This window comes from Musca autumnalis, unplaced genomic scaffold (genome assembly GCF_047663935.1).
Source record: "Musca autumnalis isolate F117 unplaced genomic scaffold, ASM4766393v1 scaffold_1, whole genome shotgun sequence".
NCBI lineage: Eukaryota > Metazoa > Arthropoda > Insecta > Diptera > Muscidae > Musca > Musca autumnalis.
The window spans coordinates 197,342,450-197,414,538 of NW_027411644.1; the positions used below are offsets into that span (position 1 = coordinate 197,342,450).

Here is a 72,089-nt window from a genome sequence, read left to right on the forward strand (position 1 = left end):
TGGCGCTGAATTACGCTCTCTTTAAAAACTTTTTACTCGACAAATTTGAGCGTGTAAAAATAGTAAAATGGTGCCGGCGTCTGATTGGCTGGTACGCCGACTTTGACATTTGTTCTAGTTTTTTGACGTATTTTCCATTTTTCCGTTCCCGTACTATTTCAAAAAACTTTTGTGTGAGAACAATTTTTTTACAGTTCTCTCTTTTACGAGTTTTACAATTAAAAAGTACGGGAACGAAGCTATTGTTTTTAATTTTCACAAGCATAAATCAACGAAAAATAAAAACAGATGATTGATTGTTTTCAGGAAGAATAATAGTTGCAAGTGGTTGCTAGAAGAAATTTGTCCTGCAAAAATGTGCAAACTCCCAGTAAAAGAACTGTGAAAATGTCTCTCTCGAATCGATCTCTTTTGCTGACTTTTTGTGTTAACAGACGACTTCCAGCAACTATTGGTACAAATTGTTACAAATTTTAGGGTAACCAGACCAAAGCCATAAATATCGTTTCTGATGAAATGTTCCTCCTAGATTGTAGTTGTTCCACAAACATCCCATAAGGGACAAGGGAGACTTCTCTCATATCAATGAGTGCACCCCGATTCATATTAGCTCAGTGATATGGGACCTACAGTTTGTAGAGAAGTTTTACATGGCTGAAATACTCAGGAAATGTCGCCAACATTACTGAGAGGTATTTTGCCACCGTTGAAAAGTGTTTGATGTTGCCTGGCCGGGTAATCGAACCCACGACCTTATGTGTGCAAGGCGGGTGTCCATACCATTGCACCACGGTGGCACCCACCTAGATTACGATTTAAATTACCTGCAACCTGCATTGTTTCTGTTAAGGGTAATGTTTCTATACATTGTTTCATAAACATTTTTTTGTTGCATGCATTTTGTCTAGTCTTATTTCTTCTACGTCTTTGACCAGACAGACCTAATGTTAACATTTCAAGTTGTTTACATTTAACAGCTGATTAAAAGTCAGGTGTCCGAACTTACAAAGTTTTACGGGACAAATTTTCCCAGCAAACATTTGCAAGTTCTCAGTCACAAACCTCTCCCAACTCGCTCTCGTTTGCGTGATAATTTTCCCGCTTGGAAGATGAACTAGTTCGTCATCGGTAACTCGTCGATTCTTAGGGCTACAGTAACTAGTTCCACTTTAGACCCCTCACAGTGCAATCAACTGTAAACTTTAACATGGGGATATCATAGGAGGAAACCAATTGACTTTTTATGCATTACCTGTATATAGTATTGCACTAGTTCCAAGTTTACAGTCATATACCAGTATGTTGTTCAAAAAAGTGGTGGATTAAATAGTCGCAACTGACGCCTCGTCGTTTACTTGGGGATAAAAGGTGTCAATAGGTTCCCTTCGCATTACTTTGTGACGATTTGGTACTAGTTCGGCCCAGAATTATTTCTGGACTATTTCTATTTCTGTTATTGGATGCTGCATTTATTAAGAAAATGCAAATGTGAATTATTTATACAAATCGTCGTTTAAGTAAAAAAAATGGTGGATTTAATTTAACAGTGAATAATCGCAACTGACGTCTCGTCGTTTACTTGGGGATAAAAAGGTGTCAATTGGTTCCCTTCGCATTACTTAGTGGTCAATTATGTGCTAGTACCGCATAGAACTAGTTCTGGACTACTTAAATCCCAGCAATTGGAATTTTTATTGTAAGCGGGTCCTTATCGAACATCATTCAGTAAAAATTTGTACGAAATTGTTGAAATTTTTGGGTTATCGTACAGACCTATTGTTTCAAATGAAATATCCATATTTTTTGTATTTTAGGGAAACGAATAGAAATGCATTTCCATCGAAATCCTTCGAGAGGATTTATTTGACGTTTGCGCTATGGAATTGACATCCAAACCCACTGGGTTAATTCGGTTAAGTGTAACCGGAGAATAAAAAAAGAACAACCAAAAATAACACAATAATAGGTCTGTTCGTTTACTCAATAATTTGTACAAATTTGTACAAGTCCAGTCAGTAACTTCTTGTAATCGACTAATATCTTTTGCATGGTGCTGTAGAGTAAACGAACAACATCCAGTAACAATTTGTAATAATAATGAAAATGCAATTTATCAACATTTGTTGGAAATTCTAAGATCGGAACAAGCTCTCAAACACAAAAAATAATGTTTTGTGTGAGGTTTTTTTGTTTTTAATTTGTTGGTTAGAGTAGCTGCTATTTTATCAGCAGTAGAAGTTCTTTGTGTGCGAAAGAACAGCCTGAGCAGCGGCAGGCAGGCAGCTCTATGTATACATCGCAAGGGAAATAATCAAAAAACGCCAGTTAAAGATTGACGGCGATCATAGCACAACATATTACGATTTATGCGGCGGGAGTAGTAGACCCTTGTGTTGTGGTTTTGTTTGGGCGCATATCAAAAGGTTTCAAAGTGTTCGCAAAGTCAAGTGAAATATGAAAAATTTCAAATATAAACCGCTGCAATCTAGTGAAAATTATGAAAGTCCCAACGAAACAAATCGAGACGAATCGGCCGATGAATCCTCCTCCTTCCACATACATTTCTCGGTGAAATTATTATTTGTGATCTTTCTTCTAACTCAAGTTTTCTATGTCTTCTATGAAAGTGAATTTTATAAAAATGTGAATAGAAATCAGAGCACCATATCTGCGGATTACGATATAATTCAAATAGTTTCTTCGTTGGAAGAAATAAATTCAACAACGCAACAACATCCGGTTAGTGGTGGTATTGAGGAACAAATTAATGCCCGCAAAGATATCATCGATGAAAATAATTATAATAATTATAAAATAATAACAAATTCGACTTTAAATACAAATAATTACGATGAGGATGGTGAGGGTGATGATGACAATGAAGAAGATTATAGTGGAATAGTGGATACATCGACGACTGTTCATGGCAACACATCATCACCAATAAATTTAACATTAAATAATATAACAAAAGCGACAGCAACAACAGCGGCAACAGATTTACTAATTACTTTAAACAATAAAACAATTGCGAATACAACACCAACAACAACAACAACACCATCACCACCATCATCATTATTGAATGCAATTAGCAATGAATCAACTACAGATTTTTCAAGGAGTAACCAGGGTAAGTAGCATGTTCAACATGAAACATACATACATATGTACATTAGGGTTATGACTTTTCGACATTTTTTTCGAAAACGATTTCCTGTAGCACGGATGAATGAACTTTTGCCTATTAATCACTAAACTAACGTTTATTCCATTGAAATATAAAAAGTGCACGCACAAATCGATTTAAAAAAATATTTTTTTGAAAAATGTATCAAACGAAAAAAAAATAAATTTTTTCTCAAAAAAAAAAAACTAAGATAACGTTTATTCCATTCAAATATTGAATTGTTTTTTTTTTTTTATTTTATTTATTTTATTTATTTACAAATATTTTATAAATTAATTTATAAAATATAGATTTAAAGGCGCCGGGTGACTGAGACCATGTGCGCGCGATAGAAAATAATGGGATATTTATACAAAATTTTTTTTTTTTTTTTTTTTTTTTTTTTTATTAAAGAATAATATCTTTGAAGGAAGCTTTTACGACATTTTTATGATTCTCAGAATTAAAGAAAATTAGTGAGAAACAAATGTTAGGTCAGTTTGGTTATCTCATGTGGCTCTAATGTTTATTTTCAATTATATACAGTTAGTCAACTACATATATTATTGCAAACGATGAATTTTTAAGAATTTAGACGTTTAATTAGGAATTACTACTAGAAATTCTTTCAATAATGTTGGGCTTTTTGTAAATATCTGTTGATTAACCTGTTAATGATGACAACATCAAGCCAATAAATGCAGAAATCGGTTGGAAATAACAAAAACAACGGACAAAAAGGATAGGTACCTGGTTTTTGTAGTGTCAACTAAATAATTGCAAAATTAATAAATGTGCAATAAAATCGTGGAGTTTCCCCGCGATTTTTTTCATTTAAGGATTTTTAAGATTTTTATGGTATGTGGATGAATGTAGATCCATAATTTTTGATCATAAATTAATTTTTGTGTGTGTAACATAGACGGTATATTCAGAAAAAGAGAAAGTCAGGTTAACGGTTTCGGAAAATATGCTACATTTGGTCTATTCCAATTATAATAATGGTAAATCCGAAAGAGAAATCCCTAAAATCACCTCTCGTAAGTGAAGAAGTGTATACAACATCATATACCGCACCGAGAAAGAAGCCAGGTTCAAACTGAGGGCGATACAGGGCAGGTCCAAAATAGTAACCTCACGAATTGACTGTAGAATGATTAACGAAATAGCCCAAAGCAGCACCAGAAAATAGCTTTTTATACCCTCAGCCTTTAGGCTAGAAAGGGTATATACACTTTCATACGGGCAAAATGTGCCTCATCGAAATAACGGTTTTAGACCCCAAGTATGTTTGGACGAAATGTGTTTCAGACAATTTGGAGTTGATTTAGCAATGTCCGTTCGTCTGTCTGGCTGGTGCGCACGATAACTCTCGAACGGATGAGCCGATTCGCTTCATATTTTGTCCAAACTTAGTTTAAGTTCGAAGATGAGCTATATCGGTCCACTCCTTCCGGTACCTCCCCCACAAAAGTTCCAAAATGTTCGGAAAATTTGTGGGCATGATAACTCTTGAAGGGAGTAACCGATTTGGTCCATACTTTGCACATCGTGGAATTTCTACAAGACTTAGATGAGGTTCCAATATGGACCCAATCGGCCCACTCCTTCTGGTACCTCCCACACAAAATTTCGGATAAGTTCAGTTTAGGACCTGCTCTCGAATCGCTTTGATTTTTGTTGCAGCAACTTGTATTCACTTCCCCCCATACGACGGTTTAAGTTTCATCAGGGGCAAGTCCATACTTGCTGAGAAAATGGCCGGAAAGGTGCAAAAAGCCCCTACGACACTTTGTGTAGTGGTTGGAGCGCAAGATAACTCTTGAACGGATCTGTCGATTCGGTCCAAAATGTGGTCTTCGTAATATTTTATCAAAACATAGTCTAAATTCGAAGATGGGCTATATCGGTCTACTCCTCCAGGTACCTCCCCCACAAAACTTCAAAAATGTTCGGAAAAATTTTGCGCACGATAACTCTTGAAGGGAGTGACCTTTGTAATCTATACTTTGCACATCCTAATATATCTACCAGATATAGATCACGTTCGAATGTGGACTATATATGTCTACTCCTTCTGGTACCTCTCACACAAAATTTCGGATAAGTTTACTTTAAGACCTGCTCTCGAATCACTTTGATTTTTGATAAAGCGATTTGCATTCGCTACCTCCATTACGACGGTAAAAGTTTTTCCAGGGGCAAGTCCATATTTCTTGGGAAAACAGCCCGAAAGGAGAAACTCTCGAATTGTTCAACCGATTTGGTCCAACATTTAGTCTTCGTCATATTATTTCCAAACTTAGTTTCATGGGCAATACCGGTCCACAACTTTCGGTACATCTCCCCAATATTTAAAAAAATTTCACTAAAATGCTAGGACGATATCACTTGAATGGGGTAACCAATTTGGTCCAAACTTTGGATCTCCTAATATTTTATCAAAATTTAGTTTAACTTCTAAAATGGCCTATATCGGTCCTCCCTAAGGGTACCTGTTCTGCAGTTAATTCCTAATCCACATTTTTGTCGGCAAATTCAAATGTCCAAAAAGAGCCACAAAATTCTGAAGAGTCCTTAAATACATTCGATCTGTCCGGAGGTGAAAGTTTCGCTTCACATTGGCTGAGGTTATATATCTGTCGGAAAAGCCGACAAACACTTTTTTAGTTTCTAGTTTCTATATATTGTGATAGGAGGGCAATGGTTTTTAGAAACTATTCCGACTTGTTATGGGTGCCACCGTGGTGCAATGGTATGCACACTCGCCTTGCACGCTAAAGGTCGTGGGTTGCCGGTCAGGCAACATAAAACATTTTTCAACGGTGGCACAATACCCCTCAGTAATGTTGGCGACATTTCCTGAGTATTTCAGCCATGTAAAACTTCTCTACAAGTGGTGTCGTAGACACGCCGTTCGGACTCGGCGATAAACAGTAGTTCCCATATCATTGAGCTAATATGAATCGGGTGCACTCATTGATATGAGAGAAGTCTTCCTTGTCCCGCATGGGATGTTTGTGGAACAATTATAAGTATTCCGACTTGTTATAGACAACTTTTCACGCCATCTTTAGTATTGGGATGGTGTTATATTTTCTGATGAGACTAAAATTATGTTGTCCTATCACAATGGACTTCAAAAAGTATTGGGAAAACCCTTGAAAGCCATGGAAAACAAAAATTTAATACATACCGTAAAGTTCGGAAAACTGTCACTTATGGTATGGGGTTGTATACCAAGCAGTGACCTTGGTAAAATCCTGACATGACATAGGAGGTTTATTTAAATGCTTTAAGAAAATATTTAACCAAAAGCGTCAAGAAATTTGGCCCAGCTGACCCTGAAAATTTAAACAAATTGCAATATAAGTACTACCAAGACAACGAGCCTAAGCATAAATCTAATTTATGTAAGACATGGTTGTTATACAACTGTACCAAAGTCATTTACACCCCGTTCCAGTGTCTAGATATTAACCCCATCGAAAATTCATAGGTACACCTGAAGGAAAAATTCGGGAATAGGTCGCCCACTTACCTGGGGGACTAAATAAAATGCAATAAAGAAGAATGGCTAAAAAATACCATTGGAATATGACATTCCGAAACTTATTTATTAAATTCAGATACGTTTACAAGCTGTTTTTGATGCCAAATGTGGGAATACGAAATATTAGAACCAACTTTTCGAAAAATACCGTGATAGACTGAAAAGTTGTGAATTTTGCAATTCTTTAGTTGACAGTGCAAATAATGAGTTTTACTCATTTTTGTTAATTTTAAGAAAATGTTTAGTGAAATTTAGCTACTTTCTTTTTTTTATTATATTAATAAACATGTGTAAGAATTGCATTGTTAACAAAAATATTAATAATGATATTTATTAATACCAATAAAATGAAGTTTTATTTAAAATTTTGTAATAATTTTGGTTTTGCAATAATTAAGTTGACTAACTGTTGGTATGTTCCTTTACTCTTAAAAGTGGTAACAGCGGCAAAAAATGGTAAAAGTGGTAAACTGTTCTCATATAAATTGAATGCTTTTTAAAGTAAGGGAACGCTTTGCGGGTAAAAAGTGGTAAAAACTGGTAACCTCAGGCACGTAAAGGAACAGGACTTGTATCTGCTTACCCATAATTCTGATAAATTAAAATTTTAAAAGCATTTGTGCTTCAGTTTTTTCACCGAATCACCTTTTAATTAAGATTTTACGTAATCTTATGTAGACACTCCTCACGCTATGATACAGGGTTATGAGGTTGTAAAAAAGTCATAACCCTAATGTACATACACACATATGTATGTACATTAATACTATGTTACACATTAAAACGTGATTAATGTTGTTTTATTATTATTTAATTTCATATCAATTTAAGTATGTAAGAAATAGTTCCTGTCCAAGAAGACATAAATATTTTTAATTTTAGTACAGTATTACACATAAATGTTTAAATAAATCATATCAATGAATAATGGGTTTTCAAAATTTTGAGCGTATGAACCGACAAAAGTATGGATAGAATAAAAGCTAACAAATTTCAGGGGATATCGATAGATTGGGCTTCTTTATCATAGGACCACTAGGAAAACCGTCGGTAAAAATGTCCAAAGGATCCTCGAACAGACCCTTAACCATACAAAAATGTTGAACATTTGTGTGGGTGGTACCACAAGGATTGGACAGATAGGGCCCAAATTTTAACATAAACTAATGGCCTCGACACATAAGAAGCATGACATTCTTGCTGAAGTCATATATGGTAAATGACTAAAGACCAAGTTCAACATAATTCAAATCATTTTATCATTATCTGAAGTCTTTTATCAGATATGAATTCAGCAAGAATGCCATGCTTCTTATGTGTCGAGGCCTTAAGTTTCGACAATATTTAGAGAACCAAAGTTTGGACGGAATCGGTTGCTACGTCTATAAAATATCGCGCGTAACATTTTAGCGAATATTTTCGAACTTTTTTGGGTGAGGTACCGGAAGGAGTGGACCTATAAGCACCACACTCGAATTGTAGCTAATATCAATTCATCTAATCGACGAAATATTGCAATATCCAAAGTGTGGACGAACGCAGTGTTCGGTTCGAGCTCTCCAGCCACTACATATAGTGACATAGGGGTTTTTTTACAACTTTCGGGCTGTTTTCTCAAGAATTATGGACTTGCCTCTGAAAAAAACTTTTACTGTCGTAATTGAGGCAGCGAATCCAAGCTGCTTCAACAAAAAGCAAAGTGATTCGAGACAGGTCTTAAAGTAAAGTTATCCGAAATTTTGTGTGAGAGTTACCCGAAGGAGTGGACAAATATAGTCCATATTCGATCCTGATCTATATCTGGTAGATATATTAGGATGTGTAAAGTGTGGACCAAATCGGTCACTCCCTTCAAGAGTTTTCATGCCCATAATTTTTCCGAACATTTTTGAACTCTTGTGGGCCAAGTACCCGAAGGAGCGAGCTGATATAGCTTATCTTCGAACTTAAACTAAGTTTGGACAAAATATTACGAAGGCCATATTTTGGACCAGATCCAGAGAGTTATCTTGCGTTCCAACCACTTTACACGGTGTCACGGTTGTTTTTGCAACTTTCAGGCTATTTTCTCAGGAAGTATGGACTTGCCCCTGATGAAACTTATACGGTCGTATCGAGGGTAGTGAATACAAGTTGTCAAAGCGATTCGAGAGCTGGTCCTTAACTGAACTTTTCCCAAGTTTTGTGCGGGAGGTACCGGAAGGAGTGGACCGATTGATTCCATATTTTAACCTCATCTAAGTCTGCTAGAAATTTCACGATGTGCAAAGTATGGACCAAATCGGTTACTGCCTTCAAGAGTTATCGTCCGCACAAATTTTCCGAACATTTTCAAACTTTTGTGTGGGAGGTACCTGAAGGAGTGGACCGACATCCATCTTCGAACTTAAACTAAATTTGGACAAAATATGACGAATGCCAAATTTTTGACCGAATCGGTTGAGTCGATGGGGCATATTTTGCCCGTATATACCCTCGTTAGCATAAATGCTGAGGGTATAAAAATGTATTGTACCTCTAGCGAAGACTAAATACCAAATTTCAGCCTTTTCGACGGGATGTTGGGCCCAATATCTTCAAAATGCAGAAAATTGGGAGGGACCTTACGAAGAGGGCTATATAACGGAAAAATTTAGGTGGAACATTTTATACCACCAACGAAGACTAAATACTGAATTTCAGCCGTTCGGATGAGATATTGAGGGGCACTACCTTCAAAATACGGAAAACCGGGAGGTACCGACGTATACCGACGAATTTCAGATGGAAAGCTGTATACCTCCAACGAATAACAAATACCATATTTCAGCCATTTCAGTGCGATATTGAGGCCAAAACCTTCAAAATACCGCAAATTGGGAGGTACCGTTCTATAGGGGTAAAATATTACCGTTCTATAGGGGCAAATAAAGGCTTAGACCTATACCGACAAATTTCAGGTAGTAAGTTTGATACCCCTGATGAAGACTAAATACCGAATTTCAGCCATTTCGGGGGAAATTGAGGCTACAACCTTAAAAATACCGAAAATCGGGAGGAGCGTTCTATCGGGGCTATCTGCCTATATAGGCAAATTTCAGGTGGACAGTTATATACCCCAACGAAGATTAAATACCAAATTTTAGCCATTTCGGTGGGATATTTAGGTCACAAACTTCAAAATGCCGAAAATCTGGAGGTACCGTTAAATGGGACCTATATCAACGATATTTGGTGGGGAAGTTTCGCGACCACTGAGAATCTCAAATGTCAAATTTCGGCTAGTTCTGTTAAAGTTGTAGCTAAAATCCTCAAAATACCGAAAATCGAGGGTGCCGTTATATGGGGGATATACTAAAACATGCACCTATGCGGACGATTTTTGGTGAAGTTTCTGAGAACTTCAAATGTCAAATTTCAGATAGTTCGGTTAAAAATTGTAGCAAAAATCCTCAAAATACCGAAAATTGTGAGGTACCGTTCTATAGGGGCTATACCAAAAAAATGGAACTATGTGAACCACTTTTGGTAGAAATATTTCCGGACTATTGAAAAGCTCAAATGTGAAATTTCAGCTAGTTAGGTTAAAATTGTAGCTAAAATTTGGACCTATGTGGACGATTTTTGATGGAGGAGTTTAAAAATTTTAGCTAAAATCTTCAAAATACAGAAAATTGGGGTATCGTTATATGGGCGTTAAAATTCCCAAAATACCATAAATCGGAAGTACCGTTATATGGGGGCTATTCGAAAACATGGACCTATATTGACGATTTTTGGTGGAGAACTTTCGTCAAATTACAGCTAGTTCGGTTAAAAATTGTAGCTAAAATCCTTAAAAACCGAAAATTGCAAGGTACTGTTATATGGGGATTATACCTAAACATGGACCAACTTTGACAATTTTTATTTTAGAAGTTTGGTGACTGCTTGGAACCTCAAATCTCAAAATTCCAAAAATCGAGAGAATCCGTTATATGGGGGCTACACCTAACCAGACAGTTTGTCTTCAAATACAACTCTGATTTACTAACACATGCATACATTTGTCGTTAGTCTCTCAGCTGTCCATCAGTTTTTCACAGACAGCCGGGTTGACAAATTTTTGACATTTTTATGAAAAAGAAGTGAGATGATAATTCAAATGTGCTGAAAACAAAAGAATATGTACAAAACAAAATATGTGAACGGAAAACAAAAAGAAATCGGTGATTTTCATTCATAATTTTACAACTGTTTTCGCAGTTGTCTGGACGCCTACGTCACACAGGCAAGTTGTGGGATTTTGACAATCAATACATGAAGTCAACTGTCTTGTCATGTGTAAACGCAGGGTAAACATGGTCTGTGTTGACAATTTTTGGTTAAGGAGTGTTGTGTTCCCTATGAACCCCAAATGTCAAATTACTGACAGTTCGGTGTAAAACGTAGTTAAAACTCTGAAAATACCAAAAGTCGGGAGTTTCGCGACATCAAATTAGGAGTACATAGTTCAATTAAAACATGTTGCTAAAGCCCTTAAAATATCGCAAATCGAGAGCTACTGATAGATAAGGGCTATACCGAAACATGGACCTACATATGTCGACAATTTTTGGCGAAGAAGTTTCGTGCCTGCAGGGAACCTCAAATATCCAATTACCTGTAGTTCAGGCAAAAAAAATCTTTTTAAACCCGGAAATCGGGAGTTACATTCATATGGGGGCTATATCTAAACATGGACCTATGTCGACAATTTTTGGTGGAGAAGTGTTAAAACCCCTAAGAATCTCAAATGCCAAATTACTGCTAAATTTTTAAAACGATACATTCGTAATATTTGCAAATATAGCGTCTTTTTTAAATATGGCATATGTGAGGTACCGCGCCCCTCTGGAATTCAATAAAATATGTAGCCTATTTTGGGGATCATCCCTGTACATTCCCTGACAATTTCATGAAAATCGGTACAGTGGTTTTGTAGATTTAACATATTTTAAAAATTGGGCGTGGTCAAGTTTTTGGTTTCCAAATAAGTAGGTAAGGTCGGAGACAAAACCATAATTGTCTCGCCAAATAGATACATTCGTAATTTTTTTATTTATAGGGGAAGTACCCCGCCCTTTCCGAAATTCAACAAAATATGTAGCCTTTTTTCACTGGGGGCCATCCCGGTACATTCCCTGACAATTTCAGGAAAATCAGTTCAGTAGTTTTTGTAGAAAAGAATTATCCAAATCGGTGCAGCCGTTCTCAACTGATGCCACTACCAACGAACGACATTTGATTTATATTTATATAGATATGTATTTATTAGGGTGGTTTTAAAAAATCGATGCTGGATTTTTTTATGAGGCACAGATTTTAAGATTGCCAATGTTTGCGTACAATCGGAATATGTTAATACGTGCCACTTTTCCATGGTCCCTATATATAGCTAATATTAAAATCCGACCCGTATTTCTAATTTTTTTGTAGAATTACTTGTTTAGCCACAGAAATGAACTGATTAAATTGTTTCAGCGATTGGACAATAAATTTGAACTGTAGAGTGATTTTATGAAAATTCGCCTTTGGCTCCATACAAATTTCTATGGAAACTTTCAGGCTCCAGCAGCACGTGTTAACATATTTCGATTGTACTCAAAATTTGGTAGTCTGAAAATTTAACACAACTAAACACATTAAAAAATTCGACATCGATTTTTTCCTTTTTAGTTAAAACCAGTCTAGTATTTATGAATCCTGGAATTGTATCCCCCCCGGCGTATGATTTTAAAAAAATATTTTATTTATGGTATGGTAGATATACGCTAGGGGGTATACGTAAGTGAATGAAAGTATAAAAAAGATCTGTTTGAGGAGAAAGGTAAAGCCACACCCAACTTCATCAGTTGCCAGCACCATGTGTTGGATCGCGTTCATCGTGTTGTGATGGGTCGACTAAATCATCATCGAATAGTTCTTTCTGCAGGATTCTATGAACAATTATGCTCAATTGAAAGCAGCATTTCAGCAATGTTAAAACTGAGATTATGGAAACTGGCGGCTGGAGAGACACCTCACTCGTGTCCCCTGCTACTTCACAGAGAGCAATGAGATCCCTTTTGAAAAGTTTATGCAGATCAGAAACATCGGCAATGCCCTGGAACTCTCGTGGCATTTTGGCTCTACTCGCGTTTATTCTGATGCCTGAAACTCGAAGTAGGTTTGCTAAAAATCTGTTTATTCCTTTCTTACATGTGAGCCATGTGTGACTACTCAACCAGTGGTCAATTGTTCCGCTTTGACGAATTTGAATAACTCCCTGTAACTCTGTGTGACTACCCAAAAGGTTTCAACTTCTTGATCATCTACTGGAAAAAAATGAACCAGACATCTCAAATATGTTCATTTCGTTACATATGTTGTTTTACGTTATTTATTATCACGGTGCGACTTAACTAATTGTAAATGGAAGTGCTTACACCTGGGAAGATTTTGCAGATTCAGGAGGCGATACAGTCAGTGCATTGTCTCAATTTGAACTTCTATATCTCAAAAACGGTAAAAGCTACGAAAATGTCATAAAGGTCAATCTTGTAGAGAATTTTCACAGCTACAACAATTTCTTTAGGCCTATTCAAATAGGGCTCGCGGTTTCCAAGCAAAATCGTGAAAACCTAAGGAACCCCTAAAAATGTGAACTTAAATCGTGATTTATTGGAAAATCCCTCCGGCGACTTTTTTGTTTCTTGATATTTCTCATCTATGAGCATTGTAGTTTCAGAATCTGCAAAAACTTCCCAGGTGTAAGCACCCTCCATTTAAATTTGATTAAGGCACACCGTGTTATGTATTTTACGTTTCTCCATAAGTGCTTTTTAAATCAAATCATAGCGAGATAACGAGAGAGACCCATAAAATAGCCAACAAACAAACATAAACAATTCACTGTGGTCAAATATAAGTATGTACTTCTAATAATATTCTTGACACTGTTTCTTGGTAAAAATAATTACAGTTAGAGTGGGCAGATGACATAGTATTATTGCGGTCAGCATATTCGTTGACTGATATATTAATACCAGGCTACCACTTACAAAATGCAAAGAAGTCCATAGATTTTCATAGCTGATCAAACGAATGCCGATCCCATCAGTGGTTGAAGGTTGTGGCCTCAATATCCAACCGAAATGGCTGAAATTCGATATTTATTCTTCATTGGGGGTGTTAAACTTTCCACATGAAGTTTGTCGGTATGGGTCCAACGTCTTCATATAGCCCCCATAGAAAGGTACCTCCCGATTTTCGGTATTTTGAAGGTTGTGGCAACAATATCCCACCGAAATGGTTAAAATTTGGCATTTAGTCTTCGTTGGGGGTATAAAACTTTCCATCTGAAATTTGTCGGTATAGGTCCACGTTTTCATATAGCTCCCATAGGCACGGTACCTCCCGATTTTCGTTTTTTGAAGGTTGCGGCAACAATATCCCACCGAAATGGTTAAAATTTGGCATTTAGTCTTCGTTAGGGGTATAAAACTTTCCATCCGAAATTTCTTGGTATAGGTCCACGTTTTCATATAGCCCCCAAAGAACGATACCTCCCGATTTTCGGTATTTTGAAGGTTGTGGCCTCTATATCCCACCAAAATGGCTGGAAATTGTGCATTTAGTCTTTTTTAGGGTTATAAAACTTTCCACCTGAAATTTGTCGGTATAGGTCCACGTCTTCATATAGCCCCCATAGAACGGTACCTCCCGATTTTCGGTATTTTGAAGGTTGTGGCAACAATATCCCACCGAAATGGTTAACATTTGCATTTAGTCTTCGTTGGGGGTATAAAACTTTCCACCTAAAATTTGTCGGTATAGGTCCACGTCTTCATATAGCCGCTATAGAACGGTACCTCCCGATTATCGGTATTTTGAAGGTTGTGGCAACAATATCCCACCAAAATGGTTAACATTTGGCATTTAGTCTTCGTTGGGGGTATACAACTTTCCATCTGAAATTTGTCGGTATAAGTCCACGTTTTCATATGGTTCCCATAGAACGGTACCTCCTGATTTTCGGTATTTTGAAGGTTGTGACCTAAATATCCCACCAAAATGGCTTGTGCATTTAGTCTTTGTTGGGGATATAAAACTTTCCAGCTGAAATTTATCGCTATAGGTCCACGTCTTCATATAACCCCCATAGAACGGTACCTCCAGATTTTTGGTATTTTGAAGGTTGTGGCAACACTTCCCACCGAAATGGTTAAAATTTGGCATTTAGTCTTCGTTGGGGGTATAAAACTTTTCATCTGAAATTTGTCGGTATTTTCGATTTTCGTTTTTTGAGGGTTGTGGTCTCAATATCCCAACAAAATTGCTGAAATTTGGCACTTAGTATTCGTTGAGGGTACAAAACTTTCCATCTAAAATTTGTTGCTATAGGTCCACGTTTTCGTATGGTTCCCATAGAACGGTACCTCCCGATTTTCGGTATTTTGAAGGTTGTGGTCTCAATATCCAACCGAAATGGCTGGAAATTGTGCATTTAGTCTTTGTCGGGGGTATACAACTTTCCAATTGAAATTTTGTAGGTATAGGTCCACGTCTTTATATAGCCCCTATAGAACCGTACCTCCCGATTTTCGGTATTTGGAAGGTTGTGGCTTCAATATCCAATCGAAATTTTTGAGATTTGGTATGTAGTCTTCGTCGGGGGTATACACCTTCCAACCTGAAATTTCTTGGTATAGGTCCACGTTTTCATATAGCCCCCATAGAAAGGTACCTCCCAGTTTTCGGTATTTGGAAGGTTGTGGCATCAATATCCCACCGAAATGGTTAAAATTTGGGATTTAGTCTTGGTGTCTACATATTTTGAATATGTTTAAAGTTGTGGCTTCGTTTGGGGTATACAACTTTTCACTTGAAATTTGTCGGTATAAGTCTACGTCTTTGTATAGCCCCCATACAACGGTGCCTCCAAATTTTCAGTATTCATTTGTGCTCAGTTTGTCACATCCGCATCTTCACCCATATCCAACCTTCGGTGAGATGCAATAGATGTCAGGAGTGGCTGCATCTAAGGGATTGCTTTGGACTTGTCCACGTGGGGGGCTACGATAGGGACTATGTTGCTGCGTGTTGCGTGGTTACAGTCCCCAGTGGGTCGTCATCGGATTACGAAACTCCCTCGTTGTCTGACTATGAAACTCCCCCGCACTCCCCTCGACAGCAACCGCACACGCAGCCTTTAACACCAGCCGTTGTTGTCGCAATCCCAGAAAATGCATCCTTTTTTTCAAATTTATTTGCAATGGACTCCGAGGTAAGAGCGAGGATGTAGTAGATTTTATGAGTCGGAAGAACATCAAGGTCGCGGCGGTGCAAGAAACCAAGCTCAACAACAACTGTAGCTTACAACGTTGTGATGGTTACAACGTGTTAAAGAGGGATCGCACCAGAAATGGAGGTGGGGGCTTAGCTTTCCTATTGCACCAGTCTGTCCAGTACAGCCCTATCTCGCTTGACCCTTTCTCTAATGGCCCATACATGGAATGTATGGGGGTAGCAGTCAGGTGTGGAACTGCCGAGATAGAATTGCTGAACGTATACATCCCGCCGAGAAATATCTGTATCTCAGATTACGACCCTGACATTAGTCCGTTTTTGGAAGGTCATAATCGTCTGGTCCTGGGGGACTTTAATGCGCATCATGAGATGTCGCATTCGGCCCTCGGAAACGACCAGAGGGGTACAGCGCTGGCTGAACAGATTGATAGCTCTACGTTTTGCAAGGTCAATGAGGACGGCCCTACCAGAATTAGAGGAGAGTGTCACAGTTCGCCAGACATAACCATCGGGTCACCTTGGATCAGACCATCTTCCCATGATTGTCTCCATTAGCAGACCACCCGATTTCATCACCTTTGAACCCCGCACGTTCGTCAATCATTGGAAAGCTGATTGGCCGAGTTTCAGAGAGTTCACCAATCACCGCTTCAGAGAATTGCCCAATCCTTCTGATGTTCGGGTAGCGGAAAGGACGTTCCGAGACGTCATCAATGCTGCAGCCGGTCGCCATATACCTGCTGGTCGAATACCCGAAGTAAGACTACATTTCCCAGCAGAGGCGACAGGATTAGCAAATGAGCGTGATGAGCTTCGTCGAGCCAACTTGAATGACCCAAGAGTCAGGGAGCTTACACTGGAATTTAACAGGCTGATCGGCGAACATAAGCGGAACAAGTGGTTAAATCATCTGAAGAGTTGCAACATTGGAGCCGGCATAAGTGAATTGTGGGCAACGGTTAGGTCACTCTCGAACCCTGGAAGGATGTCACATTTGGCGAGGTTACGTTGACTGACCCGAAGAGGTGCGCAAGTTTTTTTCAATCGACAGTTTGTCGAACACCCCGAGTGTGACAGGGCGAAGAGGAGAGTATTACGTCGCATCAGATCTTCCTGCCGAGGATGAACCACCAGTAGAGTAGTTTTGGCTCAACTACATTCGGGATATTGCAGTCGCCTAAATTCTTATTGGGCGGAAATCGACCGCGCCGTGCAAGACATCCGCCCAGTATGCGGCATGGGCCCGCACGACACAAACCACCTTTTCAACTGCCCAGCCAAACCTACTCATCTAACTCCAGTGGATCTGTGGTTACATCCCATCGAAGCAGCCACTTTCCTGGAACTGGAACTGAAGAACGAACATACAAACATAATAATAAACACTGTTACAGCAACAGCAGCGAGGTTGCTGTAATTTGGTTTTGTGTGTTATCCGAGGATACAAAAGTCCAATTCGCACCCGGCCGAACTAGGGAAACGTAAAATCGATTTTTAACCTAAAATTTCCAAAAGTCGTAGTCGACTATTGACTGTGCGAAAACCGAATAATCGATTATTCTTAGTCGACTTTCGGAAGACGGAGTCAACTATTATTGGTGGGCTATTAATCGTGGTCGGCTATTAGTCGTAGTTGACTATTGGGTGTGCTAAAACCGCATAATTGACGGTACCTTTTTTATACATATAACCATCACGGATCGCATCAACGAAAATAGTCGATTATATTCGATTATAATCGGTTTTCGGCGGTTAACGATTAATCGAAAGTCGACTTTTAGAACACTCTCAAATAATCGACCGAAAATCGAGTTTTAAGTTTTTCACGAAAACCGAATAATCGAAAAACCGATTATTGCAATTCACTGCGTATCCCTAGGCCGAACCTAATGCTTTTCTTACTTGTTTTATAGTAAGATGTTTTTATAGAGATGGATTCTAGCACAAAACCTAACCAAGTATTTATTGTTCTTGAACGCGCGGTGGCACATGTTAGTTCATCACTTTCAACGGTTGTCAACTAAGGAACTCGCTTCACTAAACCGTTATAACGAATTTCAGATCTGATAGACCCTAAAAAATATAAAAAAATTACATTACAGTTCTGACACATGCAAATATTCAGACAATCCACATTGCACAATTAACCAGGTAGTGGCATCATAAAATTTTGATTATGTTATGTCAAAACTTTCTTTATGTTGTTGGGGAAATTACAACAAAAATATTTTTTTTTATAAAGGGATTTGACTTTTCATATTCGATCAGCTGGTGTGATGCCACTACCTGGTAGTTCTGCCATGGACAATCCACTACTAAAATTTGTATTATAGTCCATGGTAGAACAAGAAAAGGTAGCAGCAATACCCAGCTGACTGAACTGGGCTGTAGTGTTAGTGTCAAATTCCATACGACATTTTATATATTTATTTCTATGTTCGATGTATATTAGGGACATATATTTTTTGAAGAAAAAAAATATTCATCTGAAATAAAAACAATTTCCCATAAAGACTCCTTCATATCATTGACATGTAACCTCCTCCAGGTCCGAACGACATGTCGCACACTAAAACACCACTTATAGAGGCGGTACAATATTTGTTAATATGTGTGGTATTTTGTTAAACTTGAAAATAATAAAGCCCTAATAAACATGTGCTTCTTGTTTTCAAAAACAAAATATTGAAACAGCTTCTCTTTTTTCAATGAACTACGAGCGACCCCAAACATTTTTGCAAGAATTCTACTTCCTGCGTGATATTGTGCATTTAGTGGAATGATATGGAAACATTCAAACTGAAAATCTAACGAGTTTTCATTTATGTTTTTCAAAATATTCAATTAAATTCCAATTTATAGACATTTCCTTATTTTGTTTACATTTATATTTGACACTAACGTTACAAACAAAAACAAATTCCTTTGTGGTTGTTGTTCGAGTTGTATTTGTTGTAGTATTAACTTTACCTTGTATTTGTTCTACCATGATTATAGTCCTTGAAAACATATTCATTAGTAAACCTATGACATACCTATAAAACCTCACACACATAAAAAAACTAATAGGCCGTTTACCCAGTGGGTCTGGGTTTGAAATGTCATTTCCATTGTGTATACATCAAATAAACCCTCATAAAGAAGGTTAACCCTGCAAAAAACTGTAATATAAACGCCGTATAAGCATTAGGTGTGTACGATAACTTTCCCAGCAATAATTACTCAGTCAGTTCCAGCCAAGGTAGATTTATAGAAGGTATGTGCATGAATTACAACAACTAACAAATTTACAAAAACAACATTGTTGGTATTGAAAATTAATTGTCAATGAAAATATTGAATAATAGGGTCGTTCCAAAAATTTCCTCATGAAAAACATAAATACATTTTGAAAATCCTCCAAAATAGAACAAATTTGATTGACAATGTAAATATAAAGCATTCAGAACTGTCGTAGGTCATTTTTACTACAAGTTTAGGAAGAAAAACAGTATTTTATGGAGGCAAATTTCGAAGTTTCAAATTTCATGAGTAGACCCTATTACATTTTGAAAACTAAATTTACAAAAAAAAAGTAAGAATACAGCTGATTGTCACTTCTACCCTCTATAAATATACCTTGGTTCCAGCAACCTCTCTCAGTGAATTTTACTCTCTCAAGCAAGAAAAATTGCAGAAAGTTATCGAACTGCATTTTGCAAAAACTTGCAAGAAAGTCAGCTGTTTACGAAAATGTATGAAATTTGTTTTTTGTTTCTTTTGATATTTTAAACCAAACAGAACAAAAACATACATTTTAAAATTACAGTTTACTTATTTAATGCATTAATCTTACCCACAACGCTTTAGAATCTAAAAAAATGTGCAATTGTGAAAGTTTCTTGGTCAAAACTGCTAACATTTCGAGTTGTTTATATTGAACAGGTGATTTCCCAGCAAAAATTTGCAAGTTCTCTGTCACGAAACTGTCTACACGCAGAGAAAAAATATGTTTGATCCAACAATATTCCAAGAGCAAAATATATATTGTTAACACATTGTTGGATTCCTTATGTAGTATTATCAGTCCGACAATCGTTATTGTCACACTGGACTATATTATGTGTTCTAAATATAAATATGTATTGTCACTTTGACACGATAGTTTTGGTTAGAGGTAACAATTTGTGTTGTTGCAATTCACAATAGTTTTGGTCCAAATGGACAATAAATATTGTTAGAACTTACAATAGTTTTGGTCAGAAGTAACAATATTTATTGTTGCAATTCACAATAGTTTTGGTCAAAATGGACAATAAATATTGTTAGAACTTACAATAGTTTCGGTCAGAAGTAACAATATTTATTTTTGCAATTCACAATAGTTTTGGTCAAAAGTAACAATATTTATTGTTGCAATGCGAAATGGTTGGAATAAAAATTGTATACCTACCTTTTTAATGTGTTACATTTAAAAAAAATATAAAAAGTTTCATTGTATTATTTATTTCATATATGATCTTTAAAACATTTAAATAACACTGATTTGAGATAAATTTAATTTCGATTGACGCTAATTTTATTTAGTTTAACAAAGATTCGTCTCTTGATGTGCAAATAAAGCATGTTGGTAAAACATTTCTTGTGATTTATTCGGTCAGGAAAATTGTGAATCCCAGTCGTTAGTAGAATTTGAAGCTAAATTTAAAAAAGAAAAAATGTTAGAAATAACGCTTAGTAAAAGTACAAAAAGAAGATACTTACTAATTAATTTTATGCCCAAAACAAAATCGGTTGAAGAAATGTATTGTTGCACAAATTACTGAATATAACTGGTTTTAGAGAGAATTCTTATTAAAATTTTCCAGCTGTCGGTGATTAGTTTTATGTTTTCCCAAATTTAAAAAGTCTGCAGCAAAACAATCCTTAACCCGCTAAATAAAAAACTATTAGTTAAAAACAGACACACAAAACTACGCAATAAAATACAAGTGTCAGCAATAGTCGTTTCTTTGGTTTTCATTGAACATGAATTGCAAAAATTATTAGACTGTTGCAACGCGCTCTTTATATTTTAAATTAAATTAGAATCCCGACAATTCGTTCACAAAAACACAAATTTAAGAAAAAAAAACTATTTCTATTTTCTCTTCGTATAATAAGTTTCAACCACCTTTTTTTGTTTTTAGCTCTCCACAAAACACACACACATATAACAACTTACATACGATAGTAGAAGAAAAGATTCAAAAGAGGTGGTGTCAAACAACAACGAAAAATAGTATTGGTAAAAATGGACAATAAATATTGATAGAATTCAGAACAGTTGAGGGAAAATTATCTATATTTACAATAGTTTTGCTCAAAACTACAAACGCGTGTCGTAAACATTATTCAGTACAAAAAGAACCCAAAAGGGATTGACGTTTTCAAGAAAATTTTAATTTATTGTGTCAAAGATGAATGAATTATCGGAATTCTTCTTTAATATCTCCTTGCAACGCAAATTCTGCTTCAACCGCCACTTTTATATTTACCGCTTCACAAAAACACATGAGAAAACCAAAAACAAAAAAAAAACTACATGGCATTTTAAAAGTAGATAATGCCATAAAAAAGAAAACACCGACAGTTTTAAAATAATAAAGAATTCAATAGATTTTAATTTTTGTCTTGGAATGTTGTTTTTCTAAGTTTATAGTCACTAATGTTTTACTTTTTTGATCCACTTCCTTTGACTGCCAAACAAAAACTGATTAGGGACAAAGAATGCACAAACACAAATAACTTCACCGGCTGCCACACATAAAGTAAAGAGAGCAAAACAAGAATGCAGCTACTAGAATCCAGAGAAAATACTGGACAAGTTAACGGGAGAGAGTATAGTCAAAAATATGTATTTTTGAACTAATAATAGACATTTTCAATCCAAAATTGTGTATCTACTGAAAAAACAAAATAACAATACGTATTTAAAACTACAACAAAAGCGAATTTTTTAAATGACAATATTTTTTGTAAAAATTCTAGATTATGATAGTTCCTACCAATCGGTATTGTTAATAATTTTGACAATAGTGCGGAATTTCGAAAGCTGTTTTTGTTTTTTATGTTTTTAGCAAAATATTGTATTTTTGGATTTGCAATACAATGCTTGAACAAAACAAATACAATTTTGGAACAAAAATTGATATTTTTGTTCCAACAAAAGCGAAAAATATTTTTTCTCTGCGTGTAAAAATCTCTTCAAACTCGTTCTCTTTTGCTGGATAATATTGTTATCAAACAGCATTCAGTAAAAATTTGTACGAATTTGTCAAATTTTGGGTTATCGTACAGACCTATTATTAATCTTCAAACTCCTTTTGATTTATAATTTGCAGAATTGGCAACGTCAAGTACCCCTACTACTGCGTCATCTAATTCCAATGACATGGGTAGCACATCATCATGGAAGAGCAGCAGCACAGTTACTACCTCAACAAAAACACCAACAACAATAAAAACCACAACATTTCCATCACCACCCTATGAAAATGTTTCCAATAACATCAGCAGCAGCACAACATCAAGGAAAAGCATCACCCACGCTCTAACTACCTCAACAACCACGGCAAAACAAAAGAGCACCACAACAAAAACACCAACGACAATAAAAACGACCAAATTTCCATCACCACCCTATGTAACTGTTTCAAACGACAACAACAACAACACCACAGATGGTAAAAACCAACCACGAAAATTTTACATAAACACCTCAAGATGTCACATGCCATATGTTGATCCCTTTACACCGGCAATTGTCAAAATGTTTCATCCTACCCTAACAACGGGCTGCACAAAAGACGAACCCATTGTCACTGTTCACTTTGATGACAACAACAAAGTGTATCAATTACGAACCAATTACACGGTGGCCCAAAAGCTTATCAAAAAAGCTACGGCCAAAACTATTGTCGATGATTTACGCTGTTGTTATCGTCAAATCGAGCGCAGCGGAAGTGGTGGGAGTGCTGATTCAAAATTCAAGTAAGTTTTTTTTTATTATTTTATTTATTTATGCGGTTTTCGATTAGAAGAAATGCATTTTTCTTTGAAATCGTTAGTAAAGATAATGTTGGTTTTTTTTATTAAAAATAGAATTTAATTGGATATTTATTTATTGTTTGTTTATTCAAAATCCAGATAACCGAGCCAAGAAATGCAATCGTTTAGTGTCGTTGTTTTCATATTTTATCAAAACAATTTTTATTTATTGTTGTCTTATTAGGACAAAGGTCATTATTTATGAAAGTTTTTAATTAACCGATGTGGCATATATCGACGCCTCCAAACAATAGTATGCTAAGTCGACTTAGCATGTTTTCAAGCTCTTTGCATTTTTATATTTAACGTCCTTTAACATAAATTCTGTCAAATTATGGTAATGATCGGACAATCTGAACAGAAGTTATAAACAAATATTTACTTAGCATAGTACTGAAGGTCAAAGAAATTTCCAAACTTTTAGAGCTTGTCCTGCAAATCTCGCTTTTCAGAATTAGCAAACTATTATTTGGAGGTGTCGAACGTCCTTTAACTTAAATTCTGTCTAAGTTTGGTAATGATCGGTCAATCCGAACAGAAGTTATAAACAAATATTGACTTAGCATAGTACTGAAGTTCAAAAAAATTTTCCAAACTTTGAGAGCTTCTCCTGCAAAACTCACTTTTTAGACTTAGCATACTATTATTTGGAGGTGTCGATATGCAACATTGTCTTTATGACAGTCTAAGTACCGCTATTTTACATATTCTACTTTGAATCTTGCTCAAAGGTATACTCAGAAGCAGGGATGCCAACTGTTCCGAGCTAAAAATCGCTACAGCCACATACGCACCATTGGTCTGTAGCGATTTTTACCTTAAAACAGTTGACATTCCTGCTAAAACAGTGGTTTTTGTACGTCAAAAATCACCACAAGTAGCGGGAAAACCACCAACTTGGCACCCCTGCTCAGAAGAGCTGTTTAACCTTGTAACAACAAAAATTATCAGTTGTGTCTCGATCAACAAAACTACGGTGCATTATTTAGTGTAAAGTCTAACACATCAGTGCAAATTCGAATTCGTTGTGTACAGTCCAAATTATTCTAATCTTGTCTAAATCAAAATATACCAGCCAGTTTCTGTATGTCGAAAGAAGAATGTGTGCGAATGAAACACGCCCGAACTTTAGTTTTCGAAAAAATTTTACCTTTGCCTTTGCTCAGGGTACGTAAAAATATTTTAAATAACATTTCCAATCGTTTCGTTTCGTATTTTCCATAGGAACAATACAAAACGAAACATAACCCACGTTGGCCGAGCTCGCTGTTTAGTTTTGTTTTGATTACATTCGTGAGTGCAAACAAAACGAAAAGCGAAAAGTACTCAACTCCACAATAGCAGATAGAAAACGGAATAGTACTAAACACATGTGAATAAATCAAAAACGTTTGGTGGTTGATAAAATTCACTGTGGTATTCTGATTGGTGGTTGATAAAATTCTGTGGTATGCTGATGCTAACTTATAGGGTTGTTAAGCAATCACATGTGCGTGTGTCTGAGTGTGTCATTGACAATATGCACGGGAAACGTTTCCCAAAAATACTTTTTGTTTCGGTGGTGAATGAAACAACTCGGCAAAGCATAGCCGAAGTTACAATACAGCAATCGTACGGTTTCTATCTTTTTACATTGAAAAGTTTGTGTTTTTGATTTGGTTGTGAGAATGAAACGATTCAGAGAAGCTGAAAAGTTTGTGGCTTTGTGTGATTGGTACGGGAATCGTTTTGTTTGTTTCCGTTCATTGCTTTTGCTTCAGAACAAAAGCAAATTTGAAAAACACACAAGAGTTTGGACGTGTTTCTTTCGCACACATTCTTCTTTCGACATACAGAAACAGGCTGTATGTGTTTTATGTAACATTTTAGTTCTGATTCTTCAAAAGTAAAGCCAAATGAACACTCCTGAATGATTCAACCATTTTTATTTACACAGTAGGTGTGTCTTTTTACGTGATAATTTGTAACAATTATTACGAAATGTTACTAAATGCTGTCTTTTTACACAAAAGCTCAGTAAAAGAGAGCGAAGTGAGAGAACAATTTTGACAGTTGTTTGCTGAGAAATTGCTAGGAAAAAATGGACCGATATTGGATATTCATGCAATATCGGTCAATTTTTTCCTAAAGGCCCCATATAGCGGTACCACCCGATTTAGTTCAAATCTAGTAACTCATTTTTAGCGAAGTTGAAGTTGACCAATCGAACTGAAACTTTACATACTTTTCAGATTTGGATGCCAATACATGAATATGCGCCCAATTAGGGGTACCACCCGATTTCAGGTTTTTTGAGGATTTTATCTTCAGTTTTGCCCGAATTAGCTGTCATTTGCATTTGGGATTTCCAATGATACAGACATTTCCCCACCAAAAATTGTGGATATAGGTCCAGGTTTTGGTATAGCCCCCTTATAACGGTACCACCCGATACCAGAATTAGGAGGAGTTTATCTTCATTTTTAGGCCGAATTGGCTGTAACTTGGCAATGGTACCCCCCATTGGTACAGAAACTTCCTCACTAAAAATTATGGACATAGGTACAAGTTTTGGTATAGCTCCTATATAGCGGCCCAGTCCGATTTCAAGTGTTTTAAGGATTTTATCTTCATTTTTAGGCCGAATTGGCTGTAACTTGGCACTTGGAGTCCCCCATGGTACTGACACTTTTCCATCAATAATTGTTTACATCGGTCTAGGTTTTGGTATAGCCCCCTTACAGTGGTACCACCCGATTTCAAGTGTTTTAAGGATTTTATCTTCATTTTTAGGCCGAATTGGCTGTAACTTGGAATTTGGAGTTCCCAATGGTACTGAAACTTCCCCACCAAAAATTATGGACATAAGTCCAGGTTTTGGTATAGCCTTTATATAACGGTACTACACGATTTTAGGCATTTTAAAGTTCTTATCTAAATTTTCGGCCTAAATTGACTATAATTTTGCTCTCAGTGGTCAAAAAAATGTATTTACTAAAAAGTTAAAAATAAAAAATTAAGTTTCAATGTTTTATTTAGAAATGCACTTAAAACTAGAAAATAATTTGTCGCTTAGCCTCAATAAATATATTCTTTCTCATGATGGAATCTCTCAAATAAAACGCTTACATTTAAATTATAAATGGTGGCAACGGCAAGCGTTTTATTTTAGATTCCACCATGAGAACGAATATATTTATTGAGGCTAAGCGACAAATTATTTTCTAGTTTTAAGTGCATTTCTAAATAAAACACTGAAACTTAATTTTTTAAATTATTTTTTATTTCGCCTTGTGTACAAATTTTGACATTTTAAATTATTTGTATTGTAGCAAATCACCGATGCATCTACCTTGTTTCTTCTGCCAGCTTCCAACTTTTTGTATTTTCTAGCAACCTGTTAAAAAAACAGAGTTGCATACGAGAATTTATGCCGGATTTAAAACAAATCCACTCAATACGAGGATTCATTTTTGTATGGGACATCTGGTAGATTATTGCCGGATTTAGCAAAGAAATCCGGCTAATGCACTAAATCTGGATAACTAGGTCATATCTAAATGGCCTATTAGTGTCGTTGTTTTGATATTTTATCAAAAAAAAAAACAAAAAAAAAATATATATATATATATATATTGTTACGGCTGTAACGTTTTCGAATAAGTTTCCACTATGGAAAATGGCCAACTTATTGTTTTTGGCAGAAGAATTATAATAAAACACAAACTTTGCCCTCGATTGAAATGAAACCAAACCCTTTGGCCTTTCGTTCTTTTACAAAGTCTGTTTATTTCGATTGTACGTTAGTTTGTACATCTGTTTGTAATTCATTTGATGATATTTGATGATGTTTTATTATCTAAAATAAATGAAATTGAAATGACAATGTAAATTAAATGAAATTACAAAGCAAATTAAATGAAATGATTGCGTAATCAAATAAGGTACAAAGGTTGATCTTACTTAATTCTTTCTCTCTTGGCGGTTTCTCCTGGAATGACTTAAAGGAGCCATTGTGAGAAATACCAAACGATAATATATCGTTTATCTATTACAAAGATATTACTGAACACATCTTTTAAAACGAACGATAACAAACATATTATAGAGCGTTTACACTATTAAAAAAAATCGATATTAATAAAATTGATCATACAAAACAAATTGTACGTTATACAAAAAAACATAAATTTTATAAAAATCATAAAAAACGAACGTTAATAAATTTAAATTTCAAATTAACGGAAAAAGTCTTCTAAGTTCATAACATCCCGCCGCCCGTGAATCGATCGGGAGATTCACCACCAACATCCAGGACTGCTAACTTTGATGCTGGACGACGTAACTTGCCTGCCGATGTTTTCACCACTGCCGAACGAACTTGACCATCAGCCGCTGTACATACTTCCACCACCACACCTCGCTTCCATTCACCACGGGCCACATTACTATCACATACAACAACAACATCTCCAACTTTAATCGGTGGTACAGGATGAAACCACTTTGTCCGCCTTACTAGATCTGGAAGATATTCCTGTATCCATCGTTTCCAAAACGTTTGCTTCATTTGTTGTAATATGTGCCACTGCTTCCGTAGACAGATGTTTTCATTTACTGTTGGTGTTTGAATAAAATTAGGACCACCCACCAAAAAATTGGTTTGGGGTAAGAGGCTCACTGTCTTCGCTCTCAATTGGTAAATGCGTCAATGGACGAGAATTTACTAAATTTTCTGCTTCGATGAGTAAACTATTTAACGTCTCCACTTGAGGAGATTTTTCTTTCAGGGTGAAAGCCAAAACGTTTTTTACAGCACGCACCATCCTCTCCCATGCTCCGCCAGCTGAGGGGTCCGCTGGATTATTAAATACCCACTCAATTCCACGACGTGTACATTCATCGCCAATTTTACCAGAATCAAAAACGAAGTTTTCCTTGCTTGCTCCAATAAAGTTGGTACCTCTGTCGCTCCTAATACGCACAGGAACTCCTCTTCTATTTATGAAATTTCTTAGGCAAAGAATGACAGCATCTGTTGATAAATCTTTCGCAAGCTCGAGATGAATTGCTCTCGTAGTTAGGCACGTGAATAGTGCGACCCATCTCTTTTCACTACGTCTGCCCAATGAAACTGTATATGGGCCAATAAAATCAACTCCGGTATACGAGAATGCTCTCACAAATGGTATGACACGATCTTCGGGAAGTTGACCCATTAAAGGAGGCCTTGGAACTGCACTACGGTTTTTACAAATTTGACAATTTTTCTTTGAACTTCTTACCAGTTGTCTTAACGAAGGTATCCAAAATTTGGTCCGAATAGCTGCACAAATGGATTCCTGATTTTGGTGAAGAAAATCTTCGTGGTACTGTTTGACAATCAATTTTGTGATCAAATTATTTCTTGGCATGATTATTGGCTTTCTAGTGGAAGGTCCAACGCAGGTTGCATTATTAATGCGTCCGGAAATTCTTATTAAACCATCATCACCTAAACACGGATTTAATTCAAATATTGGGCTCTTTTTGGAAATACGGCGACCCATTTTTAAAGCTAGGATTTCATTTTTAAATTCTTCTTCTTGTGCCCGTTTACACCAGTATATTTCAGCATTTTTAATCTCCTGAGGAATTAAATACGGCTTCAAATTTAAAGAAGTTTCGCCTTCAAAAGAAATACTCCTTTTAAAAGTATTAATTGCTCTGTATAACCAAGCTGTTTTGCGCAGCAAGCTGTAATATTTGGTTTTCTCATCATATGGAAACAGACAATCACTCACCGTAGTAGTTGCTATGAATTTTGTTCGTATTTCAGGATCTTTTTCAAATTGTTTAATATCCTCAGGAAGAAGCGGCCAATTAACTGGATCCATTTTTAAAAAATCTGGTCCCTTTAACCATCTCGATACCTTACCAGAAAATTTACACGGTCTCGTGGCATCGTCAGCTGGATTTTGTGACCCTGGAATCCATCTCCATTCTTCCACTTTTGAATATTCTAAAATTTCTGCAACACGATGTGAAACAAATTGTTTATAAATTCTGCAGTCAGATTGGATCCATCTGACAACAGTCTTCGAGTCTGACCAGAATGTTATTTTATTGGGCTTTATATCATGACTGGCTACTATGGCTTCCTTCAATCGCACTCCCAAAACAGCAGACTGGAGTTCAAGCCTGGGTATTGACAGGGGCTTTATTGGTGCACATTTTACCTTTCCGGCAACAAATTTAATTTCCACCTGGTCTCCACCTGTGATCCGCCAATAACAAACAGCAGAAAAAGCAACTTCACTAGCATCGACGAATACATGGAGATCAATTTTTGTGTCTGGACTTGTGAAATTTGCAGCATAACACCTTGGAATTTCAATATACTTAACATTCTGCAACTCAGTGAACCACTCGTACCATCTGCGATATATTTCAGTTGGAATTGGCGCATTCCAATCTATATTAAATCTCCATAATTCTTGTAAGATGAGTTTTGATCGAATTACAATGTTGGCTATAAACCCAAATGGATCAAAAATGGACATGGTCACACTCAGCACCTCGCTTTTCGTTGGAATTCGTTCACCGTCTCGAACTGCAGAAGAAAGCTTTGAAAATTTTAAATTAAAATAGAAGGAATCAGTTTTAGGTAACCAGAACAGTCCTAAAACCTTCTCACCAGTACTCTCGCCACCACAAAAATTTTTAAAATCCATTTTGTTTTCATCTCCATCCGGCACAAGCGACTCCAAAAGATCCACTGAATTAGATATAAAACTTCTAAGTTCAAAATTTGCTTCTTTATGTATTCGAATAACACTCCTGGTGACAGATAACGCTTCAGCCATTGTGTCAAAACTGTCAACAAAATCATCGACATAATGACAGTCCACAATGGCCTTATATGCTCTTGGTTCAGAATCAAAATAATTTTCAGCGTTCAAGTTTTTGACATATTGTGCACTACAGGGTGAACAGGCTGATCCAAAAATCATTGCACTCATAATATAAATATCCGGTGCCCTCGTACTGTCACCTCCTCGCCATAAAAACCTTTGTGCTGTTTGGTCTTGATCTCGAATTTTAACTCTATGGAACATTTCACGTATGTCTCCACATATACCAATTTTACCTTGACGAAATTTAAACAAAATGGAAAGAAGTGGCTTCGGTTGATATTTACAGGGACCTTTCATTAGTCTCGAGTTGAAAGACTCTCCATCGATGTTTGCCGCAGCATCAAAAACCAATCTGCGCTTACTATTTTTGTTTACATTCGTCACTACAAAATGTGGCAGGTACCAGGTGCGTTCATTCACAATAGAGGCTTCATCTGCATTCAATTTTCTGGCGTATCCCTTCGAGACATATTCATCAATTTTCTCATTATACCATTTAGCTAGTGATTCATCTTTTTTCATTTTTGTTTCAATGCCTTGAAGTCGTCTGAGCGCCACAGAATACGTATCCTTAAATTCATAATCGTCTTTCCTCCATAAAAGACCAGTTTCATATTGGTTACCAATTTTCACAGTTGTATTTTTAAGGATAGCTTCTGCTCTTTTGTCTTCCTCAGACTCGACTGGCAAAACAGGTTTCATACCAAATCCTTCAATTGAAAAATATTCAGCTACTTGCTTCTGAATATCATTATAGTCGCTGACGTCAATCACACAAACCATGTTATCAGCTGATTCTTCATTGGAGCCAAATACAATGTTGCCCAAAAGTGTTTGGTGCACAGAAAAGTTTTCATCGAGATCCATTACGTTTTGTGGTCGAACCAATCTAATGTGGGGTAATCCAATTAACAGCTTCGGGGTCACATCAAAATAATCATCAACAATAATATTTTCTAAAATAGAAAAACGTTTTTTAAAATCGGCAATATTCAGAGATTGTTTTGGTAATTTTAAATGGTTAGTAGTTCTAACATTTTTCATCTGCAAATACTCTCCATTCTTACTCGCGATTTCCACATCAATTCGCATAGACATTTCACTTGATTTTTTGCCACCAATCCAGCCTAGTGACAAATTACTATAAGGTCCACACAATCCAATCTGCTTGGCAACCTTTTCTTCCAGCAAAGAAATTTTTGACCCATCGTCAATAAATGCAATTATGTTTATGTAGCCTTTAGGTCCTCTCAATCTCACAGGTAAGTATTTAAATAGTGTTTTCTTGTTTGTATATTCATCCAATATTGTTGTTACAGATGATGTATTCTCACTGTCACCCACTGATGCTCGCTTTTCACCATTACCCATATTACTATTTCCATTTATATTGTTGTTGTTTTTGCCAGCTTCATGCAATAAACGGTTGTGGTATTTTTGGCAACCACCCACTGAACACTGCTGGCGGTTACTACATTTTTGGGAAATGTGATCAGCTTTCAAACATGTAAAGCACAAACGTTTTTCTTTTACCACTTTCCACCTGTCAGCTGTGGAAAAATTTTTAAATTTGCTGCAATAATAGATTAAATGTTTTTCTCCACAAACAACGCACAAATTCTTCCTGTTGACATCCGTTGTTATGGCAAAAGACTGTTTCACTTTTGGATTTTTATTCTGCATAACATCAGCTTTTGTAGAATCAGATTCCGTGGCAAAAGAAACGTATGTGGCAACCTCTTGCAGCCATGTACTAAACTGGCGTATTGTTGGGTATTGCCCCAAATTATTCAAAGAAAATCTTGCCCATTCTTCACGTTTAGATAGAGGCAGCTTGTTGACCAATTCTTCAAGCAAAGTTAAATTACACAAATGCGGCGTTGCCCCTGCATTTTCCAAAAAAACGGTAAGATTCGACACCATTGTACTGTAATTTATTATTTCCGACATTTTCTTTCCAGAAATTGTGGGAAATGATCGTACCTTGGCTATTTGGGATCGAATCATTATCTGCGGGCGTCCAAAATGAAATTCCAACGTTGACATCACCTGATCAACACATTCAGGGTGAATTAAATAAGCCTCCACTTTGGCCTTGGCTTCTCCTTTTAGGGATTTTTGCAACCGCGTTAAATTTCCCAGCTTTGTATAATTGTACATACGTGTTGTTTCTTTATATGAAACGGCAAACATGGGCCACTGTTCAGGTTGTCCATTAAATTCCGGTAGGTCGTGTAATTTTCGGATTGAATTTTGCATACTTGTCTGCATAATTTGTTGCGGCTCTTCCAATAAACAATTGTTGACATTACCGGCATTTTGAGTTGCAGCGAAAGTCGACGTTTGTGGCTGTGAGTATGTTGATGGCATCGTTGTATTCTGTTGCTGTGATTGTTGTGACTGCGGCTCATAATTATTTGTTTTTTCACTGAAATTATTTTGTTGTGATTGCAGCACCACATTCGGCTGTGTTGAGGTTTTTATTATTGTTGACGGCGATACTGTCAATCTGTGTGATGGTTGATCGTTTGACGTTGAATTAGGTACACCACTAAACAAATGCGTGGCGTATGACGGGTAGGATACCATTGGCGCTTGTGATAAAAGTGACGGCGGCAAATTATATGAAGCACTCTGTGGTGTGGAAAACGGCACGTAATGCAATTGTTGTTGTGTTGGTGCATACGATGGTGGACAGTATGTTTCAAGCGGCTGTGGAAAAAGGGGGGTTATGTATTGAGCAGAGTTTATGTTTTGACTAAACATATGCTGATGGTCGATACTTAACTTTTGTGTCGTCGGCGTATACGGCACATCCATAGTTCTGCTGGGCATCGACGCAACACTATAATACATTGTAGTAGACGGCGCAGCTACTACATTGTGATGAAAAGTTGGCGGTTGTGATACAGCAACACTTGTCGTTGTATTGGCGGCATTTATGTACATCTGCAATGATGATTTTAAAGCACGAATTTCTTCTTTCAGGCTTTCTATGTTTTCGCCTGCGGTATTTTGTTGTTGCTCCACTATTGTTTTTTCGAGTTCACTCTCAGACGATGATGCTGACGCAGTGACTTCCGCAGGCAGCGGCTTTTTTGTATTCTCATTACCTTGAGACATCTTCTTTTGCAGTCGTTGGCTACGACGTAGCATACACTTGTTCCAGGAGAATTAATTAATACAAATATTAATTAAATAATAAAAATAATGTTACGGCTGTAACGTTTTCGAATAAGTTTCCACTATGGAAAATGGCCAACTTATTGTTTTTGGCAGAAGAATTATAATAAAACACAAACTTTGCCCTCGATTGAAATGAAACCAAACCCTTTGGCCTTTCGTTCTTTTACAAAGTCTGTTTATTTCGATTGTACGTTAGTTTGTACATCTGTTTGTAATTCATTTGATGATATTTGATGATGTTTTATTATCTAAAATAAATGAAATTGAAATGACAATGTAAATTAAATGAAATTACAAAGCAAATTAAATGAAATGATTGCGTAATCAAATAAGGTACAAAGGTTGATCTTACTTAATTCTTTCTCTCTTGGCGGTTTCTCCTGGAATGACTTAAAGGAGCCATTGTGAGAAATACCAAACGATAATATATCGTTTATCTATTACAAAGATATTACTGAACACATCTTTTAAAACGAACGATAACAAACATATTATAGAGCGTTTACACTATTAAAAAAAATCGATATTAATAAAATTGATCATACAAAACAAATTGTACGTTATACAAAAAAACATAAATTTTATAAAAATCATAAAAAACGAACGTTAATAAATTTAAATTTCAAATTAACGGAAAAAGTCTTCTAAGTTCATAACATATATGTATATATATTGTTGTCTTATTAGGATGAAGGTCATTATTTAAGAACGTTTTTAATTGAATTGAATTAATCGATCTAACATAACCTAAGAAATTTTGTATTGAAAAACTGAATTCTAGCGAAGTCCCACACACCGAATCAATATGCTCTGATCGTTTCACTGGTGGTTTAATTCAGCTCATCAGGCATATTGGATGTGTATGGCTAGAAGACAAAGGTTGAGTTTGATAACTTCTATTTATACAAACATTATTGCAAATATTTTATTTATTTATTTATTTATTTATTGAATTTATCATATATTGAATATATAATAAATATGGAAAACAATTATAGCATTAGCAGCTAAGGCCATCAGCTATAATACTTTAACTAAGTTACATGTTTCTTTATAATAGGTGGGTATTAAATAGCTAATTTGTAATAAGATATGAATTTGTATACTGCTTCGACATTTTCCGTGGTAGGTGTTTTTAAAATATCCAGTCCTTTGCCATGTAGTATATTGATATGCTGTTGATTTAGAAATCTGCATTGTCTTAGAATGTGTTCGACCGTACAAGTGTTATTACATTTTTGGCATTTGTTGTCAGTGTTTTTATCAATTAGATGCAGGTGTGTAGAAAGTGTATGTCCCATGCGCAGGCGAGAGAATATGCGGATTAGTTTTTTTCCAAGATTGCAGGGAAAAATAGGAACTATGTAGTCAGGGTTTATGATATTATAGTGATGGTGTTGATAGTTTTTATATTTCGTTGAGAAAAGTTGACGAATTTCAGATTTAATTTGTTTTTTTAAGTCAATTTTTTCAATTAGTGCATCGGTCAGAAGAGGCGCCGAGCAGGCATATTTAGCGGCCGAATCGGCATATACATTTCCACTAAGTCCAACGTGTCCAGGAACCCAGAAAAGGGTCATTTTATTTTTGTTATCTAATAATGTGTCTCGTATAATGTTAATAGAGATCCATTTCTCATTAGAAAAGTTTGAAACCGCTTTTACAACAGATAAACTATCTGTAAATATAATAGTTTTTTTATTTGACTCCTTGGCAATGTTAAGTGCGTGTAAAACTCCAGCTGCCTCGGCAGTAAAAATTGAAGATGAATTATTTAGTATTTTAAATCCTAGTGTTTGTCCAGTTGTATTGACGACTGCATATGCAGTAGACCACATGTTCTTAGACGCATCCGTATAAAGGCAATCCCAATTAGTATGTTTTGATAAGAAGTCGTAAAAAAGCTGCTCGTATATTTCGTTTGGTGTATCTTTTTTAATATATTTAGTGAGACGTTGATCACAATTAACTTCAGTATACATCCAAAAAGGATATTTCGCTTTGTAATGTGGCAATTTCTCTTTGAAGTCCAGAATGTTATTGTGTATGCAATTATACATCACTGATGGTATTTTAGGTATCCGCTTGGCAGAAATAATTTTTGGTACTATTTCATCTATGATAGATGAATTGGTTGACAAAATTTTTGGTACAAGCATATTTATTGATTCGGTAAACCGATCTTCTAAGGAAGGCAGTCCTGACTCTATATAGAGAATACTTATAGGCGTAGTTCTGAAGGCATAAATGCTGGACCTAATGCTTTCATGGTAAGCAGATTTTATATGTTTTATAGTTGATTTTGGACTGTTTCCATACAGAAAGAGCCCATAGTCAATTTTGCTTAGAACAAGAGTTTTGACCAGATATTTAAGTGTTGTTATATGGGCATAGCTCCGTCCAGATAGATACTTGATAATATTTACTCTGTGTGCAAGACTCTTTTTAAGATTAAGAATGTGATTATTCCAACGGTAATTTTTTTCAAAAATAATGCCAAGTATTTTTAATTTGTCGACGCGAGGAAAAATTGTGCCATTAATCGATAATTCTGGAGGAATACATCTATGTTTCCTACAGATATGCAGTACTGAAGATTTGGCTGGTGAAATTTTAGCGCCTGATGTTTTTGTCCAGGCGGTTATTTCAATCAGAACGTCGGTAAAAAGGGCGATAGTATCATCGTTGTTTTTGTTGAGGCTCAGTATGTACAAATCATCAGCATACAAGCAGTGATATATTTTGTTGTGTTTGTTTATGATAGCACTTATTTGGTTAAACGCAATTTGAAAAAGAACAACCGATAGTGGCGATCCTTGCGGTATTCCATTGTGTAAAGGGTATTGTTGTGACAAATGGTTGTTTATCTTTACGCGAAAATGGCGATTTGTCAGGAATGACTTGATGTAATTTAAAATTTTTGATCCAATTCCCCACGATGCCAAGGCATCTAATATGACATGAGCCCCTATGCGGTCAAAAGCTTTCTCGAAATCGATTGCTAATATAGAGGTGTGATTCTTTGACGACAAACCCTTAGTTACAAAGTAATCAATATGCAACAAGGCGTCTGTGCAACCTTGCTTTTCTTTAAAAGCCACTTGGTTTAAAGCAACAAGTTTACGAGATTTTAGAAACCATGCGATTCTTTTCGAAATTATTCTTTCCAGTAATTTAGATATGCATGGTAGTAACGATATGGGTCGGTAACTGGAGAAATCCGTTTTAATCTTGTTAGGTTTTGGTATTGCTGAAACTAAAGCCAGTTTCCATGAGTGGGGAATTATTCCTGTATCGAGAACTAAATTATATAAGGAGAGTAGTCTAGAACAGCCATAATTAGACAGGTTTTGGATCATGCAATATGAGATGCGATCATGCCCCGGCGTACTTCCTTTAACCTTTTTCAAAGCATATGTTATTTCATTCAAAGTTATACTTTGCTCTATCATTGATGCATGTTTGTTACCAGGTGAGTTGGTGTATTTATTTGGCAAAGCATTTTTTGCATAGCAGAAATCCAAATGAAAATTGTTGTTAGAAGATTCATTTGACCAGCGATCACCAAAATAATTTGCAATATCTGTTGGGTCTGATAAAGTGCCGTTATTTGATTCGATTATTGTAAATGTATGCATAGAGCATCTGCTGGAAATCTTGTTTATTTTGCCCCATACAATTGATAGTGGCGTATCCCTACTTATTGTTTTTGTAAATTTTTCAAAACAAATGGTCTTTGCCTTCTTGTTTTCATACCTGAATTTTGCATTTGCTTTCTTGTATATAGTAAGATTTTCGAAACTTGGTCTTCTTTGAAAAATACGGAGTTTTTTCACTTTGTCATTGCGTAGTGTATTAAGATCTTTATTCCACCAAGGGACATATTTTTTATTTCTCTTATAATGTTTTACAGGTATATTTCGACTTGCAGCAGTTCTAACTGATTTTGTAATAACTGCATTGACTTGATTAGGGTTACCGCCTAAGTATTTATTTGCTAAAATTCCATCAACCGTTTGCTGATATGAGTCCCAATCTGCCTTTTTGAAATCATAATTAAAAGTGGACGTGGTTTTCGCTGAATTTGTGTCCGTATTAAGTGTGGTGATGACAGGGAAATGATCGCTGTTATACAGATCATTTAGTGTTGAACTTGAAATAACTGGTAGAAGGCCAGGTGAACAGCAAACGACATCAATGTTGGTAAACGTATTGTGTGTCGACAAGTGTGTTGGCTTCCCATCATTTATGATGCAAAGGTTATGAGTATTTATCGCGTTCTCAAATATAACTCCTTTTGTGTTGTTTTTGCTAGAGCCCCACAAGACATTCCAGCAATTGACATCGCCGACAAGTATAACTGGAGTATTTATGTTTTGGAAAAGATCCAATACGTCGTTGGCTGCAAAATTCTCATTGGGGTGAATGTACAATGAGATTACAGTAAATTTAATTTTTAAGTTGACCTCAATAGCTATGTTTAGTAGTTTAGATGAGTTGAATACCCTTCTATGAGGTATGTTGTTCTTGATGAATATGGCTAATCCACCTTTAGCGGTTGTGTTATTGATGTGATTAGATGAGTATGCGATGAAATGTTTTGGTGGAATTGGGTTTGTTTGGATGGGTAAATGTGTTTCTTGCAATGATAGAAACTGAGGATTGTGGTCTTTGATCAGCAGTTGCAGATCTATGTAATTATTAATTAGACCTTTTATATTCCACTGGGCAATTTTGAAGTCAGTCATAATGGAAATAAAATAAAAAAAGATGGGAAAAGAAAATTGACAGATATTATTAATCTGTCATATCGATGTCACCATCGATTTCTGATCTTCTGGATACAATTTTTGCTGTAGGTATTTGTTTTTTTGCAGATACATTTGATGTGATTTGTGTATTGTTGTCAGATACATTATTTTGAGAAGTTGAGCTACTCTGAGAGAGAGATTCTATTTTAGAGTGAAAGCTCTCTAATAGTTTCTCTTTGTTTATTGTAGTTTTTTGTGTTGTGGGTTTTGATTTTGAGTGTGAGCTTGAAGTGCTTTGATCTTTATTTGTTTTTGTTGTGTTGGTTTGTGATGATGATGTGGGCTTTGATGAAGTATTGCTGTTGTTAGGTTTAGTTGTTTCTGTTGTTTTAGTATTTGTTTTTGTTGAGTTTTCTGTACTGTCTGTTTTCTTATTCTCAGTAACGGTACTGCTGTTTGCACTATTGGCTATCCTCTTTTTTCTTGCTGCGGTTGCTTCTTCTAGTGTTTCGGTTGGGATATCAAATGTGTCAGTTTTGGGAGTGTTTTGTAGAGCCTCTTTGAATGAGCATTTGTTTGTGGTTTGGTGTTTTAATACTTCTTTCCTTTGTTGAAACACGGGACATTTTTTGTTGTTTGCTCTGTGAGAGTGATTGCAATTTATGCAGTTGAGCTTCAAACAGGGTGTAGGATCATGAACAGTAGCCGAGCATACCTCACATATTGGATCATTTGTACAATATTTTTTGGTGTGACCCAGTTTAAAGCAATTTTTACATTGCATAGGATCAGGGAAATAAGCTTTAACCTTTATGCTTATGATTCCAATTTCAATTGTATCTGGTAAATCGTATAGATTGAAACTCAAGATACATGAAGGTGTATTGGACACTTTTCCATCTCGATACGATGTTATTTTTTTGCAATCAATTACTCCTTGCATTTTAAAACCATCTACTATCTCTTGTTCTGAAAGTTCGGTGAGCAGTTCACTCCTAACAAATCCTTTGATGGTATTTAGCTTGGAATGTAAAGCACATTCAATGTCACAAATTCCACCTAGAGTTTTTGCTTTTACGAAGCGATTAGCTTGAGCTTCATTTTTAGTTAGTAGTAGTAGGTTTCCGTCTCTTGTGAGAGTAGTTTTAAGCAAGGGCTCACTAGAAATTCCTTTAATGGCTTTCGAAATCAAGAAGAAATTGTAATTTTTGATTGGTTTGTCTGGGTTTGTGGTTTTTAGAGTGACGTATTTAGGACATGCTTTTTTAGATCTAGGTTGCACTAGTTCAGGATAATCCATTGAATTCCCCAAACTATATGATGTTTGGTTTTTGGGCCGTTTCCTTTTGGGGGAAGCCCCCCCGGGATCCAAGATCCCGTAGTAATTTCCTCCGGAAGAGGAAGACATAAATGTTTATCTTATCACTTGTCAAAATTTATTCAACACCCTTTATCTCCGAAAAAATATGAATGAGAGCAAAAATGAGTTTGTAAGAAAAGTCTTTTTATGTGCAGTCAATGTTGATGGTAGATACGCGCGTAACACTAATCGACCGTTCACGATGAATGCTAAAGGTAGACTGTATTGCAAATATACAGCCTAGTGTCCTGTCTAGAATCATTCCTTAGTTCAAATCGAATGGGATTTTCCTTGATGAATTATAATGCCTTCCATTTCGGAAGTTTGATATGATAGATTGGCCATGGCTTAGAACACTAAGACCTTGACAACATTGTCGGTTTGTTGGAGAGGACCCTGATTCAAGCCTCAGCTGGTGCAGAGTGGCTCTGCTGTGAATTTTTATTTATTGTTGTCTTATTAGGATGAAGGTCATTATTGAAGAACGTTTTTAATTGAATTGAATTAATCGATCTAACATAACCTAAGAAGTTTTGTATTGAAAAACTGAATTCTAGCGGAGTCCCACACACCAAAGCAATGTCCTACGATCGTTTCGGTGTTGTTTTTATACCCTCAGCATTTATGCTAACGAGGGTATATACACTTTCATACGGGCAAAATGTGCCTCATCGAAATAATGATTTTATACCCCAAGTATGTTTGGGCGAAATGCGTTTCAGACAATTTGGAGTTGATTTAGCAATGTCCGTCCGTCTGTCTGGCTGGCTGGAGCGCACGATAACTCTCGAACGGATCAACCGATTCGGTCCAAAATTTGGCTTTAGTAATATTTTGTCCAAACATAGTTTAAGTTCAAAGATGGGTTATATCGGTCCACTCCATCCGGTCCTCCCCCACAAAAGTTCGGAAATGTTCGGAAAATGTGTGCGCGTGATAACACGAAAGTAGCCGATTTGGTCTACACTTTGCACATCGTGAAACTTCTACCAGATTTAGATGAGGTTGCAATATGGACTTAATCGGTCCACTCCTTCGGGCACCTCCCACACAGTATTTCGGAAAGTTCAGTTTAGAACCTGCTCTCGAATCGCTTTGATTTTTGTTGTAGAAACTTGTATTTACTGCCCCCATACGACGCTATAAGTTTCATTAGGGGCAAGTCCAAACTTCCTGAGAAATTAGCCTGAAAGGAACAAAAAAAAACCCCTATGACAGCGTGTGTAGTGGTTGGAGGGCAAGATAACTCTCGGACGGAACTGCCGATTCGGTCCAAAATGTGGCCTACGTAATATTTTGTGCAAACTTACTTTAAGTTCGAAGATAAGCCATATCGGACCACTCCTTCAGGTACCTCCCCCACGAACGCTCAAAACTGTTCGGAAAATTGTGCGCACGATAACTCTTGATGGGAGTGACCAATTTGGTCCATACTTTACACATACTAATATATCTACCAGATATAGATCAGGTTCGAATATGGACTATGTTTGTCCACTCCTTCGGGTACCTCCCACACAAAATTTTGGATAAATTCACTTTAAGACCTGCTCTCGAATCACTTTGATTACTGTTGAATCAACTTGCATTCGCTGCCTTAATTACGACAGTAAAAGTTTTTCAGGGGCAAGTCCATACTTCTTGAGAAAACAGGCCGAAAGTTGTAAAACCCCTTATGGCATCATATGTAGTGGCTGGAGAGCTCGAACCGAATACTGCTTTCATCCACACTTTGGATATTGTAATATTTCTTCGAATATTAGATGAAATTCTAAGGTGGTGCTTATAGGTCCACTCCTTCCCACACAAAAGTTCGAAAATGTTCGCTAAAATGGTACGCGCGATTTCTCAAAGACATAGCAACCGATTTGGTCCAAACTTTGGATCTCTAAATATTGTCGAGACTTAGTTTATGCTCAAATTTGCGCCCTATCTGTCCAATCCAATATTTAACATTTTTTGTGGTTAAGGTTCTGTTCGAGGATCCTGTGGACATTTTTACTAAAGGTTTTCCTAGCGGCTCTGTTTACAGCGATATTATGTTTTTCGTAGGCTAGTGTGATGAAAAAAAGTCGTATCTATCGTTATCCCCGCAAATTTTTGAGCTTTAATGCTATCCATACCTTTGACTCTGTAAAAAAGTAATAATCCCAATGTGGCCGGAACACGGGTGTTGTGTGGTTCCGGGTCAATCTGGTATCGAAGAACCCAGAAATACTTGGAAAAAATGCATCTCCAATTAATATTGTCCAAAGCAAGCAGTGATCTGAGCGTTCTATCAAATTTACGCAAGACTCTCCAATAAAAACATAAATATTTGACTTTTTTGTCTGTTTGGTGATTCTATGTGATGTTAACAGACTGAACCAAAGTATGTTTGGACGAAATCCGTTTAAACATTTTTACTTATGTTCAGGTTGAGAGCTTATGATGGTACCATAACTGTCGAAGGAAGTAACCGATTTGGTCCTTTTTATACCCTCCACCATAATATGGAGGGTATAATTAAATTTGTCATTCCGTTTGTAAAACATGAAATATTCGTTGGAGGCCCCATAAAGTATATATTTTTGATAAGGGTAAAATTCTAGGTCGATATTACCATGTTCGTCTGCCGTCCGTCTGTTGGAATCAAGATTCAGCTCCCAATTTGTTAGTTAGAGCTTTGTAATTTGGTATAGTTGTTTCTATTACTCCTAGGAAGTTTGGTATTGCAAATGGGCTATATCGGTCCACGTTTTGATATAGCCCCCATAGAAAGATACCACCAGATTTTCGGTATTTTGAAAATTGTAGCCTCATTTTCACACTAAACTGGCTGAAATTCGGTACTTAGTCTTCGTTGGGGGTATAAAGATTTACACTAGAAATTTGTCGGTATAGATCCACGCTTTCATATAGCCCCCATAGGACGGTACCTCCCGATTTTCGGTATTTTGAAGGTTGTGGCCTCATATTCTTCAGAAATGACTGAAATTTGGTATTTAGTCTTCGATGGGGGTATTAAACGTTCCATATGAAATTTTTCGGTATAGGTACGCCTTCATATAGCCCCCATAGAACGGTACCATCCGATTTTCGGTATTTTTAAGGTTTTAGCTTCATTATCACACCGAAATGGTTGAAATTTGCTACTTAGTCTTCGTTGGGCGTAGAAAACTTTCTCCCAATTTGTCGGTATGGGTCCACTCCTTCATATAACCCCCATAGAACGGTACCACCCGATTTTCGGTATTTTTAAGGTTTTAGCCTCATTATCACACCAAAAATTGCTGAAATTTGGTACTTAGTCTTCGTTGGGGGTATAAAGCTTTCCCCCAAACATTTGTCGGTATAGGTTCACGCCATCATATAGCCCCCATAGAACGGTACCACCCGATTTTCGGTATTTTGAAGGCAGTGGCCACAATAATACACCGAAATGGCTGAAATTTGGTATTTGGTCTTCACTTGGGGTATTAAACGTTCCATATGGAATTTGTCGGTATAGGTTCACGCTTTCATATAGCCCCCATAGAACATAACTCCCGATTGTCGGTGTTTTGAAAGTTGTGGTCTCAATATTCCTCAGAAATGGCTGAAATTTAGTCTTCGTTGGTGCTATTAAACGTTCCATATGAAATTTTTCGGTATAGGTCCACGCCTTCATATAGCTCCCACAGAACGTTACCACCCGACTTTCGGTATTTTGAAGGTTTTAGCTTCATTATCACAGCGAACTGGTTGAAAGTTGTGGTGTGCGACACTTGGATTACTAACTATAAAAGTGTGAAGAAGAAGAATGTAGCCCTTATCATTCACGAAACAGCTGTTTTTTTTGATAACCATAGTTAAACGTCATCAAGGGGAAGTAAAGAAAAGAGGAGAAAATTACAAAAAATGAGGGGAAGAGAAAAATTTGATGGCAAGATAAGTCAGGAAAATCGATCTTTTTTTCTTCACCTGTGACGAAGACTGGACGTGTGGCATCCCCCCCCCCCTTTTTTTCAGCGAGAGAAAGAAAAGGAAAAACGACAAGTTGGTGTTTGATAAACTTTATTAAGTGCATATGCATGTAATGTACAAAGAATTGAAAAAAAAAAACATTCTTAAGCTAAAACATTTGAACTACACAAGAACTAAGAACTACAAATTAAACAAAATAAAAATACAAATTGATCAAATTACACAAATTTTGAATTGAACACGATTGAGATAATTTGAAATAAAAGATTATATAGTCCAATCAAAATTAAATCACAAAAGTGTTGAATAATTTTGTATTAACCGACATTTTTAAGAGATTCAATAACATTACCATTAACGGGAAGCCACACTCACCACGGGTCCAGTCCAACGAGGGAGGCGCTGAGTTGATGCATGGCCAGGCATGGTCAGATGGTATAACTTCCCAATAGACTTTTGTCACATCGAAACTCCGGACAGACAGACGGACGACAGGCAAATAGTTAAATTCCATGGTGTACATGAAAATAAGAGAAACAAATCAGAATTAGAAGGAGAAACAAACGAAATTAGATTCAGTTTAACTTACCTTACATTGGGTACCAGTACCCCAACTCCGAAATGAGCTCACTTCAGGGTTCGGTTACCTCTGTTCACTCCGCTCGCCGTATTGTTTTGGAGGCGATTCCACTACGGTTGTTTGTCCTTTGCTAAAAGGGAAAGTTGAATATATCATAGTTTTTTTTTTTTTTGAATCCGGAATGTAATTATGACGCTAATACATTAAACTATATACATACTTACATGTTGGGAAAAAACCATATTTGCCGTACACGTCCTTAGGATAACATCATCAACTGCCGTCAATAATCCTGATCTGTTGTCTCCTGGTGGTCATCGCTGTAAAAGAAGAAGAAGAAAAGATGTTAGAGAATAATCACAGTAGTTTCTAATATGGCAAACTAAAGGTTAAAAGGTAAGAGAACGTAGATAGAACAGGTGGGTTAAGTACGGGGTATCTCGCAGTTTTACGGAGACCAGGGATACCATGGTGGGGTGGGAGTTTCTCCGGCACACATGACATCGAAGTAGTGCCAAAGTAACCAATCCGAATCAAACCACAGAATGCATAGTACATGATGACGTTGTTGCTTGTTTTCTTATAACATCCAGCTGGCAATAGAGACTGGTTTTTTTGTCCACCTAGCGAGGTCTAACTCACTGAAAAGAACTGCGGCCCCAAAAGACTGAGCTTTCGCCGGTGCAAACGTATCAGCCAGCCAGAGTCGTCAGTGAGTTAGAACCTGCTCCAAACGCTAGGGGTCCCTTGGACGGGACAAAGTTGATACTTAGTCTTCGTTGGGAGTATAAAACTTTCTCCCAGAAATTTGTCGGTATAGGTTCACGCCTTCATATATGTAGCTCCGATAGAACGGTACCTCCCGATTTACGGTATTTTGAAGGATTGTGGCTACAACCCACCAAAATGGTTTGTTAGGGGTTAAAAGCCTTTCTGACTTAAATCGGTATAGGCCCCATAGAACGTACCTCCCGATTTTCGTAATTCTGAAGGTTGTGACATCAATATCCCACCCATAGACTGAAGTTGTTATTTAGTCTTCCATGGAGTTGTAAAATATTCCAGAAGAGAATTATCAGTGTAGGTCCGGTGGTTCCTATATTCCACATAGAAGCGTACATCTTGGTTTTCGGTATTTTGAAGGTTTTACCGAAATATCGGAAATTTGGTATCATCTATCTTTGACAAAGCTTTCCATTACTTTCCCATAGAAAATTTCAAAAGTGCAGTTTATGAACATGTTTCTGATCAAATAGATTTTTTTTGTAGCAAGTTGTCCTTGCGGTCCTTAAAATTTAACATTCCTTGAAGCTGTTTTTACAATTTCTACTTATTTTAATACTTTTGTTTTTTTTCTTCGCTTTTCAGATTATTACCATGTACCCAATTTCATCAGAATTTCACTGTGCCTACACAAATAAATGGCGTTATTGTTGATTGCTCCTCAAAATCACTGAAGAAGATTATACAGCAGGATGCTTTTACATTTATACAAGTCAAGGGTAGGGAGAAGAATAATGCGGATACGAAGAAAACCTCCACGTCTCCAAAAAACAATCCACCAACATTTGGCATTCTTATGATGGGCATTGATAGTTTGTCGCGCATCAATTTTCGTCGTACAATGCCAAAGACTTATAAATATGTCGAGGATAATGGATGGTATGAATTGAAGGGATATAATAAGGTAAATATATATGCAACATAACTTATTACCAGCCAGTCGTTTTAAATTTTGGAGTTTAGCTCATGGTAGAATAATAAAGGTAATTTCATGCTAACAGCTGAGTAAAATTTTTTTCAAAATTTGAATTTGAAGTACGTTCATTGTCAAAGGGTATTTGACAAAGCAAACTGAATATGTATGTGTGCACATGTATACCTACATACACAAATGTCAGTAAACATTTAATTTCCAATTGATTTTTAAATTAAAATTAAACAAAAAGAAATTCTAAACTATGGATTCAAAAAAGAAATATAAACAACCCTCCGCTGTTCCCGCTGTTAGTGACTCTAAGATCAACCTTTGCAAGGATCCCCTGTTATGATTCGGAGAAACCGTTTTGTTATCCCAAGTGAACTATTTGGCGAAGCCACTTATAAGAACTCCCTTTTACGGAAATGAAGTCGTCTCAATCCGTGTCGATTGCGTGACATTCCGGTATGCACAAATGTGCAATCTCCACGAGCTTTACGACTGTTCCATTATTGTCATCAAGGACTTCGATGAAGAAACCCCATATTTGGATGTCGTCAAGGATCACTTAAGACAAAGCTGCCACCCAAGACACCCAAAAAAACCAATCCCAATAAAAGTGGCTAAGCCATTAATAAAATAGATATAAAAAGTTAAGAAGTGAAGATGTTTTTATTAAAAAATGGTTGTGCTAGTTATGGAGAATGTTGTTGTTTTAAAAAGATGTCTGCAACCATTCGTTTTCCTCGTAGATTCAATACTGAATCAGCTATCTTGGGACCAGCCAGTTAAAAAAATGTATATCTATGTTCCTTCTATTGGATGTTGTAGCAGTACATATATGTCTGTAAATTCATTATTCTGCTTTGGAATGTGGCTGCTTCGATGGGTTGTAGCCACAAAGGTACTGGAGTTAGTTGAGTAGATTTGGCAGGGCAGTTGAAAAGGTGCAGATGTTTTGCAAGGTGTCATCGATCCTTGCCCTATAGGAATTCATATAGTTTGTGCCAAACTACTCCGGTTTGTCACTGCTGTCGCTCCTCAGTTGCGAAAGATATGAGATGTTCTCCGAGGACCGCATTCATACGATAGTTGTTAATGGCATCAGCGTCCGCTTCGCGGACCACACTGACGCTACATAGCTTAATACAAGGGTTCTTTATACTGCCGACAAGGACTTGAAGACCATGTTTCTACATCTAAGCATGTGGCAGATAGCTGCGGCATGCACGGACGTCATCAACATGCTGCCGAATGTGACCCATAGCATTTACGGGTCGGAATTCAACTACAACCGACCATGACTATTAACTCTGCTTTCACCTCTGCCGTCCATGTGGCCGTAGATTTAGTAGGGGATATTTGCATATTTCTCGTATAGAAAAAGGAGGTAAGATCAGTTGCATGTTTGTACACAAAGGCAATTGTTTCCACTGCAGCTGTTGTTACGGTGTTAAATTGTTCGCTAATTGTATTGACAATTAAGAATTCTTGCGTCTTCATTTGCTGTTGTTCTGGTGTTGCTAGTCCCGGACCACTATTCAGCAATCAAGCAGTACGTTGCAGACGAGAGAGGTACTGGCAGAAAAATTTGCTACATGTAATACATATTGATAATGTGAAAAACCAAAGAAACAACAAATTTTCCTGTACAAATAACAAGATATTCTCGTAACAGATAAATCTGCAGCAAGGGATGAAGACTTTCCAATGTTAAGAAAGGCCTCAAACAAATACTTACATATTGATTTCCGCCAATTTCTTCTTCATTTTTAAAGTTTTCAGTTTCCTTTTTGATTTTTTCAAAAATGTGTAACTTCCAGAAAATAAACTAAATATTTTTTGTTGTTATTAAATGTCATATTGTTTTATTGTTGTTCTGTATTTGACACGCTCCCGTACAGACATACAGGGTTGTATTTACCTAAATTTGACAGATGCGACTACCTTTTATCATTCTACCATGGTTTAGCTTTTACAACGGTAGTTCCTACTTGGCAGTCAAGTAAAAAATCGAGACTTTATAGGCCCCCGAGCACTTGTTTCCTGCACATAGAGAAGATATATTGAAGGATCAATCATATTCTAAGAATAAAATAGGGTATTTTAAAATTTTGAAAAATATATGTTGTTTTTCCAACCATATATGTTGTGTCGTGACACAAAATATATTCAACAATATATATTTTTACATTAAAAAAACCATATTCTGTCTCACCATACCTCTGAGAGTAACAAGAAAGAAGTAGGACCACGTTTCAAATCTTTCTGTAGACTATCAAATCTATTATGGATTGTTAAAAAATTCGCTCAGTTGAAAGTTGCTACATTTAACCACCTACATATGAACATACTTATCTGTGCTCTGTTCCTTTACGTACCTGAGGTTACCATTTCTTACCATTTTTAACCTGCGAAGCGTTCCTTTACTTTAAAAAGCACGCAATTTATATGGGAGCAGTTCACCACTTTTACCATTATTTGCCACTGTTACCATTTTTAAAAGTAAAGGAACAGACCACTGGTTAACCGTAGGTCTGTCTGGTTACCCTAAAATTTGTAACAATTTGTACCAATTGTTGCTGGAAGTCGTCTGTTAACACAAAAAGTCAGCAAAAGAGAGCGATTTGTGAGAGACATTTTGACAGTTCTTTTACTGAGAGTTTGCAAATTCTTGCTGGACAAATTTCTTCTAGAACAATGTTGCAAAGTGGAAAATTCCTTTTTTGGTCATATTCCTTTTTTATTTTTAATAAAATACAAAACTTTTGCTTCCTTCTGTTTTGGCAAGTCAGCTGATTGCTTGCTGGTGTTTGCTGCGAAGGTGTCTGTTTACTTTTTATAATTTTCTTGCAAAAGAGAATAAAAACTCCTTACGCTCTGAGAAAGTTCTTGCTGGAAAAGTAACCAGACAGACTTAGTATCTGCCAAACAAACAACACATGTTTGGATGTCAACCAGACAAATATTCCATTAATAAAAAAAAAATGGTATTAACTATGTTCACCAATGTAAATACCATTCATTCAAAATATCGGTAAATTTTCTTTTGTGTGCCCCCAACATTCTTTATCTATTGAAAGTGACAACAAACAACTCCACGTGTTTTGTTTTTATTTTTTGATGGAACACTTCATTGGTTTAATGTTGCCAAAAACCGTGGTAGCCGCCCACACCTCCCCCAACAATTAATAATCGCATTGACTATTGGTGATGACGGCAATTACCGTTTTTGTTCTTATTTTTTTTCTTGTAATTCACCGAACATTGTTGTCTGATACTTTTTTTGCGGGTAGCTGATAATAAAACACCTCGTCAATTATATTGACATGAAATTTTGGTATTATCGTTTGATATTCTTTTCTATATCAAGCGGTGAACTTGGTAGATAAGTCCTCATGAGTCAAATACATTCCAACATACATACGTACATATGTACATACATATTTCTTTATCAGAGTTTGCAAAAAATATACAAAGCGAAATAAATACATACATATGTATCTATATATTTATATTACCCAGAAAAAATTGTCTATAGAACAGCATATCCAGATAAAGTTTTCCCTACCCAACAGAAAATGCTGTAGAAAAAAACTTTGTCATAGACAAGTAAAAAAGGATCAGTCGGCTTTGCCGACTGAGATATACCCTAAGCCTGTGTATATTGAAACAAATTTTCCCAAAAAAAAAAGTATGTATATAGGTTTTAAAAATGTTGATTAAAATTAAAGATCAAAAGTTTTGCGGGGGAGATACTAAAAGGAATGGAAAGAGAAAGACTATTATGGAAGTGGATCTCCAGCCGCTACATATGGTGCCATAGGGGGTTTTTACACCCTTTGTCTGTTTTCTCAAGAAGTATGGACTTGCCCCTGAAAAAACTGTTACCATCGTAATTGAGGCAGCGAATGAAAGTTGCTTCAACAAAAATCAAAGTGATTCGATTGCAGGTCTTAAAGTCAACTTATCCGAAATTTTGTGTTGGATGTACCGGATGGAGTGGACAAATATAGTCCATATTTGATCCTGATCTATATCTGGTAGATATATTAGGGTGTGTAAAGTATGGACCAATTCGGCCACTCCCTTAAAGAGTTACCGTACGAAAAATTGTTCCGAACATTTTTGAACTTTTGTGGGGGAGGTACCTGAAGGAGTGGACCGATATGGCTTATCTTCAAACTTAAACTATGCTTGAACAAAATATTACTAAGGCCAAATTTTGGACCGAATTGGTAGATCCGTTCGAGAGTTATCTTGCGCTCCAACCACCTCGCACGGTGTCATAGGGTTTTTTTGCAACTTTCATGCTATTTTCTCAGGAAGTATGGACTTGCACCTGATGAAACTTGTACCGTCGTATGGAGGGCAGTGAATACAGGTAGCTGAAACAAATCAAAACGATTCGAGAGATGGTCCTAAACTGAACTTTTCCGAAATTGTGTGTGGGAGGTACCCGAAGGAGTGGACCTATTGAGACCATATTGGAACCTAATATTACTCTGGTGGAAAGCCTACGCTATACAAAGTAAGGACCAAATCGGTCACTCCCTTCAAGAGTTATCGTGCGCACAAACTTTCCGAACATTTTCGAACTTTTGTGGGGGAGGTACCGGAAGGAGTGGACCGATGTAGCTCATCTTCGAACTTAAACTAAGTTTGGGCAAAATATTACGAAAGCCAAAGTTTGAACCGAATCGGTTCATCCGTTCGAGAGTTATCGTGCGCTCCAGCCAGCAGGACAGACAGATAGACGGACGGACGGACGGACATGGCTAGACACCACACCAACGAAGTTGAGAAAGCAGTACGAAGATACAGTGTGAATGCCGTGCTTGGAGACCATCTCCCATCCATCGCAGCAGAAGAACGCCAGCGGCCAAGGCAAACACGAGTGGTTTTAGCTCAGTTAAGATCCGGACGATTCATTCGCATCAATTTGTATATCAATCTGTACCAAACACGCTTTATATATTTCCGATTTCGATGAAATTTGGAATGTTTGACGCAATTTGGTCTAGAAATAAATGTGCCAAATTATATCGAACTCTGTTAAGATTTGATATAGCTCCGATTTATATTTTACATATTCACAGTGGTGTAGGGTATCATATACTCGGCCCCGCCCGACTTTGATCCTTTCTTTACTGTTTTTGTTTTTTTTTATTATTTTTCTCATCCATTTTTTCCGTTTTCATTTATGTTATTCTCTTTTAGGTTGCTGACAACACTTATCCCAATTTGATGCCCCTCCTCACCGGCTATGCTAATGACAATGCCGTACGTCTGTGTAAACCAACAATTCCCGGTGGTTTGGATAATTGCACCTTTATATGGAACAGTTTTCACGATTATGGATTTACCACAGCCTATGCTGAGGATACTGCCTCGATTAGTACGTTTAATTATGCAAAGAAGGGATTTTTAAAACCTCCCACCGATTATTATTTTCGCCCCGTGGGTTTGGCCATTGAAAAGACAATGAAAGTCGTAAAAAAGGACGGATTAAATTATTGCCTAGGACGCCGCCAGGCCGGTGAATATATCTATGATTTTGGTGTGGATTTTGCCAAACGTTATCGAAATCTAACTAAGATTGGTTTATTTTGGACCAATTCTTTTTCGCACAATGCCTATTATACGGCGGCCACAATGGATTCTAGAATGAAGCAATATTTTGAGGAGATGGAACGTGATGGCTTGTTTGAGGAAAATGTGGTGGTTTTCTTTAGTGATCATGGCTGTCGATGGGGACCCCTGCTAGATTTACCTGAGGGATTTTTAGAGGAGCGTTTGCCAATGTTTTTCATTTCCTTGCCGAAATGGTTTAAGCAAAAATATCCGGAGTTCTCCAGGAATTTGCAAGTCAATCAAAGGCGTTTGACTTCACCCTTTGATATTCACATGACCCTGCAACATTTGCTGCAATTAGCCACAGCTGGGGAGCATACGCCACAAAAACCCTTGGATTGCTCTACGGCGCATTCTTTGTTCCAGGAAATACCCGAATACAGAGATTGTGTGGCGGCTTGTGTACCTGAAACTTGGTGTACTTGCCTGCCCTATCTAACAAAATCCCCCTCCGACGCCATGGTGAAAAATGTCACCAAACTGGTTTTGGTAGAGATGAATAAATGGTTGGCGTCCAAGAATTTAAGCTCATTGTGCAGCGAATTAAGCTTGCACAAGATTTCGCATGCCTTTTTGCGTGATCATGATCCAGCAATGTTGTCATCAGCTTTCGCTTCGGCTGATATCAATACATATCGGATAGAATTTTCAACATATCCCAAGACAAATCCAGTTACACAATTCAGTGCCACCGTGGATTACAATGTGCGAAGTGAGAAGATTAGCATAAATGTGGAGGATATTGCCCGTCACAGTAAATACGAGAAGACGGCAAAATGTGTCGATGATAAGGAGGCAAAGAAATATTGTATCTGTAAGAACGCTTTGACATAATGGCCTATAATTGTGGTGTGGTTGTTGGTAAGAAGAAGCTGGCAAAATGAGAACCCATCTGTCATCAATTAACTGGGAAAGATACAGTTGTTTGCGGTTTCTTATCACAAAATGACAATCTAACAAGCCTGTGATTAGGGGAAAGTAACTCCTAACATGACCACAGCAGCCCAACCAACCATAAACCCTAAATTTAACCACTTAATTTGTTTAAATGGTTTTGAAAACAATAACTCGCCAATCTCTAGTTCCGGTGGTTAGATCAATGCCATTACCAACATCATCTTCCTGTGCGATGACAAAACTGTGATAACTTATTTTGTGTTTGTGTGTGTGCCATCAGCAGCAGCAGCACATTCCATATCAGCCGGTGTGGCCAACCAACTATGTCAAAGAGGCTCCTTCTTTCTGCCTGCTGTCTCAAGTACCTCCTGAATTGGTTTGTGTTCATTACTGCCTCAAACACAATGATCATCTCTCCTCTTGTATTTATATGTATGTACGAATTACAAATGTATATTTATGAACCACAAACAAACTCCTCAATAAATAGTTATTTATTTCAAGTGACACTGTAAATAAAATTCCACTTATGTGATCTGACGTTATCTGTGATGAGATTACGGCTAAATTACTGCTGAAGAAGAAGTTGAAGCAGTAAATAAAATAATAATGACTGATTGTAAATGTTGTTTTTAGTTATCACTTTCAATGGTAAGTGGCCTAATTACCAAAAACTGAAGAAATGATTTGAAATGACGTAAAATAGATGACGGGTGTGCTATAATCTCCATTGGGATCTCTTCCGTTTGCAAATGAGGAATGTTCATCAAACTCCCTATTATGGACATTGGTAAAATGAAACACCGCACATTTTATTTAATTTAATTTTTTTTATTTATTTTTTTTTATTTTTATTTTATTTTATTTAATTTTATTTATATATTTATTTATTTATTTATTTATTATTTTGTTTATTTATTTATTTATTTACTTATTTATCTACTTATTTATTTGTTTACTTATTTATTTACTTATTTATTTATTTACTTAGTTAATTAATTATTTATTTATTTATTTACTTATATATTTATTTATGTATTTATTTTTTACTTATTTATTTATTTACTTACTTATTTATTTATATATTTATTTATTTACTTATTTATTTATTTGTTTATTTATTTATTTATTTATTTTTTTATTTATTTATTTATTTATTTATTTATTTATTTATTTATTTTTTTATTTATTTATTTATTTATTTACTTATTTATTTATTTACATATTTATTTATTTATATATTTATTTTATTTATTTATTAATTAGTTTATTTATATTATTTATTTATTTATTTATTTATGTATTTATTTATTTACATCTTTGTGTTTATTTCAGCTTGAGTCCATATTTTGTTGTAATTCAATTGTTTGAATAACAACAAAATATTTTAAAGTGGATATGAAATTGATTAGTTGCGGGCGAAGGGTAGGGAATACTATAGTTTCAGTTGTCACCAAACAACTTCATCAGTTCCCTTTTTCGCCGACTCTGTATCGATAAACAGGTCAATAAAGCCATCTAGCAAATTAAATAAAATGAGAAATTTGCTGTATGGCCCTAAATAATCAATAATCACACAAACAAAACAAATGTTTGGAAGAATAGAGTAACAGAAACTAGGGCAGTCGCGCTTATGTGGGCTTTATAGAGACAGAAGGACTTTGTTGCTTCATTCTTGACGTGGTGAATTCACCTACATATGCATTTCTAAAACCATACTGTATATATTAAGTATGCGGATTTATGTAAAATAATGACACAAATCCATCCGCAAGCGCCTAGGCTAAAATTTTACGATCTTCTGTTGTCCCAAATATTGTATCATTGTTTTCTAAACAGCTCAAAATCAGTGACACAAACATTATTCCATTTGTCCAGATAAATCATAAGATGATTAAGACGAATTTACGTCAATTATCCAACACTAAGTACCCCTGGAATAATGAAAGGAGCGAGGAGCGATTACTTAGTTGATCAGTTTATGCTTAGGTAGTGTACAAAATATTTTTGTACATACTTTTAACTTTTTGTGTCGAGGCGCTGGAAATTCTGGTAAAAAAGAATAAATCTTTCACTAGAATTTCCAGCAGCCTAAGAAAATCAATATTTTATTATCATTATGAGTTCTTATCATAAGTGGTAAATTATAATTCCATATTTCGTGAACACATCAAATAGAAGATAGCGTTTAAGATCCCACATGCAGCGGTAGCTGCTATCGCTGTGTGCATTACGAGCGGTCGCACTTAAGGTTTTATGACTCTTTTTTATGACACACACGATGTTGGAAAATTCTTCATTGATCAACGGGTTGTTTGGTTTGGTCAATGAAGAGTTTAGAGATAGGAATTATTGATTGCCTAGGTTAAGAAATATTTCGTAAAGTAGCAAGTAAGTTGTAAATATTTTGAATAAATCAGTGTCCACCAACACCCAAACTGTAAAGACGCCTGATTCTTTTATTAGTTCATACGGAGTGCCTTACAACCACTCAACTAAAGCTTCTTATTCAAGTTTTTCGATGCACCGAGCATCGTACAACTACAGCAGTGGTATTCACTCATGTTGGTAAAGTGGCATTGTAGATATTGTACATCTTGTTAATATTGTAGATCTACAAGTGTTTACAATACAACAACAACAAAATACATGAAAGTTTAAGCTTCGTTCCTGTACTTTTTAATAGTAAAACTCGTAAAAGAGAGAACTGCAAAAAATTTGTTCTCACACACAAGTTTTTTGAAATAGTTCGGGAACGGAAAAATGGAAAATACGTAAAAAAAAACTGGAACAAATGTCAAAGTCGGCGTATCAGCCAATCAGACGCCGGCAACCATGTTACTATTTTTTTACTCGCCCAAATTTGTCGTGTAAAAAGTTTTTAAAGAGAGCGTCATTCAGCGCCATTTTTGTTTAAAGAGTAGTGAACATTTTACAACTTTTTTGTGTACGGGAACGCTTTTTCGAGTAAAATGTGTAAAAGTCGTAAAAATTGTAAAAACTTTTTAGTTCTGGAACACAGCTTTAATTTACTACAGGGTTGTTAATTTACTCGACCTAAAAGTATTGTAAACATTCCATTGTACTTTTACAAGGGTGTATAACAGCTGATTGTTGGGCCATCACTTTGTTGTACGTTTTATTTTATGTCGGACCAAAACTTAAAACTCGACGCCTGACGTGTGCGTACAAAAATACAAAAACAAAATACATGTATTTCAAATTGAAAACAAAAACAAATACATGTATTTTGTTTTTGTATTTTTGTACGCACACGTCAGGCGTCGAGTTTTAAGTTTTGGTCTCGGAGTTTTATTTTTTGTTGGAAAAAGAAGAAAAATAAAAAGAATAAAAGAATGGATGCCAAGAAAGAAACATTTTTTTATGAAAAAAGTATAATGAAACTGAAACTAAAAGATAGACTTACGATGTTTTGATTTGTTTACGATATTCACAAAAAATACATTCACAATTCGTTGTAAAAAACCCTGGTACATATAGTACATTAACAAGAGTTGTAAATCTACCACAATTAGTGAATACCGCTTATCTTATAATTATACAGGTAGGTGGAAATCGAAGTAGGAAATGGATTGTCGGACATGGTTATATGCAGAGCTTCGAAATACTTGCTCGAATTCGAGTTGAGAACTCTCACGAATTGGAGCGGGAGTAGTCCTACGAGTAGAAAAAAATAAATCGAATATACTTCCGATTTGCTCGATTTTACTCCCTAGGGAAAAAATACTTGCTAGTAGGATTACTTGAAAAATAAACACGGTGCCCTTGAACAAAATTTAAATGGAAGGTGCTTACAGCTTGGAAGTTTTTGGGGATTCTGAAACTACAATGTTCATAGATGAGAAAAATCAAAAAATAAAAAAATCGCCGGTGCGCTTTTTAAATGAATCGCGATTCATGTTGACATTTTTATGGGTTTTTTTAGGTTTTCACGATTTTGCTTGGAAACCGCAAGTCCTATTGAAATGGGACTAAATATAATTTTTGTAGCTATGAAAATTCTCTACAAGATTAACTTTAATAATCACCCTTATTACGGTTGGCGTAGTCGTAGACGTTCAAGTGACGTAGACGTTGTCGTAGGCGTAGTCGTAAGATACATTTTTATATGATGAAAAATTATATACAACGAAATTTTTTGTCTTTTATAGCATTTTATATCCTAAAAAATCGAAAGAAATACATTTGTTATTCCCAAAACGAATTTCTTGGTTTAAATACAACATTTTTTTTTTTTTTTTTGATACGACAAATCGGTATTACGTTTGGCGTATCACGACAAATTGGTATTACGTATGGCGTTGAAATACGAGGAAAAAGTCGTGACCGATTTTGTAAACGACAGCATATAAAAATAAAAACAAATTAATTTCAAAAGAATTTTTTGGCAATGGTTATTAAGATATTTTGGAAAATAACTATAATAAATACAAATTTTACTACTTTGATTCATTTTCATAAGATAAATTTCGTGTCTTTATCAGATGACAAACTTTCTATTGAAAATCTGTTAGAGTCCTCATATAACGATTGAAGCAATGTAAATTTCTTAGTTCTTGCTCAAAAGATGATTTCAAACGAATTGTTTTACAATTAAAAAAATATAAATTTTTTTAAATTTTGTATGAGAAAAAATTGTCGTTGTCGTAAATGTTACGTGGTACCAAAAAATATACCTACGACAACGACTACGCCAACGACCACAAAAACGTCTACGCCAAACACTTATTTTGATTGTAAAAACTGTAGGGTTAGTTTTTCTTCTGAATTAAAAGTTTAAAAATGATCTACTAATAATTCTAATAATGTTAGTTACCAAAAGAATTCTTTAAAAATTGAAATTTTTGCTTTTTTGTACAAAAGCATACATAATACCAATTAGACGTTACGACACGTCAGCTTGCAATTTTGGATACGACAACGCCAACCGTAATAAGCGTGAATATCTTCGTGATTTTTATCGTTATTGAGATATAGAAGTTCACATTAGGACAATGGATTGACTGTATCGCTTCCTGATATTGCAATGTTATGCATAGTGCACCTTAACTAACTTTAAATGAAAACCGCTTACACCAGGGAAGTTGCTGCGGATTCTGAAACAACAATGTTTATAGCTGAGAAAAATCCAAAAACAAGAAAAATCGCTGGATGGATATTTTAATAAATCGCTATCAAAATTCGCATTTTTTGATTTTTTAGGTTTTCACGATTTTGCTTGGAAACCGCAAGTCCTATCGAAATGGGACTAAAAAAAATGTTGAAACAGTGAAAATTCTGTACAAGATTGGCTGATTGATATTTTCCTAGGTTTTACCAGTTTTGAGATATAGAAGTTCAGATCAGACTTTCAGATTTTTTTCTTAGGTTTTCAGGATTTAGCTTGAAAACTGCAAATCCTTTCGAAATGGGACTAAAGAATATGTTGTAGCTGTGAAAATTCTCTACAAGATTGGCTTTCGTAAGTTTCCCCTAGGTTGTACCATTTTTGAGATATATAAGTTTAAGTTGGGAAATTGCAGTCATGCCATTGTTTTATAAGGAGGCGATACAATCAATCCATTGTCCTCATTTGAACTTCTATATCTCAATAACGGTAAAAAACCATGAAGATATTATCAAAGTCAATCTTGTAGAGAATTTTCATAGCTACAAAATTGTCTTCAGTCTCCTATCGATAGGACTTGCGGTTTTCAAGCAAAATCGTGAAAAGTTTAAAAAGCGCTCCGGCGAGTTTTTTTTTTCTCATCTATGAACAGTGTAGTTTCAGAATCCGCAAAAACTTCCCAGGTGTAAGCACCTTCCATTTAAACTTGGTTCAAGGGCACCGTGTAAATAATTTAGCTAGGACCCTATATTTTTCCATAGGCAGGTCAAGTTCGAAGATAGACTAAATCGGCCCACACTATGGAGTGTATAATTAAATTTGTCATTCCCTTTGTAACACATCGAAATATTCGTCGGCGACCCTATAAAGTATATATATTCTTGATCAGGGTAAAATTCTAGGTCGATATAACCATGTTCGCCTGCCCGTCCGTTTGTTGAAATCAAGATACAACTCGCAATTTGTATGGTAGAGCTTTGTAATTTGGTACAGAACTTTCTCTTACTCCTAGGATGTTTGGTATTGCAAATGGATTATATCGGTCCACGTTTTTATATAGACCCCATAGAACCGTACCACCCGATTTTCTGTATTTTGAAGGTTTTAGCTTTATTATCACACAGAAATGGCTGAAATTTGGTATTTAGTCTTCATTTGGGATACCAGACTTTCTCCCAGACAATTTTCGGTACAGGTCCACGCCTTCATATAGCCCCCATAGAACGGTACCTCCCGATTTTCGGTATTTTGAAAGTTATGGCCACAATAATCCATTTAAATGACTGAAATTTGGTATTTAGTCTTCGTTGGAGGTATTCAACTTTACCCTCTAAATTTGTTGGTATAGGTCCACGCCTTCATTTAGCCCCCATAGAACGGTACCTCCCGGTTTTCAGTATTTTGAAGGTTGTGGCCTCAATATTCCTCCGATATGACTGAAATTTGGTATTTAGTTTTCATTTGGGGTACGAGACTTTCTCCCAGAAAATTTTCGGTACAGGTCCACGCCTTCATATAGCCCCCATAGAACGGTACCTCCCGATTTTCGGTATTTTGTGCCCTCAATATTCCCTCGACATGGCTGATATTTGGTATTTAGTCTTCATTTGGGGTACGAGACTTTCTCCCAGAAAATTTTCGGTACAGGTCCACGCCTTCATATAGCCCCCATAGAACGGTACCTCCCGATTTTCGGTATTTTGAAAGTTATGGCCACAATAATCCATTTAAATGGCTGAAATTTGGTATTTAGTCTTCGTTGGAGGTATTCAACTTTACCCTCTAAATTTGTCGGTATAGGTCTACGCCTTGATACAGCCCCCATAAAACGGTACCTCCCGATTTTCGGTATTTTGAAGGTTGAGGCCTTAAGGTTGTGATATTAAGTCTTCATTTATGGTATAAAACTTTCCACATGAAATTTGTCGGTATAGGTCCACGCCTTGATATAGCCCCCACGGAACGGTACCTTTCGATTTTCAGTATTTTGAAGGTTGTGGCCTCAATAATCCTCCGACATGTCTGAAATTTGGTATTAAGTCTTCATTTGGGGTATTAAACTTTCCATATGAAATTTGTCGATATAGGTCCACACCTTAGCACAGCCCCCATAGAACGGTACCTCTCGATTTTCAGTATTATGAATGTTGTGGCCTCAATATTCCACCACAGTGACTGAAATTGTTTAATTAGTCTTCATTTGGGTCATGCAACTTTCCATATGAAATTTGTCGGTACAGGTCCATGCCTTTATATAGCCCCCATAGAACGGTACCTCCCGATTTTCAATATTTTGAAGGTTGTGGCCTCAATAATCCTCCAAAATGGCTGAAATTTGGTATTTAGTATTAGTTTGGGGCATAAAACTTTCCATATGAAATTTGTCGGTATAGGTCCACACCTTGGTACAGCCCCCATAGAACGGTACCTCCCAATTTTCAATATTTTGAAGGTTGTGGCCTCAATAATCCTTCAAAATGGCTGAAATTTGGTATTTAGTCTTAGTTTGGGGCATACAACTTTTCATATGAAATTTGTCGGTATATGTAGGTCCATGCCTTTATATAGCCCCCATAGAACGGTACCTCCCGATTTTCAATATTTTGAAGGTTGTGGCCTCAATATTCCTCCGACATGGCTGAAATTTGGTATTTAGTCTTCATTTGGGGCATAAAACATTCCACATGAAATTTGTCGGTATAGGTCCACGCCTTGATATAGCCACCACAGAACGGTACCTCCCGATTTTCGGTATTTTGAAGGTTGTGGCCTCAATATTCCTACGACATGGCTGAAATTTGGTATTTAGTCTTCATTTGGCGCATAACACTTTCCTTAAGAAATGTGTCGGTACAGGTCCACGCCTTGATATAGCCCCCACGGAACGGTACCTTTCGATTTTCAGTATTTTGAAGGTTGTGGCCTCAATAATCCTCCGACATGTCTGAAATTTGGTATTAAGTCTTCATTTGGGGTATTAAACTTTCCATATGAAATTTGTCGATATAGGTCCACACCTTAGTACAGCCCCCATAGAACGGTACCTCTCGATTTTCAGTATTATGAATGTTGTGGCCTCAATATTCCTCCACAGTGACTGAAATTGTTTATTTTGTCTTCATTTGGGTCATGCAACTTTCCATATGAAATTTGTCGGTATAGGTCCATGCCTTTATTTAGCCCCCATAGAACGGTACCTCCCGATTTTCAATATTTTGAAGGTTGTGGCCTCAATAATCCTCCAAAATGGCTGAAATTTGGTATTTAGTCTTAGTTTGGGGCATAAAACTTTCCGTATGAAATTTGTCGGTATAGGTCCATGCCTTTATATAGCCCCCATAGAACGGTACCTCCCGATTTTCAATATTTGAAGGTTGTGGCCTCAATAATCCTCCCAAATGGCTGAAATTTGGTATTTAGTCTTAGTTTGGAGCAAAAAAATTTCCATATGAAATTTGTCGGTATAGGTCCATGCCTTTATATAGCGCCCATAGAACGGTACCTCCCGATTTTCAATATTTTGAAGGTTGTGGCCTCAATAATCCTCCAAAATGGCTGAAATTTGGTATTTAGTCTTAGTTTGGGGCATACAACTTTTCATATGAAATTTGTCGGTATAGGTCAATGCCTTTATATAGCCCCCATAGAACGGTACCTCCCGATTTTCGGTATTTTGAAGGTTGTGGCCTCAATATTGGTCCGAAATGGCTGAAATTTTTTATTTAGTCTTCGTTGGTGGTATTAAACTTTCCCCCAGAAATGTGTCGGTACAGGTCCACGCTTTAAAATAGCCCCCATAGAACGGTACCTCCCGATTTTCCGTATTTTCAAAGTTATGACCACAATAATCCATCCAAATGGCTAAAATTTGGTATTTAGTCTTCGTTGGTAATATAAAACTTTCCCCCTGAAATTTGTCCATACAGGTCCACGCCTTCATATAGCGCCCATAAAATGGTACCTCGCGAAATTCGGTATTTTGAAAATTAGCCACATTGTTTTACCGAATTTTCTGGAATTTAGTATTTAGTCTTCTTCATAAAAGAAAGGAAACTAATTGTTCAGTTTTACTTCAATATAACTCGTGGTGGAGGGTATAACAAGTTCGGCGGGGCGGAACTTAGCGCCGTTCTTACTTGTTATTTGATGTAATTTAGGGTGTTTTGCATGTGGCTATACTTCGAGAATATCAATTTCGTTAGATAAACCATGAATTGCCATTATAAACTTGCCAATGAACTTTTCCATTAATGAGGACATAAATTTTAGCTGTTACTCAACATACAAGATTGCATTGTCTTCGCACTTTTTCGCTCAGCTAGTTACAAAAAATCGTCTCGCTCCTACTACGCTGCTCTCATTGTTCCGCCCACACAATTTAGAATAATTCATGCAAATTCGCCTAATCGGCTCATGATTGGCCCATACAAATCACATTAAGTAATATTTTTGGTGCTGATCCTGTCCTGTTTAACAAACAATGATACAATGTTTTGGGAAAATGGCTTAGGCGCTTGCTTGGTATATGCGAAGACAGGAGGATTATTATGGTACTGCTGTCGTCCACTTTTAAATCCAGAGAACAGAGAACAATAGATACATGTAACAATAGCGTACATACTACATATTTACATAAGTAACAAAAGGCGTTGAAATACAATGTATAAGGACTTATGCATCACAAAGCAAATATTTATTTACATACTAGCGCCTAGACCATTTTATGCCTAGGTTCTGTTGTTCAAAATATTCCATCATTGTTTTCGAAAAAGATCAGTGCAACAAACATACCATTTGTCCGGATATGTAAATCATAAGACGATTTAGGAAATTTACGCAAATTATCCCACACCAAGTAAGAGAGGCGCGACGTAATTCGCTGATCAGTTTGTGGTTGTGTAGAACATGGCCAGACTGAGTTGCTGCGGCATGAAAATTCTGTCCCATATAGTGTATCAATGTTTTCCAAATAGGAAAAGATTAGTGGCACAAACATTATCTCATTTGTCCGAACTAATCATAAGCCGATTGAGCAAATTTGCACAAATTATCCCATGCAAAGCAGGTAAAACGGAACAATAGTAGGAGCAAGACGATTAGTTGATCAGCCTAAAGCTCTGAAGAATATTCGGATGCGTTCATTTGGTCTTTTTCACCGACATAGTTATTTCAACCCATTATCGTATTGCCGTCCTCTTTAAGATTACAGTGTAATGTGTTTTATAAGCACTTTTCCAATGGTTGGTGGATATCTACCCAGCAAAAAATAACCAAATAATGGGGTTTTATGGTACTTTTTGGTAGTCGTAACTACTACTTTCAAAGCCCCATACTAACCCATTATTTTAACAAGGGCACGTCACATAGTCATTTCAGTGGGTTATCGTACACCTGTTGGACAAGTATGCCAGGAAACATGTACTTGTCTACGAAAAACATAATATGGCTGTTTTTTGTGGCATTTTCTTTTAATTTATTTCTGTAAATGTCAGCTAGTGGTTAACTCGCAGCTAAGCTTTGTCCTCATGGTAGTAGATAGTGAAGTAGCTATAAGATATAGTATAAGTATTTCAGATCGCCATTCCTGTTGTATTGTTAAATGTATCCAAATAAATATGGCCTTTGGCAAAAATTGAAAAAAATTGAAATTGATCATAATATGGCTGTAAACAGGAATACAAAGAACATCATCGGTATAAATTTCCAAAGAATCTCCGAACAGACCCTGAACTGCCCTTGGACACAAATGTTGAACTTTTGTGGGGGAGGTATCCTAGGGGTATCCATTTTAGAAGTTAAACTAAGTTTGGACAAAATATGACGAAGGCCAAATTTTGGACCAAATCGGTTTATCAGTTTGAGAGTTATTGTGCTCTCCAGCTACTACATATGGTGCCATAGGGGTTTTTACAACTTTCGGGCAAGAAGTATGGACTTGCCACAGAAAATTTATCGTCGTAATTAAGACAGCGATTGAAAGTTGCCTAAACAGAAATCAAAGTTAGTCAAGAGCAGGTCTTAAAGTGAACTTATCCGAAATTTTGTGTGGGAGGTACACGAAGGAATGGATAAATATAGTCCATATTCAAACCTTATCTATATCTGATAGATATATTAGGATGCGTAAAGTATTGACCAAATCGGTCCTTCCCTTCAAGAGATATCGTGCGCACAATTTTTCCGAACATTTTTGAACTTTTGTGGGGGAGGTATCTGAAGGAGTGGACCGATATGGCTTATGTTCAAACTTAAACTATGTTTGGACAAAAAATTACTAAGGCCAAATTTTGGACCGAATCGGCAGATCCGTTCGAGAGTTATCTTGCGATCCAACCACTACACACGGAGTCACAGGGGTTCTTTTGATCCTTTCAGGCTATTTTCTCAGGAAGTATGACTTTGCTCCTGATAAAACTTGTACCGTCGTATGGGGGGCCGTGAATACAAGTAATTACTACAAAAATCAAAACGATTCGAGAGCAGGTCCTAAACTGAGCTTTTTCGAAATTTTGTGTGGGAGGTACCCGAAGGCATGGACCAATTGAGTCCATATTGGATCCTCATCTAAGTTTGGTAGAAATTTAACGATGTGCAAAGTATGGATCAAATCGGTTACTCCCTTCAAGAGTTATCGTGCGCACAAATTTTCCGAACATTTTCGAACTTTTGTGGGGGAGGTACCGGAAGAAGTGGACTGAACTTAAACTAAGTTTGGACAAAATATTGCGAAAGCCAAATGTTGGACCGAATCGGTTCATCCGTTCGATAGTTATCGTGCGCACCAGCCAGCCAGACAGATGGACGGACATTGCTAAATCGACTCCAAATTGTCTGAAACCGAATTTCGTCCAAACACACTTGGGGTCTAAAACCATTATTTCGATGAGGCACATTTTGCCCGTATGAAAGTGTATATTCCCTCGTTAGCATAAATGCTGAGGGTAAAAAAATGTATATTCTATTTTGAGAACAGTTGAGGTGGAATCTGTTTTCAATTTCAACACACTTCATATTTTTATTTTACTTTTCTCTCTGTTGGATTTGATCACGCGAACTTCTGAAATACCAAATTTCAGCCATTTCGGTGGAATATTGAGGCCACAATCTTTAAAATACCGAAAATTGGGATATACCGGGTCTATGGGGTCTATATGAAGACGTGGACCTATACCTACAAATTTCAGATGGAAAGTTTTGTACCCTCAACGAAGATAACACAACCTTCAAAACACCAAAAATAGGGAGGTACCGTTCTATGGGGACTATATGAAGACGTGGACCTGTACCGACACATTTCCAGGGGAAAGTTTTATACCATCAACGAAGACTAAGTAACAAATTTCAGCCATTTCGCAAGAATATTGAGGCCATACCCTTCAAAATACCGAAAATCGGGAGGTACCGTTCTATGGGGACTATATGATGGCGTGGACCTATAGCGACAAATTTCATATGGAAATGTTTATACCCCAAATGAAGACTATATACCAAGTTTCAGCCATTTCGGTGGAATATTGAGGCCACAACCTTCAAAATACCGCCAATCGGAAAGTACTGTTTTAAGGGGCTATATGAAAGCGTGGGCCTGTACCGAAAAATTTCAAATGGAAAATTTTATGCCCCAAATGAAGATTAAATATCAAATTTCAGCCATGTCGGAGCAATATTGAGACCAAAAATATTGAAAACCGGGAGGTACCGTTCTATGGGGGCTATATCAAGGCGTGGACCTATACCGACAAATTTCATATAGAATGTTTAATACCCCAAATGAAGACTAAATACCAAATTTCAGCCATTTCGAAGCAATATTGAGGCCACAACATTCAAAATATTGAAAATCGGAAGGTACCGTTCTATGGGGGCTATATCAAGGCGTGGACCTATACCGACAAATATCATTTGGAAAGTTTTATACCCCAAATGAAGACTAAATACAAAATTTCAGCTATGTCGGAGGAATATTTAGGTCACAACCTTCAAAATACTGAAAATCGTTGGGTACCGTTCTATGGGGACTATATGATGGCGTGTACCTATAGCGACAAATTTCATATGTAAAGGTTTATACCCCAAATGAAGACTATATACCAAGTTTCAGCCATTTCGGTGAAATATTGAGGCCACAACCTTCAAAATACCGCAAATCGGAAGGTATCGTTCTATGGGCGCTATATGAAGGCGTGGACCTATACCGACAAATTTCATATGGAAAGTTTTATACCCTAAATGAAGACTAAATACCAAATTTCAGTCATTTCGGAGGAATATTGAGGTCAAAATACTGCAAATCTGGAGGTACCGTTCCCTAGGGGCTATAAGAAGGCGTGGGCCTATACCGAAAAATTTCATATGGAAAATTTTATATTCCAAATGAAGATTAAGTAACAAATTTCAGCCATTTCGGAGGAATATTGAGGCTAAAACCTTTAAAGTACCGCATATCGGAAGGTACCGTTCCATGGGGGCTATATGAAGGCTCGGACCTATACCCAAAAATTTTATGTGGAAAATTTTATATTCCAAATGAAGATTAAGTAACAAATTTCAGCCATTTCGGAAGAATATTGAGGCCAAAACCTTTAAAATACCGCAAATCGGGGGGTTCCGTTCTATGGGGGCTATATGAAGACGTGTACCTATACCGAAAAATTTCATATGGAAAATTTTATATCCCAAATGAAGAGTAAGTAACAAATTTCAGCCATTTCGGTGGAATCTTGAGGCCACAACCTTCAAAATACCGCAAATCGGGGGGTACCGTTCTATGGGGGCTATATGAAGGCGTGGTCCAATACCGGCAAATTTCTGGGGGTATGTTCTATACCCCCAACGAAGACTAAGTATCAAATTTCAGCCATTTTGGTGTGATAATGAGGCTAAAACCTTCAAAATACCGAAAATCGGGTGGTACCGTTCTATGGGGGCTATATAAAAACGTGGACCGATATAGCCCATTTGCAATATCAAACATCCTAGGAGTAATTGAAAGTTCTATATCAACTTACAAAGCTTTATCTTAAAAATTGCGAGCTGTATTTTGATTTCAACAGACGGACGGACGGACATGGTTATATCCACTTAGAATTTTACCCTGATCAAGAATATATATAAATACTTTATAGGGTCTCCGATGAATATTTCGATGTGTTACAAACAGAATGACAAATTTAATTATACCCTCCATATTATGGTGGAGGGTATAAAAACTCTCGTGTTGACGGTGAGCCAACCCTCCGATTTGTAGACGGGAGGAGTAGCCAAGTAAGAGGTAGTTTACACAATCTATCAATGTCATATGACACGAAATAAAAACATTCCATATTTATTAATGTTTATTAATGTGGAGACGTAGTTTTTTAATGTTTGCTGGTGTGGACGCACAGTGTAAATGGCGTAAGGAAAATCTCCGATATTACACATATTAGCGAATATATAACAATGGAAAATTTCATGTCATATGACATTTACATATAGTGTAAACTACCCCTAAGTAGTTATTTTTATTTACATTACTTTGTAATGGGTTACATAATGACTAATCGATACGAATTTTTGCTGGGCCATAACTAAATCTTCAAATAAAGAGTTTCCCGTCTAGTTCTTCGTAATATAAAGACCCGGACCGACCATGAAATACTCTGATCTGTCGGTCGGTATGGTTATATGGGTGCTACAATAAAAGTTTGGAGAAGTTTCATGGTGCCGTAGGGGTGATGTAGGGGATGGAAGATACCAAGCAACGGTCCTGACCGGTTTTAACATGGCAAAGCCCATGATTTATCTTGGTCCCTCTTTCATACCAAGTGGACACTGACCTCCCCGTGGTGTCACCTGGGGAACTACCGTTAACACACGTTAAAGGTAGTGAGCTAAGATGTGCCGCGCGTTCATCCATTAGAACGTTAAAAACTTGGATTTGGGCATGGGGTTAGTAACCCTCCCCTAGAAAAAACAGCCTACTATGAAAAAGCGAAAGAAAGGAAAAACAAACCCCTCTAAAGTTGAGGAACCCCGCAAACGTTTTAAGGACCATGATCTGCGAATCTGCACCTGCAATGTTCGCACTCTTTATAGAGAAGGTGCAGTCTTCGCATTGGCAGACGTACTTGAAAAGTACAAGGCCGATATTACTGTCATACAGAAAATACGATGGATTGGGAAAGGCGTCACAACAACACCTAAAGGTGACGCACTGTATTATAGCTGCCATGGATACATCTGGTATCCAGCTTCAACCCAGTGAATGAAAGACTTCCTGCAATTGGAATAAAAGCTAAATTCTTCAACATCAGCTTTATTTGCGCTCATGCTCCCACTGAAGAAAAGGACGAACAGACCAATGATATATTTTACGAGCGCTTAGAAGAAACATATGACCGTTGCCCTGCCCACGACATTAACATGAGGTAAAAACAGCAATCAACCGGCTGAAGAATAATTAAGCAGCAGGAACCAATAGCTTACCAGCCGAGCTGTTTCCGGAGGCGATGCGCTGATAATGTGTATGCATTAGCTAGTTAGCACCATCTGGCAGGAAGAACGCGTACCCGACGATTGGAACCTGAGCATCCTGTGTCCAGTCCACAAGAAGAAAGATAAGACTGTATGCTCCAACTATAGGGGAGTAGACCCTATTACCTACAAAATCGTGTCAGGGATATTGTGCGAACGACTAAAGCCTATGGTCAACGAGATAATTGGATCATACCAATGCGGCTTTAGACCTGGCAAGTCCACCATTGACCAGATATTTACCCTGCGGCAAATCCTGGAGAAGACTCAAGAGATGCAGATCGACACCTACCATCTTTTTGTTGATCATAAAGCAGCCTTCGACAGTCCGCTGCGTTCAAAGCCATGTCTGAATTTGGTATCCCCGCAAAGCTCATCCGGCTTTGTAAGATGACTTTAACTGATACTAGGACCTCAGTTAAAATTGGAAAGAACCTCTCCGAACAGTTCAGTACCAAAAGAGGTTTCAGACAAGGATACAGCCTTTCGTGTGACCTATTCAACATTTTGCTGGAAAAGGTAATACGAGATGCAAATGTCAAAAGAAATGGCACAATTTACACCAATAGCCACATGTTACTTGCCTATGCTGATGACATAGACATCATGGGACGATCAGTAAAGGAAGTAACTGCAACCTTTAGAAAGGTCGAAGCAGAATCTGCGAAAGTGGGTCTGGCGGTAAACGGCGAAAAGACCAAATTGATGGTGTCGACGCGCAAAGCGTCCATAGAGCTCGGACCAACTATGGAAGTTGGTACCTACAGTTTTGAGGTAGTTAAAGACTTCGTCTACCTCGGCACTGCCATAAACACAACAAACAACATCAGTTGTGGAATAAGAAGAAGAATTGTATTGGCCAACAGATGCTACTATGGTTCAAGTAAGCAATTTAAAAACAAAGCCATATCTTGTCAAACAAAAATAACACTATACAAAACGCTGATACTACCCGTGCTAATGTATGGCTCCGAAGCATGGATACTTGCGCAAGTAGATAAGGCAGTGCTTGGTGTGTTTGAGAGGAAAATTCTTCGAAAGATCTACGGGCCGATTTGCGTTGACGGTGAATATCGACGTCGTATGAACCACGAGCTATATGAGCTATACAAAGACATGAATACAGTTAAACGTATCGAGATGCAATGATTGCGTTGGCTAGGCCATATCATGAGAATGAGCGATGATGAACCCGCTAAAAAGGCGTATGAATACATGCCACACTGCGGTGCGCGCAGTATCGGCAGGCCTAAGCTTCGATGGAGCACACAAGTGGACGAAGAAATGAAAAGGCGCGGTATTCCAGAAAGCGAAGAGAAAAACAGAGAGATTTGGAGATCTTTTCTTAGTTCGGTCTATTGAACAAATGTTCTGTAATGGGCCAGCTAAGTAAGCAAGAAGTTTCTTGATCACTGGCAACCCTAAATGACAAATTAATGCTAATTCGGTCTGCAAATGTGGCCGAAAAGCGTCAAAATACTTGAAATCGGGAGGTACCGTTATATGGAGCTATACCAAAATATCGACCTATATTTTTTTAGTGGAGAAGTTTGTTGGTCATCAGGAATTTCAAATGCCAAATTTCAGTTAAATCGTTCAAAAAATGAAGCTAAAAGCCTCAAAATAGCTTAAATCGGGAGGTACCGTTATATTTGATCTCTTGAAACTCCAAATGGCAAATTGCGTCAATTTGGGAGGAAAATGTAGTTAAAATCCGCAAAATACCTTTAATCGGGTGGTACCGTTATATGGGGGCTATACCAAAACGTGGACCTATATAGCCCATCTTTGAACTTGACCTTCCCAATGGAAAAAATACACTCGGGTGCAAAATGTTAGCGTTCTATCTCAATTATTGCGGACGCTAGAGTGATTACAAAACACGGACATGGCTAGATCGTTTTAGAATTTCATCCTGATCAAGAATATATATACTTTATAGGGTCGCAAATCATTAGTTCGATGTGTTACAAACAGAAAAAAAAACAAACTTAATATACCCTCCACACTATGGTGGAGGGTATAAAAAAACTGGAACATTTGTGGAGGTTAGGTCGTTGGATATTGAAGCGGTCAGACAACTGTAATAGGCGAGATTGTTTGCTTTTTTTATGTAAATAATGTTAGCTTTTGTTCGAAATGAATAATTCTCATTAAGGTCAATTAAAAGCTAATTTAATGCTCATGATTCTTTTTCACATTCTTTCCAAGAGACATTCCATGATGCACCAATGAAATCATGAAATTTAACCAAATCAAATCATCATGGCAAATCATCCCCTTATTTCATTTTGAAATTCAAAATTAACCCCAACCGCAGCAACCCAATAACCACACAAAAGCTGTTTACAGTAATCAGTAGCATTTTTTTCCAAAAGGGTGCTTATCTTCTTAACAATAGTCGGAAAAAGAAATTGATACGGTTGGACTGGTTGGCTGGCTGACTGGCTCTATTAGCTCACTATCAGATTACTGACATATGAAACAATTACTTTTCAATCAAAACATATCAAAATATAATGTTTAACTGATTTTCTTATCTGGGAAAAAAGAGGGAATGTGAAATACAAAAATATGTTTATTGTATGTACATTAGGGTTATAGCAAAAAAAGGAATATTGTCCTGTGGCTGGATTCTTGTTCTATTAAAATTTGAAATGAAAACTTTTATAAAGAAATGTCAAATGAAAAATTTTATAAAGAAACTATTTTTCATTTCAAATTTTCATAGGACAAGAATCCAGCCCTTTATATATATTTTTTTTCATTTCACAGTTTTTTCCGCTGGAGCGCTTTTCAAAAAAATCGCGACTCAAGTTGAAATTTTTAGGGGTTGTTTAGGTTTTCACGATTGTGCTTGGAAACCGAAAGTCCTATCAAAATTAGCCTGAAGAAAATGTTGTAGCTATGACCATTACGGTATTTTCGTAGGTTTTACCATTTTTGAGATATTGAAGTTCAATTTGGGACAATGCACTGACTGTATCGCCCCCTTATAAAACAATGTCATGAAGGGTGCGCCTTAACTAACTTTTAATGAGAACCGCTTACACAGGGAACGTTCTTGAGAATTCTGAAACAGCAATGTTCATAGATGAGAAAAATCCAAAAACAAGAAAAAAATGGCCTTAGGAATTTTTAAATAAATCGCTGTCAAAATTCACATTTTTAGGTGTTTTTTAGGTTTTCACGATTTTGCTTGGAAACCGCAAGTCCAATCAAAATGGAGCTAAAGAAAATGTTGTAGCTGCGAAAATCTTCTACAGGATTGACGTCTATGATTTGTTCCCAGGCTGTACAATGTTTGATATAAAGAAGCTCAGTTTACAGTTTTAGGTTTTTTTGTTAGGGTTTCGCGATTTTGCTTGAATACGGCAAGTCTTATCGGCATGGGACCTAAGAAAATCGTATAGCTGTGAAAATTCTGTACAAGACTGGCTTATGTAATTTTTCCTAGGTTGTACAATTTTTTAGATATTAAAGTTTAAGTTGGGAAATTGCAGTCATGACATTGTTTTATAAGGAGACGATACAGAATTGAATTGAATTTGAATTGTCTCAATTTCAACTTCTATATCTCAAAAGTTGTAAAACCTACGTGTTTACGCCGGATTTCCCCAACTGGCAACCCTATTTCTATTTTTCAGTATTCCGAAATACTTCTATTCGGCATCCCTAATTGTACCTTGTATGCTCTCATTCTCTCTCTGAATTTCCTTACAAAACATACATTGTAATATTCTTCATAATAAACACTTGTTAACTAAGCATCAACCAGTACTGTTGTCCTTGGTAAGCGGTCGTTCCTGTTTCACACATTTAATAAAGAAGAACCATTATTGTTCTATTCCAAAGTTCTAACACATTGCATTTTTCTTTCCTTTTTTCCTTTTCATTATTCCTTGGTGGATGAATCTTGAGGAAAATATTTCCACTATTGAAATATTTTCGAGGCTTACAGCAGAAACCCAACCGCCCTTCTTTCTAGTGAGAACACCCACAATTGGCGTTTTCATTTTGGTCCTTCGAGCCGGATTGGGAGTTTTTGTTGCTGAGATTTCATCAAGTTCATCTTTTCATTCTATCGTCATCATTCCATTCTACATTTCTTCGATAAAAAGGTAAGTTTGTGCTTTGTATATTCGATTCCCTAAAGTGAAACAATAGTGCATACAAGAAGAGATTTTCAAGTCCAAAGTTCAAGTGCGTTTTGCCGTCGGTAATTTGATTTTTCAATTTTATTTCGCGCACAGTGTTCCGAATTCTATTTCCAATTTTCTCCATATAATTGAATTCAGTTTCGTGTAATTAAGTTCCAATATTTAATTATCCATTCAATTCCCAATTAATTTGTGCATTTTAATTGGTTCGAAAATTATTATTTTTTCCCATTGAAATAATAATTTTCTTCCATTTCATTTTTATATTTCCTCGCATCCAA

The 72,089-nt window shown here is 36.6% G+C and overlaps 2 protein-coding genes and 1 long non-coding RNA gene across 5 annotated transcripts; 1 reads left to right on the forward strand and 2 right to left on the reverse strand.

Annotated features, from left to right (window-relative positions):
• The first annotated feature begins 2,183 nt into the window (after positions 1–2,183).
• LOC141388937 (uncharacterized) lies at positions 2,184–52,629 on the forward strand. Its single transcript, XM_073959715.1, has 4 exons — positions 2,184–3,133; positions 22,373–23,021; positions 45,144–45,462; positions 50,695–52,629. Exons 1-4 carry the CDS (start codon positions 2,455–2,457, stop codon positions 51,940–51,942), a joined length of 2,895 nt encoding a protein of 964 aa, XP_073815816.1. The 5' UTR covers positions 2,184–2,454; the 3' UTR covers positions 51,943–52,629.
• Positions 20,568–24,266, reverse strand: LOC141388938 (uncharacterized). The gene is made up of 3 exons (XR_012408960.1): positions 24,229–24,266; positions 20,754–20,923; positions 20,568–20,687 (listed from the first exon to the last, which is right to left on the reverse strand). It is a non-coding gene; the product is annotated as an uncharacterized lncRNA (long non-coding RNA).
• On the reverse strand, positions 26,845–32,597 carry LOC141388936 (uncharacterized). 3 transcript variants are annotated; one of them, XM_073959713.1, is made up of 2 exons: positions 31,021–32,597; positions 26,845–30,909 (listed from the first exon to the last, which is right to left on the reverse strand). In XM_073959713.1, the coding sequence occupies exons 1-2, from the start codon at positions 32,540–32,542 to the stop codon at positions 27,695–27,697; spliced, it is 4,737 nt and encodes a 1,578-aa protein (XP_073815814.1). In that variant the 5' UTR covers positions 32,543–32,597; the 3' UTR covers positions 26,845–27,694. The 3 variants fall into 3 exon arrangements, with proteins under 3 accessions (XP_073815814.1, XP_073815812.1, XP_073815815.1); XM_073959711.1 differs by having other exon boundaries at positions 26,845–29,649; positions 29,734–32,597; XM_073959714.1 differs by having other exon boundaries at positions 30,775–30,909; positions 30,989–32,597.
• Positions 52,630–72,089: the final 19,460 nt, after the last annotated feature.

What these genes read in the sequence shown, in the direction of transcription:
- LOC141388936 (XM_073959711.1), bottom strand. Translation starts at nt 32,542, where the DNA reads ATGGTATCCTACCCGTCATACGCCACGCATTTGTTTAGTGGTGTACCT. An exon ending in TTGTGGTGGCGAGAGTACTG is followed by an intron (nt 29,650 to 29,733) that starts GTGAGAAGGTTT and finishes TTTCTTCTGCAG; the next exon opens with TTCGAGACGGTGAACGAATT.
- LOC141388937 (XM_073959715.1), top strand. Translation starts at nt 2,455, where the DNA reads ATGAAAAATTTCAAATATAAACCGCTGCAATCTAGTGAAAATTATGAA. An exon ending in AGTGCTGATTCAAAATTCAA is followed by an intron (nt 23,022 to 45,143) that starts GTAAGTTTTTTT and finishes TTCGCTTTTCAG; the next exon opens with ATTATTACCATGTACCCAAT. An exon ending in AATTGAAGGGATATAATAAG is followed by an intron (nt 45,463 to 50,694) that starts GTAAATATATAT and finishes ATTCTCTTTTAG; the next exon opens with GTTGCTGACAACACTTATCC.